General features: G+C 34.0%; 2 protein-coding genes across 2 annotated transcripts; one reads left to right on the forward strand and one right to left on the reverse strand.

Annotated features, from left to right (window-relative positions):
- Positions 1-22,826: 22,826 nt before the first annotated feature.
- Positions 22,827-26,351, reverse strand: LOC115889415 (uncharacterized protein K02A2.6-like). Its single transcript, XM_030909403.1, has 4 exons — positions 25,958-26,351; positions 25,388-25,776; positions 24,463-25,314; positions 22,827-23,810 (listed from the first exon to the last, which is right to left on the reverse strand). The coding sequence occupies exons 1-4, from the start codon at positions 26,349-26,351 to the stop codon at positions 22,827-22,829; spliced, it is 2,619 nt and encodes an 872-aa protein (XP_030765263.1).
- Positions 26,352-51,479: 25,128 nt separating this feature from the next.
- Positions 51,480-55,175, forward strand: LOC115889417 (zinc finger BED domain-containing protein 1-like). The gene is made up of 2 exons (XM_030909404.1): positions 51,480-53,367; positions 55,138-55,175. The coding sequence occupies exons 1-2, from the start codon at positions 51,480-51,482 to the stop codon at positions 55,173-55,175; spliced, it is 1,926 nt and encodes a 641-aa protein (XP_030765264.1).
- Positions 55,176-72,089: the final 16,914 nt, after the last annotated feature.

Here is a 72,089-nt window from a genome sequence, read left to right on the forward strand (position 1 = left end):
AATGTTTAATAAGTGCTAATAAGTGCTTTTGCTATGATTTCATTATAGTATTGCAAAAAATTAAAAACAAGTACTATTACATTCTTGCGACTGCCTAATTTGCCTTAATTTTTCACAGAAAATTTCTTCCATAGGGACTATTTCTTCCATAATTATATAAACTTAGGAGTATTTGAACGTAATTTTTAAGTAGTAATCATATATTTAATGTCTAAAATATTTATTTTTATTTCAGGTATGTCAAACAACTTGCCAGACATTTTGGTCCTTGTTTTGTAAGTAACACAATAGAATATAATTTTTGTTTATGTAAAGATTAAACCCCAGCCAAATAATGTAATAATAAATAAAATCAATAAACGAATTTTACTGTACAAAAAGGTACAGGTCCTAAGGTTGCTGTCCCTGAAAAGTTTACTAAAGATGATTATTATAAAATTATTATAATATTTCATTAAATTATATATCCATATCCACCACATTTTTTTAACTAAAGATTTACATAGGTTTTTGTCTATTGATACATAATATTTATTTGTTTGTGTATCACTAATTCATGATAATATAACTCAAAATTGAAAAAACATATAATTATTTACTTATTTGACAACACCTCGATTGTTTATTTAGCTGACTTTGGAGTATTTACTTTGTAAAATTTTTTATATGATAAATTTGTTCTTGGACGTTGTTAGTAGTGATGGGATAACTCGAGCGACATACGCAAGCAACGGTGCAAGTTACGAGTTACGAGCGACGAACGCAAGCGATCCTATCGAGCGAATTTGCTACATACATTGCAGTTTGGCAATATTTTAACAGTATTTTTGGTTAAATATTCTCAAACAACAGATTGTTCTTTTGGCTGGGATCGCATTATTAATTATAGGACTATACGACGGTATTTGTTACGTAACTGTGTGACAAAATTTTACCATTTAAATCGACAATTCTTCAATGCATGATCAAGCGAAACTACTCTCAACTCTGAACTACTCGTCGGTCGTCGCTTGTCGCTTGTCGCTTGCTACTATTAACGAGATATAAAACGCTCTGCACACGCAGCTTACTGCTTGGCGTTAGGCTAAGAACATAGTGGAGCGACGAGAACAGCGGCGAGCAAGCAGCGCGACATCGCGTCCAAAACAAACCTGTGAAGACAACGTGCGAACATAGTAAAGCGATCTGCTCGAGCGGTTAGATCGGTTCAAATAATTTTGTTTTCGTCGCTCTGTCGCGTTGTAGAAAATGATAGATTCCCAAAAATTAATAGATTTAGTATTTGTAAGAGAGATTTTATGGGATCAGAAAGATAGTAATCACTATAACCGGTACATTTTAGATAAGTTATGAGATGAAGTGGTAACAAATTTTCATAAAGGTTATAAAACTTGCCACACTTTCTCCGGTTTTTGAAAATTTCATGTAACCAAATGTTTGCTACACTACTGCCCATAATTTTAGCCACTGTTAACATTCTAAATTATCAATAAGCAAATGAAAATAATAAATTTCCAAGTACCTCGCTATTCCTCGCCGCTCTACTATGTTTTTACACCTCGTCCAGCGTGATACCTTGCTGGACGCGGTATCACGCTGCTTGCTCGCCACTATCCTCGTCGCTCCACTATGTTCTTAGCCTTACTACTACAAGCGCGACGGCGAAAAACCGTATCTGTAAATACGAGCGAAATTTCGCTCGAGCGATCGCTCGATTATTGAAATCGCTTGAAATTCGAGTACTCGATTATTAAAATTCATCACTAGTTGTTAAATAAGTTAGTATTTAGAAAAGTAGCGTGTAAAAGCGCCAGCAAACAAACATTAGAGTCCGGCTCTGTCTTAATACTTACTACGGTTATCCCGACAGACGTCCTTTAATATTTAACGCCTTTTCCAAATAGTTCCGCCTCTCGTCTTTGAAATATGTACATTGCTGTTATTGCAAGTCCGGTGCATTCTCAAACAAGCGGCCGTTTACACTTTTACCTAAAAGATGAACATATATTACTTTGTTTTAATATACAGGGTGGTTCAAACTGTATTCCGGAAACTTTGGCAGCATATTCTGCAGATAAAAATAATAAAAAAGTTTGTATAAAAGTATGTCCTAAAATGCTTAATTTTGGAGATACAGTATAGCGTTTTTTATAAACATTACCACTGCGAACGACAGCTTTTCATCGGAGAGCAGTCGTGGGTAAGGTATTTCACTAGAGAGAAAACTAATCAATAACAATAAACAAAAAAATATAGATATTGGGCGCCAGGCATGTACATAGAAAGAAAACACAGTTGTATATTACTTAAAACTAATGACTATATTTCATGATGTTCTTTGCTGGTACATGACATTGTAGAATTCTAATAAATATATAGTGGTTATATGTCAAAAAAATGGTGTTAAGAGTTGTACTAAATATCTATGAAAGTAATACCAATACAAGACGTAATGTAATGAAACCTAAGATCTAAATCATATTTTAAATATTAAATCGACATGAATGATCTTAACAATCTAACCACTAACCATAGCCTGTACGATATTACTTAAGAGATCTACGTTACTGTTTAAGACTGAAAATATTTTAGAGGTTAAATGTAAAACTAGAACTTAAATCTACACTTAGCTGTTCTATATGTAATCTTGCTTCAAACAGTAACAGCGTGAGGTGGTCCCGCATCTCTGTACTCGGCCATCCAATACAACAAAAGGGGGCCAGAATGAGGACACCATGAATTGATACAGCCGTAACTACTGACTAGACTGAGAAATGGGAACGAAGCAGCATGGGGCCTACGCTACATCCATACTGTGGCAATATGGGGACACTACCCGTACCTTGGAACACTACTAGGACCTTGGATAATGCCCGAACCTTGGAATCAATACATAGATATGGGACACATGCCCATACCTTGGACACAGTCCGTCCATAAGATAACGGTACAGGGGAACACTACCCGTACCTTGGACACAGTCCGTCCATAAGACCCGAAAAATACGAAACTCTTGTTTAAAAAACCAAACAGGGTCTAATAAACAAAATAAACCTACCTCGGAACACTTCCGAGGGCTCAATAATAAACAAAAGAACTGTCCTTTCTTCCATTTAACATTCTGGAGGACAACAGCAAAAGTACACCAACGTGTCAGCAAAATACAAATACGAGTTAAAGTGGGTCAATCCAAAACTCTACCCTAAAAATATTCAATAATAATATCGAATCTATAAAAGATAATAACTCATCTTTACCTGTAGCTTCGAAATGGCAGCTGATTCAGATTTTGCAGCAAGATTTAAATTGCCATTTCTAAAAGCAAGATTTGCAACCGTGCCGCAACCGGCCAAAAACAAAGTGAGGTTAAAACGCAGAGAAGCGCCTTGACATATAACAAGGATCTTGACAGCGCGCGCCTCCACAGAACAGTGAAACGATAGCAGGGTTGGCGACTAGGGAACGTAAAAATTACGCCAAGCGTGCCAAATAAATTATCAGGCCTGAACGATACGGAATCCGGTGATGATAGGCCAGACATCATATATTATATATAAAAAAGACATGTAACGAACTAAAAACGTTACAACAGGGTGTAGACATTTCATTTTTATTTCAATTTTTTCCAGATAATTTCTGCAGTAACATCAATATTTGGATGAAAATTGGTGTTTGGGAGTTTTTTGACATGAGAAATTTGATTTTGATGTCAATATGACTCCTACTAGTAGAGGGCGCCACCTACATATTTTTACTTGTTTGAAGAGTAATAACTTTTCGTCCGTACCTGTATAAAACTACTGAGTAAAAATATATACATTTGCGTTTTTTTACGTAAAAAAGGTCTCTCTAAGAGGGCGCTATTAATGCACAAACTAATAATCACAGAATTTAATAAAATCTAACTTTGAGAGTAGTATAATGTGCTTATCAATCAAACATACTTTTCTGACTGCAGTCAAGGGTAATAAATGATCCTACTTTCGATTGTTTAAATGCTTCGGATTTTTTTAACCAAATAATTCAAGAAATTCAATACAAAAACTTAAGTTCTTAAAAAAACTGTTTGTGCTTAAAAGTGCAGTTTTTAAAAAAAGACTATGAAAATAGGCAAAAAAACGAGAATTACACACAAAGGTTCAACAACAACACGATATTACACAAAATAATGACTGACACTAGGATAATTGTCAAATAATAAAGGACAACATAGCGATAATAAAATTCGGTTTAAACTAATTTTGGAGCTTTAATCTAAATCAAATATCTGTTACAATTATTTGCTCTATAAAGTAAAATAAAGAGCTGTATCTTAAATTATACAACAAATTTAAACATTTTTGCCAAAATTTTATTTAGTCAGGTTTATAGAGTTTAGTGTCAATGTCGATATGATTGACGACGTGCATCAGAAAATGTTTTGCGATTACTATATATTTTCTGATTCACACGACAGGAGAAAAAAAAACAACATACAAAATTCGTAAAAGCTAATAAAGCTTTCGCAATAATTACTCGATAAACATTGAAAACAAAATGTAATCACAAATTTTGTGCGTGACCAATTTGAATTCGTTGAGCTGGCCGTGTCGTTCATGTTTTAATGCGAAGCAATTCCGTTAATGACGGGTCAGAAAAAATTGTCGGTGTGTGTGTGTGCTTTTTCGGCAACCGCATACGTTCATTTAATCGAAAAATCACCGGTAAACACAGCCGCTCGGTTCTTTTGAATGCACGACCGCCACTATGAACGATTTGCTCTTCTATTTGACCCGATCGGTTCAACGGCTGCTTTCAACAGCCACCGATTAACTTTAAATATTTTCTTTATAAGGGCTGATTTCCATTTGAAACATATCATTTAAACTACAGCAAATTTATTTTTTTTCCATAGCAACTGTTAAAATTGCCTTATACCTATCAAAAATAGCATATAAAATAATACTTTAACCGCAAGGGTAGATTAAATGATACTTTAACAGCGAGGATCGGTTAAAAACTTTATTTCTTCTCGCACTTTTTTTAATTGCTTTCATTTTTCAAAAATTTTGTATTCCTTTTAATAAGTTATTCGGGATTTAAATGGAAGTAGTTTGGATATGGCGTTTGTCGCCTCACGTTGAATATCTGTTGGTAATTTACTTAAAGAGACAGCTTTATTTATTTGTCAAATTACATAGAAACCAACGCCAACCCAGCACAATATTTTTTCTACTCGTGATAAATTCCTTGAAATAATAATTTCTGAATAGTTTTTAAAACGTAACTCGCTATGGAAATAAATATTGTTTTATACACGACGATAAAATTGCATTATCGTCTCCCGAAATTAATTCACTCGCGATTTCATCGCTCGTGAATTAATCTTTTCGGTCTACGATAAAATACCATTTTATCATCTTGTATAAAAAATAACTATTAGATGATCCCAATAGTATTATTAAAGTAGCCGTTTTTACATCAAACAACAATAACATCCTTAATAATTAATTTAAGAGTGTCCTAAATTATGTCAATCGATTATAAATCATATCATTGTTGGCGTCCTCCGTGGATAACTTCATGCCTAATGGCACCCACTGAATGTGACCACTCTTAAAATATCGGTTAATGGAAAACGTCGACGAAAACGTCACTAGCCGCAAAAATATAAGAAGCAGGACTTTTAATAAATTCCTTTCGACGCGAGGGAACGAGCTACGATAGAACGGAACGCGGAGGAAGGAGGCAAACGCGGCCGGTTCCCGTCTTCGGTCATTAATCAGGCGGTATCTGGAGCGCCGCCCGAGCACCACCAGCGCTGCCAGTGTGAAACAATGAACGGCCATTTTATCGGGAATACTTTACAAACGACGCCCGTGTCGCATTTTATTATATTAGAGCCGAAGGAGGATCGATCGGTCGGAGGAGCGGGAAAAAGAATGAGCGATCCGTGACACCGGTGACAGACGCGTAGTGAATTTAATTTTCTTCTAATATCGGAGATGTTCTTACGGAGATGCCGCCGCCGCACTCTTTTTGTTTTTACTCTTTTTTCTGTCTTATCGAACACGGAGAATACACTAAGAAAATCGCAAAATTATATTCAATTTCAATAGTATTATTCCACCAAAAAGTCTATCGGAATAATGTATGATTTCTATCGGAATAATGTATGATCAAACAAAGAGGAACCACAAGATGACAGTTGGCAAGACAGAAGATTTTAATTTTATATTGTCTAGAAGGACAACGTTTAGGGATCTGGGTGTCGTATTTGACGACCGAATAACCTTTATAACTCATATTGATCAAATTGTTGCGAGTTCGTCAAGACTTCTTGGCTTTATTATTCGTAACTGTAAACTCTTCGTAGGTTCTGAACCTCTCAAGCAGCTCTATTTTTCGTTGATCAGGTCAAGGCTGGAGTATGGATCTTTGGTATGGTGTCCAATCTATGAGTGTCATGTTGCATCCCTTGAATCAGTACAGAGGCGTTTCTTAAAGCAACTGGTGTTCAGGGAGGAGGGGGTTTACCCTGTTAGAGGTGTGGATCACATTGAGATGTAGTCTCGGTTCGATGTGCAACCACTTTCCTTGAGAAGGATCATTCACTCAGTAACTTTCCTGTGGGAAACTGCTGAATGGTCTTATAGATTCCCCAACTCTTTTGGAAACGATACCATTCCGGGTACCGCGACCTACCTCCAGAGCGAATACCACTTTTTGTGCTTCCTCGAGCCAGAACTAACGTTAGGTTTCGGGATCCGATTTTCACCATGTGTAGCAACCTTAACTCTGTCTCCGTTGACTGTGATGTGTTTGACTGCTCTGTGGGTCATTTGGTCTCACTGGTGGGTGGGGGCATTAAGGGTTAACTATTGTTTATAATAGTAATTTATAATTAATAATTTGTTATTGTTGTTATTATTATGATTGATTCATTTAGGTTTAGATTTAGGTTTAGTTTTCTCTTTTTGTATTTTTTTTCTTGGTTTTTGTAAATTTGATATTTAATGTTTAGTAACAACCTATTGTTTAGATTGTATTTCCTGTAAGTGGGCTCTAATTGCCTGTTGGAAATAAAGGCTATTATTATTATTATTATTATTATTAATATTTGTTACTTGGTTTTTTAATATGATCTCAGTTATTTAATCTACATTTTCATTAGGATTTGAACGAAATGGTAATTATGTGATATTGTCTTTCGTAGATACAGTATTTTCACTGTATATTTTTAGGAAGGAGTTTTTTCAGTCCAAATTAAAATTTGAGATACCCTCGAATAATATTTTGGGGTTAGCCTATAGTGGTTTTTCAAACAAGGGTATTAAATTCCACGTTTTTCAGGGTATTACGAAGAAACTAAGGGTATGCCAAAGACATTTTCTAGTGTAATAGTGGCCCTAGAGTTCGGCCATAATCCCATACTAATATATAATCTTCGACTTCTACGGAATCAGGTGCCTTGAGCACTGCTTGAAGAAGCATCTATCTGTGGAGAAGGCAAACGAACAGAACACGTCTTTCCTGCTTTAATACTTCTTTTACACAAAAATGAACTGTCGTTATTTTTATCTAGTAAACTGAAGAGAGCATAACATAAAGTAGTCGGTTTTCAACGAGGAACTTCATTGACAAAAAGGGTAAATTTAAAGTAGCCGTTTTTATACCAAATTACTATAACATACTTAATAAATTAACAGTGTCCTAAATTATGTCAATCAAGTATAAATGTAATGGCACCCAACTCTCACGGATGGTCTTGTTCTAGTATATAAGCACAGTAATATTTTTAGAAAAGTTGTATAACACTTTAAAACGATCAATGACAATCACTACTATCGTTGTTGAAGATAATTTTAAGGAAGCATAATTTGTTTCGTTTGAAAATAAATTTAATTTTTTTTATAAGGACGAATGTTGGACAATTGGGGGATATAAAATAATCACCGTCTTAAATGATTACCTTAAACTGTTAATAAGAGTGAGTGAATGTGACCACTCTTAAAATATCGGTTAATGGAAAACGTCGACGAAAACGGGACTACCCGCAAAAATATAAGAAGCAGGACCTTTAATAAATTCCTTTCGACGCGAGGGAACGAGCTACGATAGAGCGGAACGCGAAGGAAGGAGGCAAATGCGGCTGGTTCCCGTCTTCGGTCATTAATCAGGCGGTATCTCGACGCCCGAACACCACCGGCACCGCCAGTGTGAAACAATGAACGGCCATTTTATCGGGAATACTTTACAAACGACGCCCGTGTCGCATTTTATTATATTAGAGCCGGTGGAGGATCGATCGGTCGGAGGAGCGGGAAAAAGAATGAGCGATCCGTGACACCGGTGACAGACGTGTGGTGAATTTAATTTTCTTCTAATATCGGAGATGTTCTTGCGGAGATGCCGCCACCGCCGCACTCCTTTTGTTTTTGCTCTTTTTTTTGGCTTATGGAAGACGGAGAATACACTAAGAAAATCGAAAAATTATATTCAATTTCAATAGTATTATTCCAGCAAAAGTCTATCGGAGTAATATATGATTGAAAGAACAAAGAGGAACCACAAGATGGCAGTTGGCAAGACAGAAGATTTTAATATTTGTTACTTGGTTTTTAATATGATCTAAGTTATTTAATCTACATTTCCGTTAGGATTTCAACGAAAAGGTAGTGATGTGATATTGTCTTTTGTAGATACAGTATTTTCACTGTATATTTTTAAGAAGGAGTTTTGTCAGTCCAAATTAAATTTAAGATACCCATATTTGGCACGATGGCATCGACAAGTTTTTCAAGATGTCTGATAGAGGATTTAAATAATCATAGCTGATATACCCTCGAATAATATTTTGGGGTTAGCCTTTAGTGGTTTTTCAAACCAGGGTATTAAATTCCAGGTTTTTTTAGGATATTACCAAGAAATTAAAGGTATAGCAAAGAAATTTTCTAGAATAATAGTGGCCTTAGAGTTCGCACATAATCCCATACTAATATATAATCTTCGACTTCTACGGAATCAGGTGCCTTGAACACTGGTTGAAGAAGCATCTATCTGTTAAGAAAGCAAACAAACAGACCACGAGGTCTTTCCTGCTTTAATACTCCTTTAACACAAAAATTGACTGCCGTTATTTTTGCCTGGTTAACTGAAGTAAGCATCACATAAAGTAGTCGGTTTCTAAGTCCAGGTTTTCTAAGAGGAACTTCATTGACAAAAAGCGTAAATTTAAAGTAGCCATTTTTATATCAAACAACAATAACATCCTTAATAGTTTATGGGTGTCCTAAATTATGTCAATCAAGTATAAATCGTATCATTGATGGCGTCCTCAGTAGATAACTTCATGCCTAATGGCACCCAACTCTCACGGATGGTCTTGTTCTAGTATATATGCACAGTAATATAGGAGAGTTGTATAACACTTTAAGACGATCAATGACAATCACTACTATCGTTGTTGAAGAGAATTTTAGGGAAACATCTTTTGTTTCGTTTGAAAATAAATCTAACTATTTAAAAGGATGAATGTTGGACAATTGAAGAATATAGAATAATCGCCGTCTTAAATGATTACCTTAAACTGTTAATAAGAGTGAGTGAATGTGACCACTCTTAAAATATCAGTTAATGGAAAACGTCGACGAAAACGTCACTACCCGCAAAAATATAAGAAGCAGGACCTTTAATAAATTCCTTTCGACGCGAGGGAATGAGCTACGATAGAGCGGAACGCGGAGGTAGGAGGCTAACGCGGCCGGTTCCCGTCTTCGGTCATTAATCAGGCGGTATCTCGACGACCGAGCACCACCGGCACCGCCAGTGTGAAACAATGAACGGCCATTTTATCGGGAATACTTTACAAACGACGCCCGTGTCGCATTTTATTATATTAGAGCCGGTGGAGGATCGATCGGTCGGAGGAGCGGGAAAAAGAATGAGCGATCCGTGACACCGGTGACAGACGTGTGGTGAATTTAATTTTTTAAATTTAAGATACCCATATTTGGCACGATGGCATCGACAAGTTTTTCAAGATGTCTGATAGAGGATTTAAATAATCGTAGCTGATATACCCTCGAATAATATTTTGGGGTTAGCCTTTAGTGGTTTTTCAAACAAGGGTATTAAATTCCACGTTTTTTTAGGATATTACCAAGAAATTAAGGGTATAGCAAAGAAATTATCTATATCGTTGTTGAAGATAATTTTAAGGAAGCATAATTTGTTTCGTTTGAAAATAAATTTAATTTTTTTTATAAGGACGAATGTTGGACAATTGAAGAATATAGAATAATCGCCGTCTTAAATGATTACCTTAAACTGTTAATAAGAGTGAGTGAATGTGACCACTCTTAAAATATCAGTTAATGGAAAACGTCGACGAAAACGTCACTAGCCGCAAAACTATAAGAAGCAGGACCTTTAATAAATTCCTTTCGACGCGAGGGAACGAGCTACGATAGAGCGGAACGCGGAGGTAGGAGGCTAACGCGGCCGGTTCCCGTCTTCGGTCATTAATCACGCGGTATCTCGACGCCCGAGCACCACCGGCACCGCCAGTGTGAAACAATGAACGACCATTACATCGGGAATACTTTACAAACGACGCCCGTGTCGCATTTTATTATATTAGAGCCGGTGGAGGATCGATCGGTCGGAGGAGCGGGAAAAAGAATGAGCGATCCGTGACACCGGTGACAGACGTGTGGTGAATTTAATTTTCTCCTAATATCGGAGATGTTCTTGCGGAGATGCCGCCGCCGCACTCCTTTTGTTTTCGCTCTTTTTTCTGTCTTATGGAAGACGGCGAATACACTAAGAAAATCGAAAAATTATATTCAATTTCGACAGTATTATTCCATCAAAAGTCTATCTGAGTGATGTATGATTGGAAAAAGAAAGAGAAACCAGAAGATGACAGAAGATTTTAATATTCGTTACTTGGTTTTTTCAACAAAATGTAATGATGTGATATTGTCTTTTGTAGATACAGTATTTTCACTATATATTTTTAGGAAGGAGTTTTGTCAGTCCAAATTAAATTTGAGATACCCTCGAATAATATTTTGGGTTAGTCTATAGTGGTTTTTCCAACAAGGGTATTAAATTTCACGTGTTTTTAGGGTATATGTACTGAGAAAGTACATGGACATTTTTCCTCGTTAGGAAATAGTACTTTTCATATTTTTTGCGTGGGGATTTAGGGCCTCCCGTGGCTTTCTGAGACATACCTAGTTGCTGGCCTAACCTAACCTAGCCTAACCTAACCATCTCCTGCTGCTGCTGTTGGGACAAATTGCTCGGAAGGCAGCTTAGTCGTAGTCTTATGGTTGTTTTATTAATAACATATTTTATCGTTATATAGGGCGAGTCTTAAATAAGTGCAAATATTTTTAGAGGTAGTATATTTCGACCCCAGAAACGGATTTTTTCGTGAAAAAAAAATTTCAAAGTAATTGGTTTAAAAAGAGATTAAAACTAATTGACCAACTTTTAAGGTATTAAATTCAATAAGTGTTATTATTAATAAAATATATTGTTTTATGTATGTGGTGTTTTATTTATTCCTGAAATATTATTTTTTGTATTTATACATAAATTATATTGATAAATGTGATAAATGATAAATGATAAATAAAAAAAATAAATATAATAAATAAAATAAAAAATGATAAATAATATATGCAGGAAATTGCTTGAGCTTGAAAGTAAGAAATCTTTTTCATATTTTTTTTGTATTTTGGTTTGTTTTGTACATACGGTATTTTTTTTAAATAAAATAACTCGATTAGATTTTTTCAGTTTTATACAGTTTTTTTACAATATTTTGAAGTAGTCACTTGTCAGTCAAATTTTAAATATATTAATTTTCTGCTATGCGTTCCAATTGTACGTAAACTTATTTCTTTGTAAAATAAAAGAAACTACTTTGAAATTAAAATAACAGACCATCAATCACTGTCAAGGATTTTGTCGTTGGACAGACTATAACGAGAAGGACTTGTGAAAGATTTACGGAAATGAAGATATATTGTGTTTTTAACGAAAAAAATAAAAATAAACTCAATTTTTTTTCGACAACTACCAAATTTTCAAAAAAAAAATTCGGCTAAAGAACCTCATAGACGTGTATCTGGGATTGAGATATACCACCCCTAAAATATATGCACTTATTACGACTCACTAGGTATAATAAATAATCTTAGTTAATATAAGTAAAGATATAGGTAAGTAAAACGGATCAGTGTAGCCTTCTTTTAACTTACATTTTATTTCATCATCAAGAATAAAATCGAAGACGACGTATTCAATTCTTAACCCGGAAATTTCCCTCTTCCACCGCCAACCCCGAACAATAAACAATTTTAATTGAAACCTGTCGATTGTATTCACAGGTAATTCCGCAATTTCCAAATAAGCCGAAAGCCGCAAATGGCTTTCGCCCAACCCTAATCAGCTGCTAAGCAAACAACACAACCGGCGGCGCTGCGGAGGTTTTGTTCATTGCCGCCTAAGTGAAATATTTATCGGTTGATCGGGGGGGATATGCGGCCATATTGATTTCATCTAAGTTAAAATTAGATAGTTTTATATTTTCCATTAAAATCTATTAAATACCATATACTATATACCATACCTAGTATACAGGGTGGTCCGAACTGTATTCCGGAAACTCTGGCAGCTTATTTTGCAGATAAAAATAAGTAAAAAAGTTCTTATAAATGTATGACCTAAAATGCTTAGTTTCGGAAATATACTGCAAAAATTTCATTTTTATTTCAATTTATTCCAAATAATTTATGAAGTAACGTCAAGATTTGAATGAAAATTGGTATCTGGGAGTTTTTTGACTTGATAAATATGATTTTGATGTCAATATGACTCCTACTTGTAGGAAGCGCCACTTAAATATTAGTGGTTTGAAAACCAATATCTTTTCGTCCGTACTTGTATAAAATTTCTCAGAAAAAAAATACACATTTACGACGTCTTACGTAAAAAAGGTCTACGAGCAACCGTTTTCAAGATATTTAGAAAGAAAATGGCCAATACATGTCATTATTGACAAAAAATAAACATGTTGAATGGATGTGGCTAGTTATTTGATTGATATAGTAAATTTGAGATATATATAAAATATATATATCATAAATTTTTCTTCGAAAAAATGATGATAAAACTTACGTTTCTGTTGAACTTTTGGAACAAAAACATTTCAAATTTATGATTTCAGTCTAATAACTATTTAGTCAACATGTTTAATTTATGTCAATGATGATAGGGTATTGATAATTTAGATTCCAAATATCTCGAGAACCATTACTCGTAGCGATTTTTACCAAGAGACCTTTTTTACATAAAAAACGTCGTAAATGTATTTTTTTTACTCAGTAGTTTTATACAGGTACAGACGAAAAGTTATTAGCCTTTAAACCTGTTAAAAAAATGTAGTTAGTGCCCTCTAAAAGTAGTGTAAGAATAAATAATAATATTGACATCAAAATCGAAAGTCTCATGTCAAAAAACTCCCCGATACCAATTTTCATCCAAATATTGACGTGACTTCAGAAATTATTTGGAAAAAATCTAAATAAAAATGAAACTCTTCCTTTCAATCACTGCGACCTTTTTTATTTATTTTTATGTGCAGAACATGCTGCCGAAGTTTCCGGAATACAGTTCGGACCACCCTGTATAGTTCATTTTTCGTGTCTTGTAAAGAACGCTACCATATATTTTCATATATTTTTTTATCAGGCGCAAGCATAGAACGTAGAATGAGTGGTGGGACAGGAACATGAAAACGGGAGCCTTAAACAAAAACCTGAAAAAAGTAAAACATATTTTTGAAACTAAAACTAACATTGTAAAAATATCAATATAAATAGACTAGGTATACACTAAGATGCAAGAATTAAATTTAACAAAACTTGAAAGTAAAATGAATATGAAATAAACCGAATAGGTAAATAGGTATAAAGAACAAATTTATCGCATAATATGTGTCTTATAGATTTATTGTATTATTAATAATTAATCTACAAAATAAAATATTTATTTTATGTAAACACTTCTGCGTTAATCCCAAACGGAAACTACTTGTCAGAAGTTAGGTTTAAAAATATACAAATTTGCCTAACGAACAAAAAAATGCTTAACGTTTCGGAAAGTTTACCTCTTTCCGTCGTCGGAAGCAAAAATAATACAACAAATAAAGAAAAAAACTCTTTAAAATATTTAAATTCAACTACTCGAGAACGCTTTAGTTTTTTAAAACAGATACGTCTACAAAAACCGTTGACTTTCTGTTAAAAAAAAACAATAAAGTGTTCTCGAATAGTTGAATTTAAATAGTTTTTTTCTTTAATCTTTGTATTTTTTTGCTTCAGATGACGCGACGCAAAGAGAGAAACTTTCCGAAACGTTAAGCATTTTTTTGTTCGTTAGGCAAATTTGTATTTTTTTAAACCTAACTTTGTCAGAAGTTAGCTAGTTTCCGTTTGGAATTAAAGCGGCCCATACATTATCAAACAAATTGCGCAACGCAGGCTGTTGCGCAACGAGTTGCCAATGTATGGTAACGTTTGATGCGTTGCGCAATTGTTTGATAAGTTTCAAGAATATTTGAATTCTTTTGAGCAACAGACGTTTGCGCTGCGCCTTGTGTAATGTATGTGTGTGCTGCGCTTCGTTGTGCAATATTTTAGTTCTTTTAGTTCTTTCATCCAAATTCTTTGTTTTCTTTTTCGTTTCTTTGGTATCATTGACATCATCTAGGGTATATATACGATAATAATTGACGCAATGACAATTGAAGACATGATTGTTTCTCAAACAATGCAGAATTTTTAATAAAAAGTTTAATCAAAAGTTTACTAAGTGCATGGGTGTGCAGTTGTGCAACGGAAATGGACCGCTGAATGAGTTGTGCAACAGCACGTTGCGCATCGCTTTGTTGCACAATTTGTTTGATAATGTATGGACCGCTTAACGCAGTGTGTTTACATAAAATAACTATTTTATTTTGTAGATTTTCTTGCAGTGGCGAAAAACCCATATAGGATTTTTTGGAGAGATGAATCCGCCACATAGGTATAGACATTTTTTATTGATAATTAAATCACACATACTGCAGGTAATTAATGTTGGCTATAGTTAAAGATGATCTTACCTAGCAGTAAATTGTTTCCATTTTTAAAAAAATCGCCGATCATAGAGATGACAAAATTTTCATACATCTAAAAAATGTAAAAATAGAATTTATATACATGGGACATACCATGATAATAGTGCAGTGTGCCCTTCACCGGTAACTTAAATTAGAATACACACCTTTTAATTTACCCTAACAACATTATGTTTCAAAGAGGAAGCTGAATATGACCTTTTGTTGTTTCATAATGGAATAAAAGGAACCTACAATCCAACATCCAATTCGCCGTACTATGCAGTAATCAAAATCGTTTTGCCCCGAGATGTAACAATACCGTAGCATTATTTTGTCTGTAGGGAATGCATGTTATGTCTAAAGGGAAGCTAATAGACCCTATCGGTCATAATAATATAGCCTGCAATACGGCAAATAATTTACCAAGTTCCCATTCTATCTTGTTTCTCTCCATTTCTCATTTGGTCTGTCTGTATGGTAATGGTTAATAAGTTGCCTTTTGGAAGATGAATTGTAGCTATTTTCTTATAAAGGAGGCAGCGTTTACGAATTGTTCTATTTGAGTGCAACCAGGTATATAAGTAATTAGTATTAGCTTTGAACAGGTAACTAAATATATCCTTATTTAAAATAATTTAATAATTATTAACCTATACTTAGGCTGCAAGCACACAAAAAGAGCATAACAGTTTTAGTCAAAAAGTTTTTGCCTCAATTTGCTTTCATGTGTTTCAACCGCGAGGTTTGAGACAGGTTTAGGCTCGTTTAGTTTTTTCTCCACTTAATTTTAAAAAAACACGAAATACACGCAATAACACAGTCCAAAATGCAAAATGCACAATATTTATCATTCCTATTTGGCATAATTTGACACAAAATTATAACCTATAATTTGGCAAAAGTTTGTAGTCGAGTTTGATGTGGAGTTCATACGCATCGGCGTACGTTTGTTCATCATTCCGTGAAACAAATAATATTGAAATTTGATCTGTCATTTTTGAAATAAACCAATAAAACTGATTAAAAATAACAAGAGATGACGCATAACGGATTTATATATAAACCCATCCCCATACCCATAATAAAATAGTTATTTTTTTATACAAGATGATAAAATGGTATTTTATCGTCGACCGAAAAGATTAATTCACGAGCGATGAAATTGCGAGTGAATTAGTTTCGGGAGACGATAATGCAATTTTATCGTCGTATATAAAACAATATTGTTTTCCATAGCGAGTTACGTTTTAAAAAATATTCAGAAATCATTATTTCAAGGAATTTATTACGTAGAAAAAATATTGTGCTGGGTTGGCGTTGGTTTCTATGTAATTTGACATTGTCTCTTTAGTTGTCAGTTTTGAGTCAATGTTTTTTAATTTTCTTTCGTGTCGATTGCTGATGAATTGGAGCCAGAAATGGCTCAAAACGAAATAAGTAAATTACCAACAGATATTCAGGCTGAGGCGACAAACACCATATCCAAACTACTTCCATTTAAATCCCGAATAACTTATGAAAAGAAATAGAAAATTTTTCAAAAATGGAAGCATTTAAAAAACGTGCGAGAAGAAATAAAGTTTTTAACCTATCCTCGCTGTTAAAGTATCATTTAATCTACCCTTGCGGTTAAAGTACTATTTTTCTACTATTTTTGATAGATATAAGGCAATTTTAATAATTGCTATGGAAAAAAAACGGCATTTTTTACATTCAATGTTTCTGATAGGATATAGTTTATATTCAACCTGAATATTAAAGTATGAATTAGTTTTGTTGTTTGGCTCAAGGGTAAAAGAAAAAGAGCAGCATAAATGATTTTGGTTCGGAGTTAAGGCTTTAAATTTTCCATTACCTCAGCCCGAGACGAGGTGGACCAACGGCCCGCAAACTGCATTAAAAATTCACAATTCGAATCGGGCTTTTAATTAATCGTCGTCAAACTTCGCAGCCGTTCGATGAAAATTTTAAAAGCGTTCCCCGTATTACACTAACAAGTTTTCTTTTATGTTGTCTTTAGTTTTTTTTCCTCCCACCAACGTTTAATTCATTAATGCTTTTATTTACTGTATGTAATAAATATTAATAGGAAAAAATACAGCTAAAAATCTCCTAACCAATTAAATGTTGCAGACACATCTGTCCCCCATGTCGATAACATATCTTCACAAATCAAATGTTTTCTAAAAATGAGTGATTTTTTTTGTGAAATAAATTGTGGAATATTTTGTTACTAATATTTTTAGTTAGAAAGAGAGAAAATGAATATCTTTAGTTCAAACTAAAAGTAGATTTTCGTAGTCGAAAATAAATATCACCCGCAAGTGAGTGAATCTCCGAGTTATCAATGATACAGGGCAGTTTAGTGACATATATCAACAGTAAAGGACCCAGAACGGGCCCCTGTGGCACCTCATAATTAATTTATTATTATATCTTGATGCGATTCGAACCTCCTGAGTCTCAACATTTCTAAAACTAAAGCTTTGTCGTATAAAATATACGCTGGAGCCTTTTGTACTTAACAACAACACCACTGACGTCGTAAAATCTGTAAAATTCTTAGGGCTTGTTGTAGACAATTCTCTGAAATGGTACATGCATATCGACGCTTTGTCGAAAAAATTAAGCTCTGCCTGTTTTGCATTAAGATCTGTTTCTATAGGAGCTTAACTTGTCAGTGGCTAGAACTGTTTATTATGCACTTTTTGAGTCGCACCTCAGATATGCCTTTCCACTCTGGGGTACGTGTTGTGCGACTCAATTTGACCGCATTTTCAGGCTCCAGAAGAGAGCTGTTCGGTATTCACTGGGACTAAACAGCAGAACTCATTGCCAGGACTTTTTTTTAAATAAAAATATTAACTCTTCCTTCTTTATTTATATTTGAATCCGTTTACCTAATACGTAAGCATGTATCAACTTCTCAAGAAAGGCCATCTCACACTTATTCACCCAGGAACACGGAGCAAGATCTTTATCTACCTACCCCACGCTCAGAGTTAGTTAAAAGTTCAATATTATACAACTCGAAAAAAAGGCACCTGCCATTTGAAATCAAATCCATAACATTATTTTTTTCATTTCGCAAAGCATTGTAATCTTATTTATTAGAGAAGGCTTTCTACGCCGTAAATGACTTATATTTTGATGATCGAATTTGATCTTGTAAACACTGGTCTAATATTTGCTATTACTATATTTACTATAAATATAGTAAATATTTTTGAATCTTATTTTTATTTTTTGACATTGTAAATATTTATAAATGTTTATTTTAAACAATAAGACTGATTTGTATATTTGTTTTGTATTCTTTTTTTTTTGTTTACTTTATCTTTGTCAAGAAATTGTAAATTTTTTTGACAATAAAGGCATTTATTTATTTATATATCTTAAAAGTTAATATACAAATTTATATAATGTAATGTAGCACTTTGCTTCGTATTTCTAGTACTGTCTTTGCAAACCAGCACTAAGAATATAATTTTATTTTCCACATTTTTTTATATAAAAAAGTGTCTATCAGATACATTGGAATTATGATTCTGGTTCAGGTATTAGATAAAAGACACGTGTTTATCTAGAAAAACGTACGAGTTTACAGCAACAAGCGGCAAACTAATCCGCGCTTATACCGAGCTGTAGAAACGTAATCCAAGATTAATATTCTTATTAAAAGTTTGGGCGTCGCTTTTCCAAAAAGACTTTACGGAAATTTCGTAATTCGAACGCGCTGCCAAATTTAATATTTAAGATCTATCCCCTGAAGTTCGCGAGCTACAGATTACCGACTCGTAATCCTAACAATGATTATTTAATGAACCGCCCAACCGTTTGGGCATTACGACATCGGACTAATAAATAACGACTAATTTGGCTGCTACGTAATATTAAATTATAAGCGGAAATTAATTACAGGTCCAAAGGAACAAACACGGGCTTCAGGTCTTTCTTAGTTTATATTTTCTGACAATATATTTTGTCTTTTTTTTGCTTTCATTTTTTACTTCTTTTAAAATTAACATTCAAAATAATTTTGATTAATAAATTATTCATATTTGTTTTTAATAAATTCATAGTTTTTAACATACAAGTGTTTTTCAAATTAGGTCTATCGCTTTTTTGATATTTGAAACATTACATTCACATAAATCTTAGTCGAGAATCAAAATATTTTATACAGTGTGGCGCCTCTCATACGCCGCGGAAGCTCCAAGGAGAACGGTAGTTTATATCGAAATGAAATTTTGGCAGCATATGTAGGTTAACTGAAGCATTTTATAAAAATATATAGAATTATACAGGGTGTCTCCAAAAAAGATTGTGTTTTTTCTAATGGAATACCCTATATATATTAATTGATTTTCGGATTCTACGAAAAAAATAAAGGCGAGTTTTATTAAAGGAGCATATACATAAAATCTAAGGATTTTGACATATCTCACATTTTGTGCAAATGAAGAGTAAATTTTAAATTTCGATAACAACTACCTCAATTTTAGTTGACTTTGTATAACCAGTATATTAAACCAAACCATTGTATGTTAAATGTAACCATTGTATGTTAAACCAAATTAAAATTTGACCCGGAAAGTTACACAGGGTGAGACAAAATTAATATGGAACGTTAGTCACTTTTAATAACAAGTCACTCCTTTATTTTAAATGGAACACCCAGTATATTTTCCAGTGTTTAATGGGGAATTTATATATCTTCAAAATATTATTAAGGTTACCTACCCCTCAGACAAAGATTTTCTTAGATATTTTATTTTTTATGATTTTGCGTCAGTAGGTCTTTATTATTTGAAAAAATCTACGTGGCTGTGTGATACACCTTTTGTTAATTTAACAAAAATTAAATATCGTAGAGTAAAATCAATCAACGGTGATAAAAAAGATACACGTTTAAAACATATTTTAATTATTACACAATTAAAACTAGATATAAACCTATAATTATGTGAAAAAAATTAGTTAGATGAAATCAAATGCTCAAAATTGTTCCTTTCCTGTTAACTGCATAAAATGATTGTCTTTTCAAAAGGATCATTTCATTTTAAAAGGCATATGTGGAGTTCTACCTCGAAAATGAACATCTATGAGAGACAAACAGAAAATTATTTTACTTTGTTTTTTCCACAAAATTATTACTCTTGGAAGACCTATAATTATGTGAAAAAAAAATATTTGTTCAGAAAAATATCATTTCGTACCGATGTGCATAATATTGATATTAGATACAAAGGACTAATTAGTCCCCCTCAGGGCACAGAACGGCTATGTATGAGCGCAGCTTTAAGTTTACTATTTATAAATTATATAATCCTCTATCACCTCGTTTCAAACAGTTAAATAGTAGTTCTTTTAAGAAAGCTATTACAAAGGAATTTCTGAATCTCTTTGTCTTTACGAATTCTTATTGTCTTGAAAATAGTTCTTTTTACTTATTTAAAATAAAAATGGTATAATATGTATGTCTCTGATGCTTTGGCTGGCCCCCAATGTAACCGATTTTTTTGTGTTAATATAAAATCTAGTGTTTAAGAAATTACTTATATTTTTTTATTATTTGTCAAGGGTTATTGGTCAGGGGTCAGTTGTCAAGGGCCGTATGGTGAACTTCCCCTTGAGGTTTCTGAGATTGTTAGTAGGAATGAGCGTGTTTATTTTTTTATACTTTTTTTATTGATTTGTATTATTTTTATATACATAGAAGTAAACAGTAAGAAACTCTTTTGAATAGATGTTTGTTACATATTTTCAAAGTGTCACAAAGACGCCCAACAACATAATCATTAATGTTATTCCAAAACACAAAAAAAAGAGAAAAACTTGCCGGAGTTACTTTAATAAAGAAAACAAACTTTAATTTCAAATAAAATTTCCGGCAGTTCTGTGCTACAAATATTCAGTGTAAACAACTATTCTGATTATGCCCGGAACGGAAAATACAGCCAGCTATTATTCAAAAGCAACTTTGAAAAAGGCAAAGCCCAAGCGAAAGTTAGATCGGTCGACGCTGCAAAGAAAAGGAGGAAAAAGTTTTCAGGAACAAAGTAAGCCTAGGAAAGAATGCTTGTTTGTTACACAGCTAAAAGTATAAAAGTTGCCATAAAAATATCTTGTAGTTTTATGAAGATGAATCTTTTTTTTTTCTGTCTTTGGTCATATTTTTTTTGTAGTGTGTCAGAAAATTGATGGGGACGATTTCAAAATACTGTTAAACAGGAAGTAACAAACGAAGATGAACAATATGAAAAAGCCATGTAAAAGTACCGGGTGAGTCAACGATAGAGTAAAGTCCATTGTCTCATTTGTTTCGGGGTTTAAAAAATATTGATAAATATAAAAGTTATAGGGAAAGGTAGGATACATATCTGAAAATTATTACCGAGTTTACAGAGTGCTTCAAAAATGTGTGGCAGATATAACATATGTTTCTTTTAAATGCAACACCATATTTTTTTATGCTATTTTTAGAGTCTGCATAAAATTCTATAACTTTTTTTATATATTATGTTATATACCTAAAGTTAATTGTTTTTGTAGTATTTGAATTTGTTTAAAAAAATGTTACATTTCAGTGTTGTAAAAAATTGTCAGTGATGCCATTGTCTATGAAGTTAGACTACTAAAATTTGGTAGGAGAGTTTTATAGAGACGAAGAAAAAGATATTTTAGGTAGCAACTTTAACAACTAGTTATAATTTTGTGTCAGTTAAAACAAAAAAAAAATTCTCAGAAATTTGCAGAAAATGCAAACTTATCCTACATCAGAGAGAATTGATACGATTCTATTAGTTGGCGAATGAGGTGTACATTCACCAATTAATAGAATACTTAAATGCCCCTGATTTTATTTAGTCTGGGTTTTTTTATGGGGATATGTGAAAGACAGTGTTTACAAAACGCGACCAACTATTGTCGACAACATGAGAGAAATTATTGTCGCTGCTTTTAATAATAATAATAATGCCTTTATTTCACAGATTGTCAAAGATTACAATAGAAAATAATATTTATAAACAAGAGATATGATATATGCTCTTTGAATTCGGTCCCTTTAAACCGGTGATTTAAAGGGACCGAAAGCATCCTTGTTGTGCTAGTCCAGGTTCACAATAATAAATGATACACTCACGAAATAAGCAATAACAATATATTTATTAACAAACAATAATATTCAAAACAATGTCAAATACATACTAACTAACTTATCTACACAAATATTCATCGCCCGCTGCCCGGCCGATCGATAATTCATATCGCAGCAAAAACATATAAACAAAATAAACAATTTTTTATTTTCGGGCATCAGCCGGTTGCCACATCCCTCCTTTTCTCACCAGAACAAGTGGAGTCACACGGGGTGCGTTCGAGTCCTCTTTTCGGGTTGGCCTCCATCCGGGGGCGGCTCTGATGTGGTCGTATCTTCTGAAGTCGGTTGGGTTGGTGGAAGTGTTGAACTCGATGTTGAGGGGACCGGAGGAGCTTCGGGTAGATCTACGGTAGGTGAGGTGTCCGGTATCCTTTTTACGTGGGCAACATTTCGCTTGATCGTCTTTCTATCCCCGAATAGGGTTAGCTCATTCCCATTTCGATGTAGAACATTATATTCTATGTTACTAAAGTTCGCTGTCAGTTTATGTGGAAAGAAAATATACTATACCACGACTTTGTCTCCTGGTTTAATTTTCTTTTCATTTGCTCTTCTTCTGCTATCTTCTCTTCTTTTTCCTTTATCTTTTTGAACTAGGTCTTGGTCATAAACTTCTTCGTCCAACGTTTCTATATTTATATCTTCTAGGCATGGAATGTTGTCCTTTATTCTTCTGTTAAATAAAAGTTCTGACGGGGACTTTCCTGTTGTTCCATGAGGTGTAACATTATACATCGTAATATAGTCCATAATCTGCCTTTGATAATCGCGCTCATTGTTCAGGTAACTGATTTGTAGCCGTTTCTTTAGTGATTTATTTATAGTTTCCACTTCCCCATTTGCCTGCGGCCAATAAGGAGGAGAATTCACTATCTCAATGCCATTTATTTCGCAGAATTTTTTGAATTCTTCACTATTGAAATTAGTAGCGTTGTCTACTTTAATAGTTTTTGGTAGACCAAATCGACAGAAGGTCGTTTCAAGTGCTCTAATGACCGTTGACGATGTGGTTGATTTTGTAAAAATTGGTTCTACATAACGGGAATAATAATCGATTATTACCAGTAGGTTATCTTGATTTGGGTCTCCCGACATATAATCAATTGCCAAGTATTGCCATGGTCCTGAAGGAAGCATTTGTCTTACCATTGGTGAAGGTCTGCTCGGTTTTGATACAAGTAGGCACTCGCGACAGCTTTTAACGTATTTTTCCGCCTCCTTGTCTATCTGTGGCCACCAGACTTTTGAACGTAATCTTCGATTCATCACCGATGCTCTGGGGTGGCCCTCATGTGCTAGCCTCAACACTTGAATTCGCAGATTTCTCGGGATTACTATTTTATTTCCTCTTAGTAGTAGTGGTCCCATGGAAGTGAGCTCCATTCGAAAGGAGTAGTACGCGCTTTTGTCATTTAGGTTCCATGAATTGCCTGCCAATTTCTCGATAACTTCTGGGATCTCTGGGTCAACTTTGCTGTTTATAATTACCTGAGATATTGATAATGCTTAGGGTATACTTTCTGTTATAATAGATTGAATCTGACATTCGTTCGGCGCATTAAAAGTTGGATCCGATTCTAATTTGCATAACCTCGACAAGGGGTCCGCGATGTTTTATTTTCCACATTTATATTTTACAGTAAATTTAAAAGCTTGGAGTCTAAGTAACCATCTCTCAATCCTTGCGGGTGGTCTTGAAGTTGGTTTAAAAATCGCTTCAAGTGGTTTGTGATCTGTGATCAACTCAAATTGTATTCCAGCGAGGTAGTAATAAAATCTTTCGACAGACCAAACCAATGCCAGACTCTTCTTTTCAGTTTGAGAGTATCTCCGTTCAAGAGCGGTGAGGCTTTTACTTGCAAATGAGATTACATGCGGTTGATCGTCACAATCAATCTGTAGCAGCACAGCGCCCAGGGCCACTGGGCTGGCGTCGGCAATCAATTGCGTGCGTAATTTCATATCAAAGAAGGACAGAGTCGGCAAATTCACCAGTTCATTTTTTAATTTTTGAAAAGTTTCTTGTTCTATTTGTCCCCAATTGAATTTTGTTTCATTTCTTATTAATAGTCTTAGTGGTTCGGTCAGGGTTCCCAGATTAGGTATAAATTTTTGTAACCATGCCAAGAAAACTCCTTACTTCTCCTTTATTTAACGGTGCACTAAAGTTACGAATAACTTTAATCTTCTTTGGGTCCTGTAATATTCTGATAGATGTTAGAATATGTCCTAAAAATTCCAATTGTTTAATCTTATACTGGCACTTTTTTTCGTTTAACAAGATGTTATGATTTCGTAGTACCGTCAGTAAGTTATTCAAATATCGGTCATGATCAGCTTCAGTTTCTCCATAAACAACTATGTCATCGAGGTAGTTGAGACAACTCTGACAAGGAGCCAAAATACCTTGAAATATACGCTGAAATATTTCTGGAGCGGAATTTATGCTAAACATTAGCCGCTTGTACCTAAATAATCCTTTATGTTTTATAAAAGTAGTAATTGGTCGACTGTTTTCTTCCAATTCTAGTTGAGGATATGCACTCGCTAGATCCAAGCGTGAAAAGTAAGTGGCCCCACTCAGTTTAGTCATGAAGCTCTCAAAAGTGGGAAGTGGAAAATTCTCTCTAAGTATAGCTTCATTGGCTCTCCTCATGTCGATGCAAATACGAATATCATCATCTGGTTTAAAGAATATGACCATGGGAGAAATCCAAGGGCTTGGTCCTTGTACGGGCTCTATGATATCTCTGGCAAGTGCTTCATTCAGCTTCTGTTCCACTTTTTCTTCAACGGCAATTGGAATTCTACGCACTGGTTGTTGTATTGGTTTTATATTTGGATTGATGGTGAGTTTTATTTTAATATTAGCAACTTTTGGAAAAGGCTCGATTTTTCCAATATGATTAATATTGGAGTCTAGTCCCAACTTTAAAACCCCTAAGGTTATCGATGTGCGTCTTCCCAGCAGTGAGGTTGTACCAGTGAGGTTCTACCACCATAAATGTTTCAATACGCTCATGACTATTGCCCACGCGTTTTGGAGCTTTGAATTGGCATTTTACAATAAGCGGAGTATTTGCAGCATACGCTTTTATCGTATTAGTTATATCTTCTTGGATGTCAAGTATTGCAGCTCCATTTCCGAGTAGTTTTTCCCAATCACGTCCATTTGTAATGTTGCACGAGGCTCCGGAATCAATTAAGATATCAATACTGACACCTCCAATTATCACCGAGATTATTCCATTGCTGCTGTCCAATCCAAGTAGGGTTGAACTCGTAACTTCGAAACATTCATAGTTGCCGATACCACTAGTAGAAGGGAGACTTTCGTTATTGGATTCGTCGATGCAATTAATTCTTCTTGTCTTCGGCGGATTGGGGTGGCAGGTAGTGTTTTGAACGAATGTACGTTTAAGTTTTCCTGTCCTACATCTTCTAGCAAAATGTCCTAAACGACCACATTGATGACATGTAGTATTAATGGCAGGGCAATTTTTCTTGTCTAAGCTGTGGATTCCACCACAGCGTGTGCGCTCATGACTTTTTGTAATTTCCCAGTGTTTGCGCTTCCGTGAATCTTCAATTCGATTAACTTGAGCCTCGCTAGTGGAGTTCTTGTTCACTGTTACCAAAATAACATTTATCGGCCTGTGGTCTACATCTTATAAGGTATCTATTTAAATTTTCTCCATCTACGGGTTTCATGTTACGAAATACGTGTCTCTCAAAGCAAGGGGTTTGTTGAGGCGAAAAACGGTCATTAAGTCTATCCACCAATGCTTTAAATATATCGTTTTTAATAGTGGGGTCATATTCTGTAACCGCGCCTGGTAAGCCAAAGGCAATTTCCTGCAATTGCGGACCTCCAAGATGTAATAATTTATTTTTCATTTTCACAACATCTGTAATTTCTTCTGCATCTAAATATAACTTTACTGAACGAATCCATTTTCTCCATTCAAGAGCTATTAGAGCTTTGTCTATAGACTCACAAGCGAAATGTTTAATAGACGACTGATCCATTGCACTTTTTGTCGAGGATATCTAGGAATAAAATTTATTCTATTGTAGTATTTTCAATAACATATAATCATCGTATTCATTTTTTTTATGGTGTCATTGATGACGCACGGGTATTTTCAAAACGCGACAACAGTTCCCCCCAACAACCCAAGAAACATTGATCATCATAATATGAAAGTGCGACCATGACCATGCATTAGATTTTCTCCGGAAACATACCACTTTAATGTCACAAGGCTTTGAAATTTGCCAGATTACTAAATCTTCATAATGTAAAATTAAAACAAAATGTGTATAAATACATATATTTTTTTTTTGAAAAATATTGAAAACTTTATGCACCAAATATATCATATTTTTATAATGTAATAAATTGCTTTAACCCCTAGCTAATTTTTTTAGAAATAATAGCTTTTGAAATTTCCATTTTTTTATGACATTAAAGCGTTATGAACCAACTAACTATTGTAAATTACTTTGTTTCACTTACAATGCTTATATTAGTCTCAATAATCAGCTTTCCTTCAGTAGAATTTAATCCACTCCTTTAGTAGAATCTAATCCACTCCTCTAGTAGAATCTAATCCACTCCTCTAGTAGATCTAATTTACTCCTTTAGTAGAATTTAATCCACTCTTGTAGTAGAATTGAATCCACTCCTGTTTAGTAGAATTTAATCCACTCCTATTTTAGTAGAATTTAATCCACTCCGTTATTTGGTAGTATTAGGTCTGTTTATATCTAAAATTACAGCACTCTTAATACTTTATACTTTTACTTGTGCATTTTATTTTAAATAGGCACTATTTACCTATGTATTTACTACGTGATTATTTATTGTTAAGTATTTACCTCGTCGCCAATTTGTGCTAGTCCAGGTTCACAACAATAAATTATACACTCACGAAATAAGCAATAACAATATATTTATTAACAAACAATAATATTAAAAACAACGTCAAATACATACTAACTAACTTATCTACACAAATACTTATCGCCCGCTACCCGGCCGATCGATAATTCATATCGCAGCAAAGACATATAAACAAAATAAACAATTTTTTTATTTTCGGGCATCAGCCGGTTGCCACACTTGTTTAATTTAGTTTCTCCGTCTTACTGAAAAATCTGAAATAACAATCTGTGGCAACGTGATAGACTCTCAAGAGTCCGTTTCACTAGTCCGAAAAAGTAGCAAAATAAGCGTTCGGCATTTAACTTTTTATGTAAAACTGGCTAGGTATTTTTACACAAAGATGAAGAAGGAAATTAAAGATAAAGGATTATAATATATCCGTATTGTAGCACATTTTTAGACAACTTCTTTATTTTTAAGATTTTCATGGTCAAACATCAACAGAATATGCCTTATGTTTGGATTAAATTTTCTCGAAAATAAAGACATAATTTAAAATTCCGTTACAATACGGAAATAGATTGAAGTTTTATGATTACAGTTATATATAATTTATATGGTTTTATAACAAATTGTTACAAAAAAAATGTTAAAGCTCTGCAAACCCTAATCAAGCCTTAATCAAAGCACGTGTGTTTGGAATTTTGGGTGTGGCTTAACACGACAGGATCGGGCTAAGCCTTAGGCAGATTTCTGAAAAATAATATATATTTCCTCCGGCCGCACACCCGTTTTACCCGACCCCTGAGAGCGATCCGAACAGTACAGCGTAATAGACTCTTAAGGATAGCAAATCTTTTCTCGGTATAGTATTAAAAATAAATGCAACAGAATTCCGAAGTAATTCTTTGGTACAGAAAACGATTTATTCTTTGCAGGACAAATTTACTTTAGAATACCTACAAAATAAATGTTTCAAAATCCTTTTTGTAGACGGCATTCGGGATAAAACACGGAGTAAAAAAGTTTAAAAAGAACCTAATGGTCAATACTGGCCTCGATATTTGATTTTTGTCATTTATGTAGGCCGGCGCTCCGGCACAATATTTGTCTTCCTTTTACGCGTACGCATAGTAAAGTAGCCGGTTAAAAATTGATTAATTTGTTTGGGTAAAAGCGAACGGAGAGTGGGCAATTTCCGGGGCAAACATCGGAAACGGTTCGGCGTTTGCCAAAGGATAATAAGGCGCGGTTTGTTGATTCGAACAGTGGCGGAGTTCGGCGAGGGCGCAAGGCGCTGTTGCCAACTTAGCAGTTTTTCCGCTAGATCTAGCGTTTTTTTTTTGGTTTAGCGGAAAAAAAATAATTTAGCGGTTAGCCGTTTTTAGGCGGTTTAGATTTTTGATTAAGGTTTAGATTTTACATATAAAATGACGGCGATCTTCATTTTATAACCATCGCTGACGCCGTTTTTTTATCATATTGAGCAGAGGCCAACAATATTTATTCGGAGTTGCATGAAAACACGATTTTGTCTTTTAGTCCGACATTTAATGGTTTATAGTCGGTAATATTATTTTAACAAAAATATTAACCTGAAAATTAAATACCTTACAGATACTAACGTACCAAGCACAGTATAAATAATTTTTTTCTTGTAAATAACTTTCTTATCGTTTGCATTTTATGCCCATGATGTTTGTTTAGGGCAAGTCTAAATATTGGTGCTTGACTCTATACCTATATCACCGCCGCGCCGGCGCCGCCGCCATAGAAACGAACGATCGCATTGTGATGCGATTCAATTCTCACGATTATTTTTCACGGCTCATCGTTCAAATCTTATGGATCCATGCTGGCCACGATTCAATTGAACGAACCGTATTGTAAGCAATGATTCGACTCTCACGACTCTTTGAATGAACGATCCGTAGAAACAAACGATCGCATTGTGATCCGATTCAATTCTCACGATTCTTTTTTACGGCTCATCGTTCAATTTTTATGAATTCGTGCTGGCCACGATTCAATTGAACGAACCGTATTGTAAGCAATGAATCAATTCTCACGACCCTTTGAACGCACGATCGCATTGTGATCCGATTCAATTCTCACGATTCTTTTTTGCGGCTCATCGTTCAATTTTTATGGATCCGTGCTGGCCACTGTTCAATTGAACGAACCGTATTGTAAGCAATGAATCAATTCTCACGACTCTTTGAACGCACGATCGCATTGTGATTCGATTCAATTCTCACGATTCTTTTTTGCGGCTCATCGTTCAATTTTTATGGATCCGTGCTGGCCACGATTCAATTGAACGAACCGTATTGTAAGCAATGAATCAATTCTCACGACCCTTTGAACGCACGATCGCATTGTGATCCGATTCAATTCTCACGATTCTTTTTTACGGCTGATCGTTCAATTTTTATGGATCCGTGCTGGCCACGATTCAATTGAACGAACCGTATTGTAAGCAATGAATCAATTCTCACGACTCTTTGAACGCACGATCGCATTGTGATCCGATTCAATTCTCACGATTCTTTTTTGCGGCTCATCGTTCAATTTTTATGGAGCCGTACTGGCCACGATTCAATTGAACGAACCGTATTGTAAGCAATGATTCCACTCTCACGACTCTTTGGGGCAACGGCCTAGCTACGTCGAACATCGGTTCCCATTAGAACACCGAAGTTAAGCGACGTAAGGCGATACTAGTGGATGAACGGGTGACCGGTGTATCGTGCTGTTAAAAAAAGACAAAAATGTAAAATCTATTGACACACACTGCTCATTCACGCCGGTTCGAGGCCGGATGAGATCGGATATTTCGTGAGTAAGAGTCGATTGAGACACTTGCCAAGTCGGTAGGCCATTGACCATGATATAGCCGAGGACCGCGGTTCGGATTCCGCGTAAACAAAGTAGGCCCTGTCCAGATTAGCCCTGGCAGCGAAAAGGAGACGTTAACTGAAATCTTTACTTTTCACGACTCTTTGCATGAACGATCCGTAGAAACAAACGATCGCATTGTGATCAGATTCAATTCTCGCGATTCTTTTTTACGGCTCATCGTTCAAACCTTATAGATCCATGCTGGCCACGATTCAATTGAACGAACAGTATTCTAAGCAGTTAATCGAATCTCACGATTCATTTTTAATACTCGTTCAAATGAACGACTCGTCTTTGCCCACACCTCTAATACAACCTATCAAAATATAGTAGATCACACAATCCCGCCGTTGCTGGATCATATTTCATTATGCGCTTTCCTAGACAAGATCTTAGAATAGCGTTTTTCAATATTTTATTCATTTTCCATCACCAGACATCATTAATAACGTCGGTCCTTGGTACAGCGGCGTGTCGTTCCCGACGAGAGAAAACAAACCGCTTCGATTTAAATAATTTAAAGCGCGCTCCCGGAAACAGAAAATTTATCAACTTTACGTGTCGTAATACGGTGGAAATAAGCCCCTTTTTGCCCTAATCAGCTCCGACACATCGTTATTTCTCTTGGCTATTCCGAAAACAATACCGGAATTGTTTTTTGAAAGTTCGCCCTTGTAATTTCTTAAAATATTACTTCAAATTTTATTGTAGGTGATTTATTATAGATAGATGGAAAAACTAATTGTATATTCTCGTAGTCATTTTATCAGAGTTATCTGATAGTATTTTTAGATATTAGTATTTTAATAAAACACGCTTTTAGAAGTTTAAAAAAAAAACTACAGAATTTCGTCTCTTGAAAGTACAATAATATTGCAACATAGGTATTAGATTAAATTTACAAGAAAGAAAATCCAGAAAAGATCCAGTGGTTCTCAAAATTTTAGCAAAAAATATATTTTTTTAAATTTTCAAAGTAAAATAACTCCGTTATTTTGGACTTATTTGAAAAACGATAAAGAGAAAATATGTTTCTTTTATCGAGATCTACAATTCCTTAAAATACTTGCACTTATTTCTAGAACACCCTGTATATATATCAGTCGGTTCATAACGTTCTACGACGTTTTCCGACACCTAACCTCCATTCTTCTCTATTTAGCCGGAGATCATCAGGTATTTCTCTATTTTCTAGTTCTTTATCCACACCCCCCTCCAGCTTCGTCGCGGCCTTCCACTTTTATTTCTGCCTCGAGGTGTCCACAGTAAAATTTGTTTTGGTATTCTGTGATCGGGCATTCGTTGCACATGACCAAACCATATGAGTTGTTTTGTTCTTATGTCGTCCACAATTGTGTGTTCTGCTCCCATAATCTCTCTTACTATGTCGTTGGTTATTTTTTCTCTTTTCGATTTTCCAGTAATCCATTTCGGTCGCTAATAGCATTCTCTGTTCTGCTTTTCAACTGCCATACTTCGCTTCCCTAAGTTATTATGCTTTTCACTACCGTATTATACCGGGTGCGTCACAAAAGTGGCTCACCCCTATAACTTTTTTTATTTTTTCAGATAAAAAAAAAACGAAATTTGGTATGTTAGTATATGACATAAATTAGGATTGATTGACTTATTCAATTGTTTTCTGTCACTTCCTGTTTCACCGGAAATGACTACTACTAATGAAACTTTTGGTTTTTAAATGGCAACATCGGTATATTTCTACTTTATTCGATAGAAAATGACACCCTGAATAGAATGACACATTATATGTCAACTTTTGACATTTTCGAATATGGTTTATTAGAAATTGCAACATGCAATTCATAACGATAATTTGACTCGAAATACCAAGTGTGTGGTACCAAATTATTCGCAAAAAATGCGTTTTCCAAATATGCTAATGAGCCACCCTCGTTCCATTTGAAAAAATTGAGATATGATTAAAAATACGATTTAGGCATCTTTTAACCGATCTGGATAAGACACGAATAACATTAGACGATCAAATCTATTTTTCCAAGGCTCCTTGATTAAAAAGGAGTGTTTTTAACATAGCCATGGCACTCTAGATTGAAAGTTAAAATTCAATTTCGTTTTAAGCAAAAATGTCAAAAGTTGACATATGATATGTCATTCTATTTAGAATGTCATTTTCTATCGAATAAAGTAAAAAAATGCCGAGGGTGCCATTTAAAAATCAAAAGTTGTAGTCATTTCCGGTGAAACAGGAAGTGACAGAGAACAATAATTGAATACATCGATCAATCCTAATCATATACTAACATACCAAATCTCGTTTTTTTATCGGATAAAATAAAAAAACTTATAGGGGTGAGCCACTTTTGAGACGCACTCGGTATATGTTCTCCTTATTAGCTTTAGAAATTCCTTGATCCCACAGTATTCAACATAGATATTGCCCCTTGCATTATTCGATTTTTTATACCTTTATCGAGTTTTCCATCGTTAGTTATTTTTAATCCAAGGTAGGTATTTATATTTGTCACAGTTTTTATCACGCTTCCATCCTCTAAGACTATGTTCTCTTGTGGCCCCCCTACAGTCATACATTCAGTTTTGGTGATATTTACTTCCAACCCCCATTTCTTATACTCCTCTATTAGCTTCCTTGTCATATATTCAAGGTCGTCGTTTTGATCTTGGTCTAGGACTATCTTTTCGTCAGCAAAAAAAAGGTGTATAGGGTGTCCTCATTTATTAGGGGGATTGCCATTCCTCTACACTTAAGCATCCATTTTTTTATAAACTTTTACATATCCGTAAATATTTGTACTGCTTTAATTCACGAATTTCGTTTAAATTTATTTCCTTCAAAATCTCGAACTTTTGTTTTCGAATACAAACCGAGAAAGTCTCAACTTATAACAGACCCAAACCGAATATTAAAAGAAAACGTTCTCAATGCTGTTCTTATTAACAATCTTTAACAAAGAGACAAAGTTATCGTTTGGATCGAGACAATGGATGTCTCAAATAACCGTCTGCTGCCTTTGTTTTGCCTCGACTTGCTGCTGTTCAGATGCTACCAGAATCAGTTCTCAAATTAATTTAAATATTCAATTAGAGGTAGCAGTAGTCGTAAATGGTTAGAGTGAGTGAGTGAGTAGTTTGTTAGTTTTGCCTATCCCGCTGAAATTTATAGAGATTATTATTTTCACTCTGATGGAGCGTACTTTATGTATCAATTAAACTGAATATTAACTTGTCAAGATTATCTGCCGTGACGTGAAGTATTTGCCAATAAAAGGGATTAGTTTAAATTAACGAAGTGGATATGGAAAGGTATATGTTGTTAGGATTGATAGTAATTATTAATATATGATATACAGGGTGGTCCGAACAGTATTCCGGAAACTTCGGCAGCATATTCTGCAGATCAAAATAAGTAAAAAAGTTCGTATAAATGTATGTCCTAAAATGCGTAGTATCGGATATACAGGGTGTAGAAGTTTCATTTTTATTTCGATTTTTTTGAAATAATTTCTGCAGTAAAGTCAATATTTTGATGAAAATTGGTGTCTGGGAGTTTTTTGACATGAGAAATTTGATTTTGATGTCAATATGACTCCTACTAGTAGAGGGCGCCACCTACATATTTTTAACTGGTTTGAAGAGTAATAACTTTTCGTCCGTACCTCTATAGAACAAAACTGAGTAAAAAAAATATACATTTGCGATGTTTTTTACGTAAAAAATGTCTCATGGTATAAATCGCTACGAGTATTGGTTTTCGAGATATTTGGAATCGAAAGTATCAATACAGTCATCATTGACATAAATTAAACACATTGACTAAATAGTTATTAGACTGAGATCATAAATTTGAAAGTTTTTGTGCCAAAAGTTCAACAGAAACTGTTTTATCATCAATTTTTTGCAGAAAAAATTATGATTAATTTAATAAAATAAAAATTTCCCAAATTTATTATTTCAGTGAAATATCTATCTACTCAACCTATTTATTTTTCGTCAATAATGACATGTATTGACTATTTCCATCCTAAATATCTCGAGAACGGTTGCTTCTAGCGATTTTTACAAAGAGATATTTTTTGCGTAAAAGGTCGTAGAGTTCAAAACAGTTAAAACATATGTAGGTGGCGCCTTCTACCAGTAGGAGTGTATTAACATCATTTCTCATGTCAAAAAAATCCTAGACACCAATTTTCATCCAAATATTGACATTACTTCAGAAATTATTTGGAAAATATCGAAATAAAAATGAAACTTTTACACCCTGTATCTCTGAAACTAAGCACTTTAGAACATACACTTATACGAACTTTTTTACTTATTTTTTTCTGCAGAATATGCTGCCGAAGTTCCCGAAATACAGTTCGGACTGCCCTGTATACAGAGTGTTTCAAGAAATATGTGCCATCTCTCGTGGGGAGATTTCTCATCTAAAAATAAGATTTATTTTTCATATCAACATAGGTCCGATTCTGCTTTTTTTTCATAGCTACAGGGTGTTAAAGTCTTAATATTTTTTTCTATTTATTATAATTTTCTTCCAAGTACTTTTATTGTTTCGAATGAAATTTTGAGGGTAAAAGTTGCTATAAACGCGACATATTTTAAAGCTAAAAGAGTGTCGACATATTCACTAGGGACGTGCATATGGGTTATCACTGGGATATTTTTCTAAAAAAAGCATGTGCGCCACTGACTTTTTTTTTCTCTAGCTAGGAAAATAGTATAAGCAGTTAAATGGCGATTAAAAGTTGTTTCTTGACATTTTGTCGATTTCGGCCTCCTGGATGAGAAACGGAATTTTACTAATTTGCCTTTGATCCAAGTCTAATAGCAAAATTTTAATATCATTAACTTGCGAAAGTTTTAAATAGGTTAGGTTAGGTTAGGTTAGGTTGCTGGGGTTTGGGATCATATTTGATCCCTCACTCGGAGGCCTTGGGCCCATTGCGATACCCCTGTATTGTTTTACCAAACCTTCCTCTCATTCTTTCTTTGCGTTAAAGCACTTCCAGCTCTTTGCAAAGTTCCCGATGTCGCTGATGTTGGCTTCGAAATTGCTGTATGTTGGACTAATAGTAATAATATTTAATAATAAATTAGGTAAAATATACAATTTAATTTTTTATTTTTATTTTAATTTTATTAATTGTGGTTAATAAAATTGCCTTTGGGTCTACATCAAGGAGGCCGAATTCAACAAAATATCAACGAGATAACTTTTAATTGACATTAAACGGCCTACACAATTTTAAAAAAGAAAAAGTCAGTGGCGCACATGTTTATTTAAAAAGATTCCATTTGATTCATTGATGAATTTATCGACAGATATTTTTAGAAGGAAAGATAGAAGGAAGAAGGGGATTGGGCAGGAAGAGGATGTCGTGGCTCCGAAATGTTAAACATTGGACGGGAATAAGAACTACAGGAGAATTAATTCACGCCACCGGAGAGAGAGAAAGATGGTCAGAACTGATCGCAAACATCCATTAATGGATAGCAGCAGAAGAAGAAGAATTATTGTGGTTAATAAAATTGCCTTTATCTCATCAAGGAGGCCGAATTCAACAAAATATCAAGAGATAACTTTTAATTGACATTAAACGGCCTATACAATTTTGATATCAAAAGAAAAAAGTCAGTGGCGCACATGTTTTTTGTGAAAAAGATTCATTTGATTCATTGATGAATTTATCGACACATTTTTAGCATTAAAATATGTAACACTTATAGTAACTTTTAGCCTCAATATTTCGTTCGAATCACTAAAAGTACTTGGAAGAAAATTATAATAAATCGAAAAATTATTAAGACTTTAACACCCTGTAGCTACGAAACAAAGCAGAATCGGACCTATGTTGACATGAAAAATAAATCTTATTTTTAAATCACTATAAATAATGAATTATTTGTAATTGAGCTGTAACTTCTGTATTATTAATCTAGTAAATGATGGAGATACACAATTGTGATTGATTAAAATCTTATTTTAAGATGAAACTTTTATTAACAATATTCTGAGAATTCGAATTTTGAATTGAATAATGACAAGAAAAGTAACATCTCTGTCTAAAAAAGACAGCGATTGGTTATGTAAAATTTAGAGTGACAATTTTGATTATGTAAAAGAAATACATATTCTATGAGTCTACTGGTTGCCTTAACGATTAACATTAATTTAAAAATAAATCCCCAACATGAATAATGAACAAAACATTTAAACAAAAACAGACTACAGAGCACACAAAACAAATTGTTGGTTAGTAGCAGTACTAATAGTTAGAGATATAGATGCAGTAGTATTTTGATTTAATGGCCACAGCCATCAGGGCTATCCGGCCGGTAGATAGAATTATCGTTTTTAATAAGTATTAAAAAAACATAAAATTATAGAGCTAGAATAGTATACGGTTTTATATTAACTCTAAGTTTATAAAATTATTCATAAAAAATATATATCCTTCAAATCCTTTAATTTAATAGCTGTTAGTAAGAACTGTAGCTGAACTAGAACTAGTAGTTATATGGGAGTGAAACCTGGGTGCCCTACCGCCGACACATGAACGCATTAAACCAGTTGCAACAGAGACACCTTAGACAACTCTTAAGAATCCGGTGGTTCCATCAGGTCTTAAATGTATCGGTCCTTGAAAAAGCTAACTGCGAGAGTATTGGAGTCATGGTTACAAAATCCCGCTTAAGATGGTCTGGTCACGTATGCAGAATGCAAGAAAACCGCATACCAAAATCTCTGCTTTACGGTGAGCTTGTATACGGTAAGAGGAGGCCGGGTGGACAACTGAAAAGGACATTTTCCATGAAAACTTAAAGAGGTTTAACATGCAGAATGAGTGGGAAGAAGCAGCTCACAATAGAACTCAATGGAGAAGAGTTGTAAACTCAGTTAACAGCGACAACCAAAAAGTAAACAGGCAACAAAGCAATGAGATTTTTGAATGTCCGGAGTGCGGTAGGCAGATACCATCACGTATCGGGCTTTTCAGTCACAGAAAAGCTCATGAAAGAAAACGCCTTGCGTGACCATCTTCTGATGTGTGTCGAATACTCGTCAGCGAGTAAAGGTTGTGTGTGTGTGTGTGTCTGTAAGAAGTTTCACTCCAAATATGTGCACACACAATTTTTTTTTCTAATTGAAAAGTCGTTAGTCATAACTCGTTAAACAGAAAAATTCTACCATTTACCCCGCCCTAATTTAATTATTGCGATGATTTTCAATCCGTTAAATCTTATTAAAATTCAAATTTTCTCAAATTGAACGTATGTTTTCTCCGTTTTGGAAATTCGGCCCGGCTCGTTCTCGGTCGCAAGCTAGATCATTAATTAAAAACGAACTACACTTCATTCCGTCCCTAGGGAGGGACTCATTATACTGGCCCAGTTCCCTGAACAGACAAAATCAATATTAAAGGCCGTAAATCAAGTTAGTTTCGAGATTCGATACTAAATATTAAATATTCCTTTAAGGTACAAGCGAGACTATTGATTCCGCTCAAAAACAGTAATTAAAAGTAATGACAGTGAATAGTTAATTAATGAAGCTCGAGCAATGACGTCTCAGAGGATTTAGTTTTTTTGCTCACTGTGTTCGGGGATTTATAAATGTTCAGTTTGTGTGTTTTTTTGTGTGACATATCTGTGCTGGGGCCTGTGAAGTTTTATACAGGTACGGACGTAAAGTTATTACTCTTCAACACAGTTAAAACACATGTAGGTGGCGCCCTCTATAAATATGAGTCATATTGACATCAAAATCAAATTTCTCGTGTCAAAAAACTCCCAGACGCCAATTTTCATCCAAATATTGACGTTACTTTAGAAATTATTTGGAAACAATCGAAATAAAAATGAACTTGTTTATAGGAATGAACTAACCAATAATCGAACTAACAATCGAAATAAAAATGAAATAAAAATGAACTTGTTTATATGAACTCGTTTAATACGAACTTATTTTTATCTGCAGAATTTGTTGCCGAAGTTTCCGGAATACAGTTCGGACCACCCTGTATACCGAGTGCGTCTCAAAAATTGCTCACCCCTATAACTTTTTTATTTTTTCAGTTAAAAAAAACGGGATTTGGTATAAGACATAAATTAGGATTGATTGATGTATTCAATTGTTTTCGGTCACTTCCTGTTTCACTGGAAATTACTACAACTTTTGATTTTTAAATGACACCCTCGGTATTTTTCTACTTTATTCGATAGAAAATGACACTCTGAACAAAATGACATATCATATGCCAACTTTTAACATTTTCGAATATGGTTTATTTGAAATTGTAAAATGTGGTTCATAACGACAATTTGAGTCGAAATACCAAGTGTATGGCATCAAATTATTCGTAAAAAATGCCTTTTCCAAATATGATAATGAGCCACCCTCGTTCCATTTGAAAAAAATGAGATATGATTAAATATACGATTTGGGCATCTTTTAACCGGCCAGGATAAACCAAACCAAGACTTCTTGATTAAAAATTAGAATTTTTAACATAGCCATGGCACTCTAGATTGAAATTTAAAATATTTTTTTTATTAAGCGAGAATGTCAGAACAGGACATATGATATGGCATTCTATTCAGAATGTCATTTTCTATCAAATAAAGTGGAAAAAATACCGAGGGTTTCATTTAAAAATCAAAAGTTGTAGTCATTTCCGGTGAAACAGGAAGTGACCGAAAACAATTTAATACGTCAGTCAAACCTAACTTATGTCATATACTAACATACCAAATCTCGTTTTTTTATCTGAAAAAATAAAAAAGTTATAGGAGTGAGCCACTTTTGAGACACACCCGGTATATGGTTAATCTATCTTGTATGCATGTTTATGGTTAGCGTCATTAGCATAAAATTAATACTTAATAATATACATAAATGTATTTATTTTCCAGAGAGGCCGAACTATTTTTGACAGCCAAAAATAATTTAAATATACAAGGATCTGATCAAAAATAACCGACATCACAGTTGCTTACAAAAAGTGTTATCATTTTATATGCAAAATATTTAGACAAAAATCGTGGATTGCCATTTTCAAGCTTGACGCCATTTTTTTTCGATTATATTTTTCTATTTTTATTTTTACATTTTACCATGTGTTTAGGCACTCACACGCCAATGTTTCAATAGAGATAAATTATTTTTATTTTCAAACTATTATAATAATGAAAAAAGTTGAAGATTATTGGGATAATTGTACCTCTCTGGATATATGTCCCAGTGGAGCCATTGTAGTGACCCAGTTTCTAGAAAAAGCAAAATCGATGCAGGCAATAAATCAAATTCGTCTCGATGGTCGATAGTGGTTATTAAATATTCCTTTGTGGTATAACACCGCTTAAATTAATTCTATCCGAAAGGTATAATTATTAGAATCAAAAACAGTAGAGAATTTATAATCCTGATTTCATTGAGGGCTGTATTTTCAACAAAATATTTCATATTTTTAGAAGCAAATAAACATGTGGAATATTTCTTTTTATATTATTAAAATAGATAATTCATTATGCAAACAAATAGGTATATACAGGGTGAGTCTTAAATAAGTCCAAATATTTTCAGGGCTGGGAGATCTCGATAAAAGAAACATGTTTTTAAATAAGCCCAAATTAACCGAATTATTTTACTTTGAAAATTTCTGAAAAAAAATGATATTTTACTTAAATTTTGAGAACCACTGGATCTTTTCTGGGTTTTCTTTCTTGTAAATTTAATCCACTACCTATGTTGCCATATTATCAAGAAATTATGTTTAACTAAAAACTAAAAAAAAATTAAATTCAATTTTTTTGCCAAAAAAACTCGTAATCGTGTTTCTGGGGTCGAAATATACTACCTCTAAGAATATTTGCACTTATTTAAGACTCACCTTGTAGATGAAACTCTTTACAGCTCTCTTGATTATTCCGTTGTGATTGTGTCTTTTTTTCTTTGTGCAGTGTTATACTATAACAATATTGCCAGTTCAATCTGTTTTGTGGTTGTTCTGTCTACACCTGAGAAATATTGAAACTTTTTCCTAAGAAGAATGGAAAAACATAACGTAATATGATATACACAGCCTCATTGGCAGTATGAACGGACGCCTACAGAAAGTTATAGCAGCCAAGGAAGTCAGTGTAAAATATGAGTGACCAAAAACAATTGAATACGTCAATCAATCCTAATTTATGTCATATACTTACATACCAAATCTCGTTTTTTTTAACTGAAAAAATAAAAAAATTATAGGATTGAGTCACTTTTGCGACGCACCCGGTATATAGTTTGTCTTCTTCTTTTTCGTCTATATAGGTGACCGGAAAGCTAAGAGTTTTAAACTAAAAGAAACAAAAATAGTAATATTTTAAATTACACGAGCAAAGTAAAGTTTATTCGGCAACAAAAACGCAATATATCGAAAACGGCTCGGTCGGCGACACTTCTTGCGACCCCAGGCACGTCCGCCAGAGGGCGTAACACACGACGGGCGGTGGAGAGGTTATCAGGGCCGGGGCAGCACGGCAGCAGAGAGAAAATATAAATCAGAACCGTAGCCCGGAATAATGTTTTAACTTTAAATGTAATTTATCGCGGCCAGATTATGTTATTGTATACAAGTTCGATTGTGTCGCCCATAAATATCTTCGGATTTTCGAGTTTCGATACCGACGTATCGATATATGTATTAAGTAATGGCGGAAACGTAAACGGGGTCAAACAAATAACTGCGCCCCGTATTTTTGTGTTTGTGGCGTTAGTTTTTACGCGTAGAGAGTTCAATGGCAGTTTAACCCTCAACTGGCGTGGTGAATTTTTGTACCGCTTATGGCGTGCTGGGATCCGACGGACCCCAATTTTTTTTAGTTAAAAACACATGACGAAGAGATTTTATAAAAAGCTTGTAATTTTAACAGTGTTTTCAATATATTCAAACTTGTAAACAAACAATTTCATTAAATTTCAACAAATTAATAAGAACGAACACAAAAATAAAGTAAAACGCATTTTTTTTAGGACTTTTTGACAACAGAAATATAAAGTATTTGGTAAGAAACGCATAGAAATTAAAAACATATATATTTTATGATTTTAACACACGCCAAATTTGTAACGGAGCTCTTGAATGCCAAATTTGCAACGTCCCTGCTCTCGGACACCAAATTTGTAACGTTTGCTTCTTCCTGAGCTGTGTTACTGACGATTAAGTTTCTTGTAGTGTCGCTTAGAAGATCTCGGGCGCTACCTCTAGTTAATAAGTGGTTAGAGGCCCACTAGTGCCGGTTCGGGTAGCTTTTAAACAGTGGAGAAGTATGGCAGTGTTACAGTTCTTTTAGCTCAGAGGTGGGGAAAATAAATTAAACGACAATCAACAGTTATAAAATAAAGAGCAGGTCGTGTTTTCCAAAACTATTTACAAGTCAAAGCTTTATTTTAAATCCAAAAAAAATGTCTGTCTTCTTCGGAAATTCAGAAGGCACTACACATCGCCGTGCCTTCTGAATTTCCGAAGATGTGTTTCCGGTGGCTGGTTGCGACACCCAGCGCCTAAATTGGCTCCGATACGTAGAGTCTCGGAAAAAGTTATTTATTTAAATTAAAAAGTACGGCGGGGCTAAGGTCTAAACATGACAACGGAAAGAAGTAAAATAAAAATTAAATTAAGTCTGAAAGGAAATGAGGAAAACTATAAGAGTTCAGCAAGTGTATCTATAATGAAGGGATCGGTGTGTAAGAAACCTGCCGGGATGTATCCCACTCACAAATCTCCCACGTTTCCTAATCTTCACTAGAGATATACCGCTTAATTATTAAGAGAACTGACAGAACGATTTACTGCGGATTGTTTTCGGAAAAAGAATTAAACTAAAGATAGTTTATCTAAGCAGTCAATGAAGAACCTGGAATTCGAAGCAACCTGCCGGGATTTATCACACTCACAACTTACTTATTTTACCAAGTCCACATTAACGACCCAGATATGTTTTAAGTGATTAAAACAAAATCTAAGACTTGACCTAATGATTTTTTTTAAATTAAATTACCAATAAGGAATTTAGAGTTTGAAGCAAACTGCCGGGATTTATCACACTCACAGTTTACTTGCTTTTCCAAGTCCCTATTGATAACTCAAGCGTATTTGATTTTACAGATTTGCTATTGATATTTAAAATATATTTTTTTTACTTTTGGAATTTATTCTAAACTATTTAGACCTTGCCACGGTACAGGATTCCTTTCTGAAAAAAAAATTAAAAACCAAATAAACAACAAATTTTCGATACTCAATACTATACCATACTAATCCTGAAGGTTACCTTGCGGGCGGTTTCGGAGCGACGGCGGATTAGAAACGACGGAGGATGGCAGGCTTTCCAACTGCTAGGCGGCTGCTGTGTCTCGGGGCTGGCTTCTGCTTGGCGGTCTGCGGCGAAAACCAGCCAATTGAAAACAGCGCAATTGAAAAAAAGAAATTTGCAACAATTTAAAACTTCTCAACGACAAACACCAGGAAAAATGCAACCGCCGAAAATCAACGCTCCTTGGAAAAGTATTAGTATCGATCTGGTAGGACCGCTTCCAAGATCAGCAAAAGGATGTAATTTTATTGTAGTTATTCAAGACCGCTTTACAAAATGGATTCACTGCCGCGCTATTAGAAAAGCCACCGCCCGTAGTATAAATCAGATTGTTTATGAAGACATATTGATGAAATTTGGATGTCCCGAACATGTTTTTCAAATTTGTAACGTAGCTCTTGAATGCCAAATTTGCAACGTCCCTACTCGGGCGCCAAATTTGTAACGTACCTCTTGAATGCCAAATTTGCAGCGTCCCTGCTCTCGGACACCAAATTTGTAACGTTTGCTTCTTCCTGTGCTGTGTTACTGACGCTTAAGTTTCTTGTAGTGTCGCTTAGAAGATCTCGGGCGCCACCTCTAGTTAATAAGTGGTTAGAGGCCCACTAGTGCTGGTTCGGGTAACTTTTAAACAGTGGAGAAGTATGGCAGTGTTAGAGTTCTTTTAGCTCAGAGGTGGGGAAAATAAATTAAACGATAATCAACAGTTATAAAATAAAGAGCAGGTCGTGTTTTCCAAAACTATTTACAAGTCAAAGCTTTATTTTAAATGCAAAAAAATGTCTGTCTTCTTCGGAAAGTCAGAAGGCACGGCGATGTGTAGGTGGCTGGTTGCGACACCCAGCGCCTAAATTGGTTCCAATACGTAGAGTCTCGTCACCGGGTTGGAGCAAATCTACACAGAAAAGAATATTAATAAAAACTACAGACTGTTAGGGGAAAGACGGCGCTCCCAAGTTAATAAAAAAAATAATTTATTCTTAAATAAAAAAATAATTATAGATTATGTTAGAACTTGTCAATAAATTCAGAAAGAGAAAAGAAAACAAAATTTACTTGAGAGTGTTAGGAAAAGAATTTAAAATATTCTATTAAAGGTTTTAATCAAAATATTAAAACAAATACGGGTGTGCCAATAAGAAAATGTTGTAATAATTATTTAATTAAATTAAAAGTGTTTCGGAGTTAATAAGAAATTGTTCTAATAATTATTTATTTAAATTGAAGATAAATAAATAAATAAATAAATGCCTTTATTGTCAAAAAATTTTTCAATTTGTGGACAAAGGTAAACTAACAAACAAAGTAAAAAATAACAAGGTACACAAACAAACAAACAAAAGATAATACAAAACATTATACAAATAATATTGTCAGTCTTATTGTTAAAATAAACATATATAAATGTTTACAATGTCAAAGAACAAAAAATTTAAAATAATATTCAAAAATATTCAGCCAGTTTATAGCAAAATATCAATGACCTCTAAATAAATTAATTTCGATGTCATTAGTAAATATAGCAATAGCAAACATTAGACCAGTGTTTTCAAGATCAAATTCCGATTTTCAATTCAAATATAATTCATTTACGGCGTAGAAAGCCTTGTCTAGTAAATAAAAGTTCAATGCTTTGCGAAATGAAAAAAATGATGTTATGGATTTGATTTCAAATGGCAGGTGATTGTGCATTTTTTTCGAGTTGTATAATATTGAACTTTTAACTAACTCTAGCGTGGGGTAGGTAGATAAAGATCTTGCTCCGCGTTCCTGAGTGGATAAGTGTGAGATGACCTTCCTTGAGAAGCTGATACATGTTTACCTATTAGGAAAATGGATTCAAATATAAATAAGGAAGGAAGAGTCAATATTTTTAATTTTTTAAAAAAGTTCTGCTGTTTAGTCCCAGTGAATATAGAACAGCTCTCTTCTGGAGCCTGAAAATGCGGTCAAATTGAGTCGCACAACACGTACCCCAGAATGGAAGGGCATACCTGAGGTGCGACTCAAAAAGTGCATAATAAACAGTTCTAGCCACTGACAAGTTAAGCTCCTTAGAAACAGTACCTTAATGCAAAACAGGCAGAGCTCAATTTTTTGACAAAGCTTCGATATGTATGTCCCATTTCAGAGAATTGTCCACAACAAGCCCCAAGAACTTTACAGATTTGACGACGTCAATGGTGGTGTTGTTAAGTACAAAAGGCTGCAACGAGTTTTTATACGACAAAGCTTTAGTTTTAGAAATGTTGAGAGTCAGGAGGTTCGAATCGCACCAAGATTTAATGGTGATTAAGTCATTTGATATAATCCTATGAAGTGCCGTGATGTCCTTGTTGCTCCAAGTGAAGCTAGTGTCGTCCGCAAAAAGACATATTTTGCCACTGATGTTTATGTTAGCAATGTCGTTAATAAAAAGAAGAAACAAAACAGGGCCTAGTACTGAGCCTTGTGGTACTCCACATTCTATTGGCTTTCTAGAAGACAACGTGGTATCCACCCTCACAAGTTGACTTCTGTTGCTCAGATACGACTTAAACTATCCGAGAGATGATCCCCTGAACCCATAGTGCTGCAGTTTATTAATTAAGATCTTATGATTAACAATCGAACGCCTTAGAAAAATCACAGAAAATTGTTGCTGTAGAATGATGGTTGTTTAGGCTGGAGTAAACTTTATTAAGGAGGGAAAACATAGCGTCATTTGTGGACTTGTTGCTTAGAAATCCAAATTGATATTCAGTAAGTATTTCGTACTTAAACAGAAAAGATACCAGCCTTCTTTTAACCAACCTTTCTATGATCTTAGATAGCGTTGGAAGGAGTGCAATTGGGCGATAGTTAGAAGCTTCATCTTTGTCTCCTCCTTTGTGCAGAGGAATGATTATTGCCGTCTTAAGACATTTTGGAAAAACACCATTTTGGAACGACATGTTTATTAAAGTTGTTAGGTGATTCAGAGTGCTTTCTGGCAGATTCGAAAACATTTTTAAAGTTAGCCCGTCGGTCCCAGAAGAGGATTTATTTTTGATGGTATTAATTGTACTCCGAAGCTCTTCAAGAACTACGGGCGAAAAAAAGAAACTGTGTAAGTTTACATTATCATTAGAGAGATAAGAAAGTGGATCATGAGGAGGACATATGGTATTAGTTAAGTTTTTCGCTACATTTACAAAGTAATCGTTAAGGTTCTCAGGTGAGGTAGAGATATTGCTAGACGAAGAAGCTTTGTTTCTCAATTCATTCACAATAGACCATGTTTTCTTAGCAACATTACCAGAATTGACTATTCTCCTATTATAATAAAGGTCCTTAGCGGCTCTTATAGTCTTATGATAAATTTTTCTGTATAGTTTTACGTAATTGTGGAAGAGACTGTCTGAGAATATTTTTAAGTGATATAATGAACGTATGTTTTTAGAAGATATGCGTAGACCTTTAGTGATCCAAGGTTTATTATGCTTATTTTTTATAGGCCTAAGAGGAAAGGATTTGAACGCTAGACTGGTTAATGTTTTTACGAAAATAGAAAATTCGGTGTCGACATCATAAGAGCTAGTATCCCAGTTGGTTGTTTTACATGTGTCTGAAGCATTCTTTTCTGAAAAAATACGGCATAATTTACGAGGGGCATTTTTGATTTTGGACTTTATCGAAAATTCAGTTAAAACTGCTTCATGATCAGAGAGACCCGAGCTAAAGACGTTGCAGGCGATGGAGTTAGGATCAAAAGAGGACACAACATAGTCTATAGTACTAGAACTGGTATTGGATATTTTGGTAGGCGAGCCTACATGCATGGCTATTCCAAAAGAATCAAAAATGGACTGAAGAAACTCCTGAGCAGCACATACACTAAGAAAGTTAATATTAGGATCACCACACAAAATTAATTTGCTTTTTAAGGACAGGGACTCAAGCAAGCTTAGTAGATTATGACAGAATAATTACACGTCAGAGTCAGGTGTTCTATAAATACAAATAATGTAAAGGTCATAAGCATTATGGTGGACAATAGAAAATTCGAATACTTTTTCAGATAGCAAATCATTGTACCTACTATATAACTATAGTTACCTCGTTAAAAGTCGTTGTTTAAAGACATTATCATAGTACCTCCATGAGAAAAATTTGTTCTATTAAATCTAGCCAATGTGGTATAATTTTTAACAAACGCAGGCTCATCAAAATTTAACCAGTGCTCAGTTATGGCAATGATATCTAATTCAAGTTCTTCTAGTAAAAGATATAATTCATCTGTTTTATGTCTTAAGGACTGAATATTAATAAGGAGTAGACCAAGCTTGCTATCGCTTAACTTTTCAGAGGGTGTTTGATCCTCTGTTCGCGTCAATTCAACTAAAAATTTTTACTCTTATTTGGGGAGCCACTGGAATAATATTTGCCATGAGTTTCCCTAATCTTTTGAAGTCGTAGAAGGCTCTCCGCAGAAAAGAATACCTGAAAGCTGAAAGATCTGCATCAACTTCAGTTGAACCAATACCATAGGCGTTGTGGAAGCGGTAGTACAACTTACGCAAGGACTCCAGGTCACTAGGTAGCCCTTCTGATGCAAGCATCAATTTGATGCTGGTACTAGTGTGTCCTTCAAAACACACACTGGATGGTTGGTCGTGAAGATAGGCAAGGAATAGCCTAAGAGATTTCAAAATGGAGGGGTCCCTCAACCTGGCCAACACGTAACGTCCATTTACCGCATCTGAGTCCTGAGACAGCCGTACTATAGGTGGGGTCATCGGGTCCATAACTGCCAAACCATCTCTCTTCGCACTTCCCTGCACAATAATTTCTGGATTTTCCATCGCCAGGGACTTGCAAGCAGCTATAGCCTCCCTGTCAGACCCAATCTTAATAGTTCTTACCTCCCTTGGCATAGTTGCCAGTGGTGGGTCAAGTAGGTGAGGTAGCTTGCGGTTCTCAATGATGTTTATTTTGAGATTTTGAGCAGGTTCAACCGAAGAAGTAAACGAAGCTTGGCTTAAGGATGTTGAGGTTGAATCTATTATGGTTCCCGGCGGCCACATATTTATGTCCTTAAGCTGCACCAAGTGACACCTCTTTTGCACTCCAATTTTGAAATCGGAATGGGAACTGTCCTTATTTTTCAGCATTGGAAAGCATCTGATGAAGTCGGTGGTTCCTAGTTTTTCTTTAACATAGTGCGCAAGTTGATTCGCTGTGTAAGGAGGTGGAATTCTGGACACCACCACATAATTCCAGTCTTCTCTTATGGCGGCCTTAGGAGGTTGCGATGACACTATTTTGGGTGAAACTATTTTTTTTGGCGAATCTATAAAAGCTAAAGTACTATCTAAAGTACTATTTTGGTGATCTATAGGGCCCGTCTGCGTTGAAATGGATTTTTTCCGCTGCATATTATGATCTGTACAGGTCTTATCCCTTGTAACAAGCTTTTCCAATGTGAGCGACATTTGTTTAACGCTCTTCCTAAGGTCAGCCATTTCCTTCGCCATTTCTTCCTTAGATGGGTCATGAACTTGGACTTTAACAGACCCATCATGGTTGTCCATTAAAATTGATGATAAATTGAAGGTGTCTTGCTTTATCCCATTTATAGACTTAAATAAGGATTCTTGTGTGGTATCTGATATCCTGGATATGTCATCAATTTTCTTGAGTAAAATTTTCCACTTGGAATCGTGGTCACTCAGCATGTCATACATTTCAGTTATGACTGGAAAAATGTCAATATTTTTTTTTAAACAGAATCCTAGTGCTTCGATGATTTCTGGTTGGACCTGGCATTCTTGAAGCTGTGTAATTCTATCATGAACATATTTTAATGTAGGGGAATCGCAGACAGTGCAGAAAAATCTAACATTGTGGTACTTTTGTTGACATAGCACCTTTGTTGTTGCCTTATCCAGGCCTGTACAGGTCATACAAAAACTTCTTCGACACTCTCCACTACAGCGAACCTTATAACTGTCCTTTTGGATTTTTTGACAAGAATCGCACTTAAATTCAGCCATAATAATTTAAATGATTAATAATATTAATAAAAGTCGATGACAACTGAATAAAATTCGGAAATATAAACAAGCTAAAACTCACGCACAGCGGAAACAAGTACGCCGAAAAATTTTCAATTAAGGTTGCAAAAAACTAACACACGTAAACAAAGTCAAGTTTAAACGAACAGTGAACTTTGAGTTGATTTCGGGTCAGGAACAAAAACAAGTCAAATCAAAACAAAACAAAACGTTCAATAACCGGCAGACAAAACGCACGATCGGTAACACAACCTTCTCGTACGACTGCTAAACTGTTACTGAATATATATAACATAACATAAGATATGTCGGGGAGAATAAGAAAATACTCCAAAAATTATTTATTTAAAATTAAAAAGTACGGCTGGGCTAAGGTCTAAATATGACAACGAAAAGAAATAAAAAAATTACGACTGAAAGGAAATGCGGAAAACTATAAGAGTTCAGCAAGTGTATCTATATTGAAGAGATCGGTGTGTAAGAAACCTGCCGGGATGTATCACACTCACAACTTTCCCACGTTTCCTAATCTTCACTAGAGATATACCGCTTAATTATTAAGAGAACTGACAGAACGATTTACTGCGGATTGTTTTCGGAAAAAGAATTAAGCTAAAGATAGTTTATCTAAGCAGTCAATGAAGAACCTGGAATTCGAAGCAACCTGCCGGGATTTATCACACTCACAACTTACTTATTTTACCAAGTCCGCATTAACGACCCAGATATGTTTTAAGTGATTAAAACAAAATCTAAGACCTGACCTAATGATTTTTTTTAAATTAAATTACCAATAAGGAATTTAGAGTTTGAAGCAAACTGCCGGGATTTATCACACTCACAGTTTACTTGCTTTTCCAAGTCCCCATTGATAACTCAAGCGTATTTGATTTTAAGGATTTGCTATTGATATTTAAAATATTTTTTTTTTACTTTTGGAATTTATTCTAAACTATTTAGACCTTGTCACGGTACAGGATTCCTTTCTGAAAAAAAAATAAAAACCAAATAAACAACAAATTCTCGATACTCAATACTATACCATACTTATCCTGAAGGTTACCTTGCGGGCGGTTTCGGAGCGACGCGACGGCGGATTAGAAACGACGGAGGGCAGCAGGCTTTCCAACTGCTAGGCGGCGGCTGTGTTTCGGGGCTGGCTTCTGCTTGGCGGACTGCGGCGACTGTTCCTGCTGGTGCTGGTGCTGTCGGTGGTGGTGGTGTAGGAACTGCGGTGGCTTCTTCTCGGTTGGTGGCTGGGTCAGGAACTGCCTTCCTATGGCTGGCGCGTCGCTTCTTATTTTCCCCAGTCCTTCCCTCCAGTTGAGAACCGTCGTGGTGGCGGCGAGCGCCGAGCGGTGTGCGCGTCTCGATACACTTTGGTCGAGTACCAGCGGTACCAAGCGGGTTGCATCGAGTAGTGATGGGCAAAACCAGTACAATTGGTTGTACTAGCACACTTCGTACAGTACACTTAATTGTATCGTACAGTGCGTGTCGTACAATTGTACGACGAGATTCACGAGATCAAGGGCGGACGGCAACGGAGTAGAATGAGTATGAGTCACCCGTAACAGAAGCGTACGAGTACAGTTGTACAAATATAGGAAGAGACTTGGGGATAGCACCGGTCGCTATATAGGTCGCACCGGTTATTTTATATTTCTCACGTCTCTAGCTATACTTGTTAAGTTGTACGATACGTACCTATCGTCCCATTGCTGCCAAAAGTCACTAACTTACTTTTTATTACTTCCGAGAAAAATGCGTCTAAAAATGAATTACATTGCATAAAGATGTTATAGTTAGTAACTATTCGGTATTAAAATAAAACATAAATATCCAGAAATCGTAGTTAATGACTTTTGCAATTGATTCTCCGCTTCAAAACATAGTTAGTGATTGAATTTGGTTGTTCGGAAAAATGTTAGTTAGTGACTTTTGGCAGCAATAGGACGATATTTACTATGCTACTATACTTTATACCGTATGATCGAATAAAAACGGCGCCAACGATGGCTATGAAATGAAGATCGCTGTCATTTTATATGTAAAATTATATGGGAAATGTCATCGATCGTCATTTCCAAGCCAACTGGATGTCGTTTTTTTTTCGATCATACGGTACTTTACTAATGTACCTAGTAATAAAATCTACAAAATAGCAATACCTTCAGAATTGTTTAACTATAATTATTATATTTTTATATCGATAAATCAAGTTCTAGAATATCTACGTATATTTTGAATTTAAATTGAAAATCCTAAAAAAAAATTACCTATTTGAATTAGGATATTAGAAACCAGGCATATTAGGCATACGTAGAAGTACCTATAAACTACAAAAATAAATCGCTACTAATTTTCAAGTTAAACTAAAGTTTCAGCGCCCGCTTATCAATGGTAAAAGTGCATTTCAGACGCTTAAAAAATATGATTTATGGTTTATGGTAGGCCGGAGTTCTTTGAAATTCTATCTGATATGTATTTTATTATTTTATGATTTCGGGCGGACTGATCGATGTGGCGACAACAGAATGTATATTATATATTTTTTTGTTTATAGCTTCCTAGGAAAAGAGATAACACGTGGCTGTATTCACCTTATTTAGGGTTTAAGGTGTTGGATATATATCAATATTATATAATATTTCTATACCGATAAAAAGACAAAACTTGAACTACTTTGAACCACGCGTTCTTGGTGTCTATGTTTATATTAACAACATAAAAATTAATGGTGTTAACGTAAACACTGGTGGGTCTTTTTGACCTGATGCGGATGGATGTCTTATGTATTATTATTTTTTAGTCCTACTCAACTCTTCGTTTATTACATTCGTATCGGCTAGGGGTTTATATTCCCAGTTATCTTATTTAGTTATCCCGTAGAAACCGTACCGTCAACCGTGGAACCGTGATAAACTTTCTTGGCGTAACCGCGTAACAATTTGATTGACACCAGTGCCCAACATGAGTGATTTACAACATAACGCAAGACGAAAAAGTTCAGTATGGTCTTATTTCAAGGAGATTGTTGCAAGAAAATCGGCAAAATGTAATTTTTGCTCTCAAATTCTATCAATCAAGGGAGGTTCTACTCATACTCTCACAAGACATCTCAAAAGTAAGCATATACATGCGTATAATGCAGAAACTTCTTCAAGCAGTGTATCTGAAAGAAATGATCCAAACCCAAACCCAACTCCAAACCCAACTGAAACCATAGAGACCGAAACCACTACAACAGTTCCATTTGAAATAAATGAAGGTGCATCAACGTCAACTGCAGCTACCAACATACCAAACCAATCGAGATCCTATAAAAAAAAAGGCACTTCAACAATAACAGAATATTTTCACAAGCCAATTAGTAATAAAAAAACATATCAGTTTAATGAGTTATTAGTGCAAAGTATCGTGAAAGATTACTTACCTTTTCAAATCGTAGAAAGTCAAAGCTTCAAGAAATTCATAGCAGCTTTGAATCCTGGTTATCAAATGCCTTCCAGAACAACTTTATCCATTGTCCTAATACCGCAAATGTACAATATGAAAAAAGAAGAAGTTCTTCACAGCCTTAAGTCATGCAAAGCCATTTGTTTGACGACAGATAGTTGGACATCGGTGGCTAATGAAAATTATGTATCGGTAACAGCTCATGGGATAAACAAAGAAAACGAAAATGTAACATTTTTGCTAGAATGCTACAATTATTCTGATAGTCACACCGCAGACAATTTGGCTAACGAACTTAAAAGAATAACCGAAAAGTGGGAAATTTCGGAAAAAATTGAAGCAGTTGCTACTGACAATGCGGCCAATATTACTGCTGCAATAAGACAAACACAATGGAGGCACGTGCCCTGTTTCGCACACACACTAAATTTAGTTGTTCAAACTGCAATGGAAGAAATTAAGCAAATTCAGACCAAGGTGAAGAAAATAGTTGAATTTTTCAAAAGAAGTCCGAAGGCAACCGCTCTCCTGAAGACGATGCAACAACAAATGGGGCATTCTGTATTAAACCTCAAACAGGATGTAATTACCAGATGGAATTCAACATATGACATGTTCAAGAGAATATTAGAAACTAAGGAATCTTTAATTTCTACTATTGCAATTAACTATCCAAACTTGGAAAATTTGAACAATGAAGAGTTTAATATCCTGGAGAAGTGTTGTGAACTTTTAGGTGTTTTTAAAGATGTAACAGAAGAGATTAGTAGTGAAAAAAAAGTTACGGCATCCAAAATAATTTTGCTTAGTTCCGGCCTAAAAAAATATTGTGCAAACTATTTAAATAATAATCCAGATTTACCAAAGTTAGTTCGTGGTTTGGGACAGTCACTGTTGGCATCCCTTAATAAAAAATTTAATAATATAGAACAACACAAAGTCTTTTCCGAATCTACATTTTTGGATCCTAGATTCAAAAATCATGGATTCACTAGCAAAACTTGTTTTGAGGCTACAAAAGACAATATAACTCGTTATATTACAACCTTACCGAAAGAAACGGAAGACGAAATAAATGTAGAACGACTTAACGAAAATGACTCCGAGGAGCCCAAACAGCCATCTAAAATATGGGACGATTTTGATCAAAACGTATCAAAATTGGTTGGCAGTAGTAACCCAAAAGTTTCGAGTATCATTGAAGTTGAAAAATATATGCAAGAGCCACTTTTATTAAGAACCGCAAATCCACTTAAATGGTGGAAAGAACGCCAATCTGTTTATCCACGACTCTATGACCTAGCCATGAAAAGACTTTGTGTTGTTGGGACTTCCGTTCCAAGTGAAAGGGTGTTCTCTAAAACTGGACAAATCATTACAGAACGGCGAAACAGACTAAAAGGTGAAAAAGTTAATCAAATTGTTTTTTTGAACGTAAATTTATAAATTAATTTAATTATTTACTTTATTGGTTTAGTTTGTTTACATTTCCTGTTTGAAAAACTAATTATTTTTTGTTATTATATTAATATTATGTTATATTATATGTTATTTTATTATAAGAATATTTTTTATTTGTTCTTTGGTACCTATGTTTTTTTTTATATTATATGTATAAGTTTATGTTGTTTCCAATAATTAATATTTTTCATAGAATGTAAAATATAAAATAAATATTAAGCCATTGAGAGTTAATAAATTCTTTTTCTTCTAAGTACAAGGTCCGTATGATTGCGATTACTGTAACTGTACTAATAAGATAGCACACCCTATAATATACACCATATATACACAGTACATCAATTCACTACGTACGTGCGTATTACTGCGTACGTAGTGTACGTATTTTGGTTTAAAGCTAATTTAACCAAGCAACAGTTCCCGTAGTATGTTGTGCTGCCGGTCCCCGGTCCCGGGTCCAGTGCTTGCAAAGATGCAAAGTACATAGTACAATGATAATGGTGGATTGTACGTTTCGTACAATAAAATTGTACGACACGTACACCGTACATTGAAATGTATCGTACATTTTGTACGACACGCACACGTACTTCCCATCTCTAGCATCGAGCGCGTGGAATGCGTTCAATTATTAATTAGCGCTTTTTAAGCTAATTAATGAGTTCGGTTCGTACGTTAATCCAACAAATAAAATTTTATTTAAAAAGTACTATGTTCTCGAAAAAGAACCAAATTTTTCTAATGTATGGAAGAGTAGAAAGATAAATTAAATAAAGAAAATTCGTAATCGGCGGAAAAAAGGGAAAAATAAAATTAAATATTACTAAGAAAAAATGGTAACTTCGTTACAACCGTATTATTAAAAGTACAAACAACTGAAATGTGGGGCTAAAGTAATAAATATTAATTATTTTCAACAAAACTGCAAACCTTGAATGTACATAACTTTTTCAAATACAGTTCATGCTAATATAGAATCTGCATTTGCCGCACATGGATCGTTCACATTCGATTCATCAGATTTTTGTTTTTTGTCATTTCTTCGTTGACATATATGACAGCTCTTTCTTTTCTGGTATTGATTATTCAATTTTCTCTCTTCTATAAGTAAGAGATTCAGAATCGGAGTTATGGTTACTCTTCGGAAAAAATCAACGTCTCGATGATCTTCATCTCACTTAAGCCTCTTTAAGTTCATTAAACTACTCAATTAATGCTTCCCCAAAATTAGCGTCCCAGTGAGGCACACTTTTTTAACAACCCACCATCCTAATAATGAAACATTTTTGGCGAGGTGGTGCCACACAGACCCCAATGAAATTTTAGCCCCCGCTGGTAGGAACAATACTTGATAAAATCAAGTGCGCCTTTAACAGTTGCATATTGGTACCCTAACTTAAAGGTAAATGGCGCGGCAAGGCCTAATTCTGAAACGTAAACACTTTACAGAGGTTTAAATAGTGCTTGGGGGCTGCTAGCCCCACCTCTCCAGTTGAGGGTTAATTTTCCATAAACGGGTATCCAAGTTATTGAACCAGTACACTCAGATGCAAAAAAAACGCAACGGAGAAATTTTTGGTCTCACTTAAAGTGTTATATTTTTGTTATTTTTTACCATATTTTCATTTTTTTAGCAAACTGTACGTAATTATATCAACTTCCGTAAACTAAAAGTTTTTTTATAAACTTTACTATTTGGCATATTATACAGGATTAATCGAGGAGTTGTGCAAACAACGTGTGCAATAATTTTGTTTGTAATTTTTTCTAAAATATAATCTTACTGTCAGAACCATGAGTCCTGAGCATTTTGTTTTTTGATTCATGTCAATACATGCCTTGGTTAATTTTTAAGAGCGAAATGAACTGATCACGATCAATTTGCAATTTTTTAAATTATCATTACTTTTTGATATAATTTTTTAATATGACGAGATGTTTTGGTGACTATTGTCGTAACGTCATATTACGCTGTATTGGGTACCCTATACTAAATCAAAAAAAAATAAGTTAAAGACTAACGATACACATCTGATTTTAACAAACATTATTAAGGATAATAGAACTAACGATATTAAAGAAAACATCTGTAATACTCAAGTATACAAACTAAAAAAAATTGTAAAAATACCTTTGTATTGCCTCCCTTAGCTGCTATAATTGCCTGTATAGGTCCGTTCATACTGTCAATGAGGCTGTATATATCATACTGCATTATGCTTTCCCATTCTTCTTTAAGAACCAAGCGAAGTTCATTTAATGAAGCTGGTGCCGCTTCGCGACCTCTAACCCTCCTGCCAAGCATTTCCCATACATCGAACCTGATGGGCAGTTCATAGTAGTATAGGTATCACAATAATCACCAAAGCTGCCTTGTCACATTGAAAAAAAAAAAAAAAATGGTAATTGAAAAAATTGCAAATTGTTGGTGACAAGTTCATTTCGCTCTTAAAAATTAACCAAAGCATGTATTGACATGATCCAAAAAATAAAATGCTTATGAGACATGGTTCTGACCGTAAAATTATATTTGTGATTATCTACAACTTTATCTAAAAACTTTTTTTCTAAAATAGAGTGTAATAGATTTTGGAAGCATATTTAAAATAGCCGAAATTGTTGTGACTTTCTAAGTCCAGTTGTTTCGAAGATACGTATAGAGGGAATCGTAGAAAACTTACCCTGTATGTTTCAAAAACAATTATGTATTAGAAAAAAAGACAAAAATATTCTTCAGAGATAAAAAAAAACACTTCAAACTCTAACGAATAAATATTTTAGCCAACCACTTTGAATAAACTGCACGGAAATAAAACGGTATAAATGCACTAAACTAATCCACTTTTTATCCTTTACGTTTAATAAAACCGCATTATTCAAGCTAAGCTTTTTATCCGACATTACTCTTCCGCAGAGACGGGTTTCCGCATTATTTCCGGATATTCCTGGGGGACTTCGCACAGCCGCTAGGTTGCTCATCGCGCAAATATTTTCATACGGCCGTAATCGAATTCTTCTTAGTCCGGCTCTGTCTAATTTGTTTGTGCCTAGCCGGGGCGGGCGCGTGTGTGTTGCCAGCTGCCTACCGTAGACAACAGGAAAATAAGAGGAAAAAATAGAAGAAAATGTGGATTTTATTTTATAATACGCTTCTTGCAAAAGAAAATGTGATATTGAATTAGTAAATTATCATTATTTAAGTTTCCTTTGTTCTACTCTTTATTTATGGTTTACTTACCTATACTTTATAAAAAATTATACCGTGTGCGTCTCAAAAGTGACTCACCCCTTACAGATCTATTTTGAGTCACCCTTTCTTGAGTTATAACGAGTTTTAGCTAATCATACAGTCTTAGGGCTTTAACAAAAGCCAGTATCCGAGACGGCTCCACAGAGGCCAGCTCTCCATCCTCGACATCAGCCGTACCAAAGTTCATGGTACGAACGGTCGTCGTCTCGGCGCCCTCAGTGATAAGGTGTTTTGGGTCATCTTCAATCCAAAAGCTCTACTCTACCATCTCAGCGAAGCCAGTTTTGTGTAGTTGAAGAGTAATCCTCCAATGTACCGTTATGACCCCTGTAATGGTAAGATTGCTTCTAGTTAGTTTCACAAACTTTTAAGCCTCATTTTCAGTCATTGGGGCCATAATTTATAACTTACACAATACTATAAATTATAAAGATAAACCTTATTACAAGTTCCCTACTGTCAAACAAGTTTTCTTTGTTCTACTCTTTTTTTGTGGTTTACTTACCTATATTTTTTAGCAAAATATACCGTGTACGTCTCAAAAATGGCTCACCCCCTATAACTTTTTTATATTTTCAGATAAAAAAAAACGAGATTTGATATGTTAGTACATGATATAAATTAAGATTGATTGAGGTGTTCAATTGCTTTTGGTTACTTCCTATTTCACCGAAAATGACTACAACTTTTGATTTTTAAATGGTACCCTCGGTATATTTTTACCTTCTTCGATAGAAAATGACACCTCTGAATATAATGACATACGTTAGTCAATTTTTTACATTTTTGCTTAAAAACAAATCGTATTTTAAATTTCAATCTAGCTAACCATGGCTGTGTTAAAAGCACTAATTTTTAATCAAGGAGCTTTGGAAAAATAATTTTGATCGTCTAATGTTTTTCGTGTCTTGTCCTGGCCGGTTAAAAGATGCCCAAATCTAATATTTAATAATATCTCAATTTTTTCAAATTGAACAAGGGTGGCTCATTAGCATATTTGGAAATAACATTTTTTACGAATAATTTGGTACCACACACTATAGGTATTTATACATTTTGTTACACTTTCAAATAAACCATATGCGAAAATGTCAAAAGTTGACATATAACATTGTATTCAGAGTGTCATTTTCTATCGAATAAAGTAGAAATATACTGGGGGCGCCATTTCAAAATCAAAAGTTGTAGTCATTTCCGGTGACCACCTAATCTTGGTGACCAGAAACAATTGAATACGTCAATCAATTCTAATTGATGTCATAATATAGCAACTCTCGTTTTTTTATCTGAAAAAAAATAAGAAAGTTATAGAGGTGAGTTACTTTTGAGACGCAACAGGTATACTGTATCGCATATAAGATACCACATTAAGGTTGATTCTCACTATAGGTACCTTCCATATCAGCTCCCTTCCGTTTCCATAAAATATTATATCATGTAAATGAATAGGACAATGCACACTATCCGTTCCGTTTCCCTTCCGTTCTATATCCTTTCCTTCCATACATTTTTTTGGCGGACGGACTGAAGCGTATCGGAAACAGCGTTGTCAAGTTCTTACATTTGTACCAGCTCTGTTAACATTTTGCTGATATTTATTTATTCTTTCACATCTTTATTAAATCTATACCTTTTTCAAAAGATACACATTTTTAAAGTAAAACTTTCGTAATAATATAAATTGTACAATAAAAAGTATGGAACTGATACGGAACGGAAGCTTACGTATAGCGTCAATACAATAAAAATACGGAACGAATATGGAATGGAAAGGGAAGGTATAGTGAGAATTAACCTTTAAAGAGATCTCGTCAGCAGGTTCACATACAGGATACAAACATCACTAAATTAGAGAAAATTTGCGCTTTGCTGAGCACTACAACGCGCAACGTCGTGTTTTGAAATTTAAAAAAATCCACCAATCACTTTCAAAGATAGTTGAGAAAAACCAAATAATATTTCCGATTTTGTTTTTATTTATTTTTTCTGGCTCTATTTGAGAAAATAGAACAATACAAATTTTACGTTTCCATTCCTACTTTTCCTGGAATACAAATTTATGGTATTAAATTTTCAATCTGCAAATTTGTTTTCCGAGATATTACCTTCAACAATTTTTTTAAATACAAACCTGTATTTCTTATTTTATTTTTTAAAGGTTTTGTAATCTTAATAATGCAACACATATGCCCAAAAAATGTAATTTTGAAGCGAAACTTCTTTACGCGTGAGTAAAAATTCAAGGCCGTGACACGAGGCGCGACGCGACACAGGACACAACAGGCGAGAGGAAAAGTGGTAAGGACTGCGACTTCGAAAAAATCGTCCGGTTTAAATTAAATTTGGTATGTCGATAGATTGGACCAAGGCCAACTTGACCGTGTACGACACGTGTCACTGTGACAGTTAATTTTGACGTAAGAAACGTCAAAAGTTGATGTCATAATTGGGGACGCCCTACAGGATGACGCCTTAAATCATTCAATTTACTAGCTGTTAGTAAGAAGTTTCATTTCAAATATGCGCACATAGTGCACACACTGTTTTTTATATTCCCATAAAGGGCATTTTGTAGGTAAGTGTGATACATTATTGCATTTGGGAGGTCATAAGCTTTTAAAAAAGGCAGTAAATCCTGATCAGTGTGCTTGCCAGGCACGCATGCCGGGTACGCATAGACTATTTTTTCTCTATTATTCTCTCCATTAATTGATTAAAAAAAGGCTTGTCGTATACCTATATGTTATGTTTGCATTGACTATTACGACTCTGTGCAATGCAAATTTTGTTATTTATTTAAATATGTATTAAAATATTATTCTGTTCTTCCATTAAGAGTTTATTACGCTGTACTGTTTGGGTCGCTCTCAGGGGTCGACCCGTCATTTTATTGGTTTTATGGAAAGCACTGTTCATTAAAATGTTTTATCCTATGTTATAGGGCTTGTTTCTGTCTACAGTTTCCTCACAATGTACCGTTTGTGTCGGGGAAAGGATCACAGTTTCATAGTTGTTGATTTTTGAAAGAAATCAGTACATGTATATTATTTCGTATATTTTTCATTTTATTGATTTTATGGAAAGCACTGTTTATTATTAATATGTTTTATCCTATGTTATAGGGCTTGTTTCTCTCTACAATTTCTTGTCTCACAATGGACCGTTTGTGTCGGGGAAGAGATCATAGTTTCATAGTTGGTTAGGTTGTAATTAATAAATATAATAACCACACACCCGATTTTCGAAAAAATCGGGTCTGTGGCCAAAAGAAATATATATTATATTTCAGAAATCTGCCTAAGGCTGTGCCCGATCCTGTCGTGTTAAGCCACATCCAAAATTCCAAACACACGTGCTTTGATTAAGGCTTGATTAAGGTTTGCAGTGCTTCAGCATTTGCCATAAAATAGCGAGCAATTTGTTACTAAACTATTAGTACTACTACTATATATCATTCTAATCACAAAACTACAAGCTATTTCCGTATTGTATCGGAATTTTAAATTATCTCTTTATTTTCGAGATAATTTAGTCCAAGCATAAGGAATTTTTTGTTGATGTTTGACCATCAAAATCTTAAAAATATAGAAGTTGTCTAAAAATGTGCTACAATACCGATATAGTATAATCCTTTATCTTTAATTTCCTTCTTCATTTGTGTAAAAATACCTAGCCAATTTTACATAAAACAAAACGTTAAATTCTAAACGCTTATTTTGCTTCTTTTTCGGACTAGTGAAATGGACTCTTAACGCCTTACCGAATTTACAATATATTGTGACTGATAAATATATTTCAAAACTTATTTTTCTTTGTATTATTATGTACTGACTTCTCTAAGTGTAACTATAATTAAAAATTTCAATCAATCCCGAAGAGACTGTGTCAGTCCATTTTTTGTTTATTTAACATTATTACTTTTTGTTTCATTTTAACATTTTTAAAAACGCAAATATTTACTCTCCAACAATTTAAAAGGTAAAGTAATATAGAATTTTACATAATAAATGTTAATTATTAAAGCAAATATAATATTTATGGATTTAAATGAAGAGCTTTGCTGCAGTCGTATTACAAAATAATACTGGTAATTTTATTAACATAAAACTTTTCACACTTAAAGAGGCTTATTTAGTTTCTACAATAAAGTGACTGGAGTGTTTTTAATTCTTCTTCTTCTTAGGCCGCCGTCTCCCTTCAGAGGTTGGCGATCCAACTGGCTATGATGGTGCGTAAAACCGCACCTCTGAAAATTTCGATTGATGTTCTTCCGAACCAACGACGCAGATCCTTAAGCCAGGAGTTTTGCCTTCTTCCCACTAATCTCCTGCCCTCAATTTTGCTTTCAAAGACCAGTCTGAGCACCTCGTATCGATCACCCCTCATGATGTGACCGACGTACTGTAACTTCCTTTCCTTCACTGTTGATAGGAGCTCTTTATCTTTGCCCATCCGCCTGAGTACCTCCTCATTTGTCACTCTATCCATCCAGGATATACGCAGCATACGACGATACAAGTACATCTCAAAAGCGTTAATGCGGTTTTCCAATGTCTGATTGAGTATCCAATTCTCAGAGCCGTAGAGAAATACTGGAAAGATGTAGCAACGCAGCATATGTATGCGCAGTTCGATGCTTAGATCTCGGCTAGAGAAGAGGGTTTTCATGGAAGCAAAAGTACGTCTGGCCTGTTCGATCTTTGCTAAAATTTGAGTTTTTTTTTAATTATATACCTCTATTTAAAATAACGTCAGTTTCTATATTATATTTTAAGTACAATATTAGTAAATAACTCTGTGAAATTGTCGAGATAATAAGAAGGTATATAACACTAACTAACAAAGAGATTTGAGGCTTTTGAGAGCAAAGATTAACGTAATACTTGGGGAAACGAAAATTTAGCTCAATAAAAGAGTTCTTCTTATTTTAATAATTAATCACTTGAAAATTTGCCAAGATTTTCTATCGGAAGTTTTCAACCCGGTATTTCTATCCATCTATTCTTCAAACATTCTGCTGGTTAATTATTTACACACACTCATCTACAAATCTGTCTTTTAATTATTGTTCTTTCTCAGTTTAACTCGCTGTTATGCCTTACTTTAGAGCTTCTTTCTTGTGTCTGTTTCTCTTGCTTTGAACTAAGCTTTTGTTCATCTAATAGTGGCGTTCCTAATTGTTTATTTATTATTTAGTTATGCAAAAGCTTCCTAGTTTGTTCAAAAGTTGGTGATTTTCTTGATAAGAAGTGGTTTTGAAAATTAACTTGTTGGGTGATGAAAGTTAGGCTTTTGTGGAAGAGTTAGTAGTAGTTTCAAAATTTGATATTACATGACTTGGAAATGTTTGCATCTATGTTTATTAAAATTTATGTTTTTCGTGTAAATCATACGTTTATAAAATTTGTACAGAGTAACATTACTGAAAGTTTTAATTCATACATAATGTTTTAAAATAAAGTATGAACAATTACTTTACTATGATATTTATATAGGCATATGAAAATGCACATACATACTTCCATTACTAGTTAACGAGTATTCGACACGCATCAGAAGATGATCACGCGAGGCGTTTTCTTTCATGAGCTTTTCTGTGACTGAAAAGCCCCATACGTAATGTTATCTGCCTACCGCACTCCGGACATTCAAAAATCTCATTGCTTTGTTGCCTCTTTAGTTTTTGGTTGTCGCTGTTAACTGAGTTTACAATTCTTCTCCATTGAGTTCTATTGTGAGCTGCTTCTTCCCACTCATTGTGTATGTTAATCCCCTTTAAGTTTTCGTGGAAAATGTCCTTGTACCTTTTCAGTTGTCTCCTCTTACCGTCTACAAGCTCACCGTAGAGCAGAGATTTTGGTATGCGGTTTTCTTGCATTCTGCATACATGTCCAGCCCATCTTAAGGGAGATTTTGTAACCATGACTTCAATACTCTCGCAGTTAGTTTTTTCAAGGACCGATACGTTTGAGACATGATGGAACCACCGGATTCTTAAGAGTTGTCTAAGATGTCTCTATTGCAACTTATTTAATGCGTTCATGTGTCGGCGGTACGGCACCCAGGTTTCGCTCCCATATAACATGGTGGAGATTATAATTGCTCGGTACACTGCGAGTTTCGTTTTTGTACTCAAGTCATGATTGTAGAAAACCCTATCTTTTAATTTTCAGAATGCTCTTGAGGCGCTGCTAGTCCTGTGCTGAATTTCAGAGTCAATATAAAAATGTATTATGTATACAAAATAAGTTTTAGTGAATTAGTTAAAACTGAAAAAAATATTCAGTTGAATTAATTTTAATAATAAAGCTCATAAAAAAGTAATCTTACTGTACACAACGGAGGTACCAGAGATTAATAAACCAGATGTAAGCATAAAATTACTATGTTGCAACTTCTTTATTAAAAATGTTTGTTTATTCTATAATAATTGTAATATTTACTTGAATAAATAAAATAAATCACTAAAAAACATAATTCTGAAAAAGTAACATACGTAAGTTTTCAGTTATCAAAATTTAATTTGACAACTACTGCCAAAATTATTGCATATATCGTTTAAAACTATACGGAAAGGAACTTAAAGAATCTTTTTATACATAGCTTTGATAATCCGTAATAAACATTTTTTTTTGTTAAAATGGATATGGTAAACAATGTTTATCGTTCAGACCCAATATTATTACAAATTCTTGCACATTTCGATTTGTGGTCTCTTGGGTTTCAGAAGAAGTTTGACCATTGTTTTGGCCTTAAAATGCCTAGAAACATTATTTCACAGTTTAATAGAATCAGAATAGTAACACTGTCTCAACAGAGCTAGCGGCAAGTTGCAATAGCTGAAATTGTAGGCGTTAACCAAAGCGATGTTTCGCGAATATTAAAAAAATTCGGGGAGACAAACGAGGTTACAGACCGGCCTGGAAGAGGTAGAAAGAGAGTTACTACTGCTGTGCAAGACCGTCAAATATCCCAAATTGCACGACGCAATCCTCGGTTTTCTAGTACTGCTATTAAAAATGAGTTAGCTCGCCTTGAAGGAAAACAAAATAAAAAAAGAAAGACCATAGCAAGAAGACTCTATGACAGAGGATTACATTAAAGGAGGCCTCTACGTGTTCCGAAGCTTAATTTACAGCACAAAATTACGCGACTACAATGGGCTGAGGAGAAATGGACCTAATTGGAATTTTGTCATGTTTAGTGGTTAAACAAGAATAGGCCTAGTGTCAGACTCGCGACGAACTTTGGTCTGGAGAGCATCTGGAAGACGAGCATGCTTGAATGTAGCTATGGGCAGGTATAATGCACGGAGCTCGAACCCCTCTTGTTTTTATTGATGGCACAATGACAGGTGCCTCATATATTAGAGACGATTTAGAGCCTTGTGCGTCCATTTCGAGGGGCAGTGGCCGATGAATTTGTTTACATGGACGATAATACTCTTCTCCATCGCACTTTAGCGGTTCGCGAATTTTTTGAGGAAGAGGGTATTAGGAAAACTGTGGTCGCCACCGATGTCTCCAGATATGAATATGATCGAGCATGCTTGGGATATGCTAAAACGCCATATTGCCAAAAGGAATGATCCCCCCGTGCCTTAAATGAATTGAAAATTGCTGCGCGCGAAACATGGGAAGCCATTCGACGTGGCATTCGTCTCACAGCTTGCATTGAGGCTCGAGGAGGCAATACAGACTATTAGTTGTGAGAAATAATTAAAATTGAGAAATAATTAAAATTGAGAAATAATTAAAATCTGTTTAAAATGAAATTTGTTTTTGTTGATTTTCGCTCATTATGAAATAAAATTATAATAAATACAGCCTAGTTGCACTTAGATTTTCAATTTTATATTAGTTAGTCGTGTAGTAAGTCAATATGTCCAAAAATATAAAAAGAATCATATAAGGTCCAAAATAAAATAAAAATATCGTTATATGCAATAATTTTGGCCATGTGGTATGCAGTTGTTTATTATCTTGCATCTTTATCAACTTACAGTGTACCGAGCAATAATAATCCCAACCTCATTACATCATTAAATTATTATTCTCTAAAGAACATGAGAAATTTTACTTTATAAATATTAAATCTACAAGAGAATGGAAATATGTTCGTAAATATACAGAAGCTCTTACAAAGCAAATATAATATTCATAACAAAACAAATTTTCTTTAAATGTTGCATTGAAGTATTCTTAATAAGACTTTTCAGTTCTTGAAGTGCAACGATAAAACATTTTCAAAACAACCTTTTTTTGTTGAACATTTTCTGTTCTAAATCTGTTATATGAATCAAGTGAAGTATATATATTTATATTATGCTTATAAGTATATAATTCCAGGAGAATCTATATAAATAAAAGAGGCTGTAACGCAAACAAAGGCGGCCAAAACTTCGAGAGCAAAGATTAATGTAATATTTAAAGGAAGGCAAGGAAACTTGCACATTTAGTTCTATAAAGAAGTTTCCCGTATTTTAATAATTAACAACTGAAAATTCGCGCGGATTTTCTATGGAGAGTTTTCAACCCGTCCTTACTTTCCACCTATTCATCAAATATTCTGATTGTTAATAATTCACGCAGTCATCTACAAATCTTTACTTTAATTATTGTTCTTTCTCTGTTTGGCTCGTTCGTCCCTCTTTGTTTAGAGCTTCTTTCTTCGGCTTTTTCGTCTCGGTTCGACTGGCTTTTGTTCGACAAAACAGTGGCGTTGCCCAATTATATATTCATCATATTGTTGCGCAGATGCTGCCAAATATCTTTGGCTTTTATTAAACAGATATTTGCAATTTAGTTCATGTGTAATGTTTATTAATGCTTTATGTTCTGTATATATTTTGGAAATTGCTATATTAAGAAAAAATATAATTTTTGAAGTTCATAATTTTGTGATATCTGATACACTACTTATTCTTAAGAGTCTATTACGCTTTACTGTTCGGGTCGATCTCAGGGGTCGGGTAAAGCTGGTGTGTGGCCGAAGGAAATATATTATATTTCAGAAATCTGCCTAAGGCTTAGCTCGATCCTGTCGTGTTAAGCCACATCCAAAATTCCAAACACACTAGCTTTGATTAAGGTTTGCAGAGCTTCAGCATTTACCATAAAATAGCGGGCAATTTGTTACAAAACCATATAAATTATATATCCCTGTAATTATAAAACTTCAATCTATTTCCGTATTGTAACGGAATTTTAAGTTGTCTTTATTTTCGAGGAAATTTAGTCCAAACATAAGAAATATTTTGTTGATGTTTGACCATCAAAATCTTAAAAATAAAGAAGTTGTCTTAAAGTGTGCTACAATACCGATATAGTATATCCTTTATCTTTAATTTCCTTCTTCATTTGTGTAAAAATACCTAGCCAATTTTACATAAAACGTTAAATGCCGAACGCTTATTTTGCTTCTTTTTCGGACTAGTGAAATGGACTCTTAAAGCCTTACCGAATTTACAATATATGGGGACTGATAAATATATTTTAAAACTTTAAATATTTTTCTTTGTATTGTATTTATTTATTTTGTGTCGTAGCTACAGGGTGTTAAAATCTTAATAATCTTTAGATTTATTATAATTTTCTTCCAAGTACTTTTAGTAATTTAAATTAAATTTTGTGGGTAAAAGTTATTTTAGTGCTGCATATTTTAATACTAAAAAAGTGTCTATAATTTTATCAGGAACGTGCAATCACTGGAATATTAAAAAAAAAACATGTGCGCCACTGATTTTTTTCTTTTGATATCAAATTTGTGTAGGCCGTTTAATGCAAATTAAGATATTTTGTCTAATTCAGCCTCCTTAATGAGATAAATGCAATTTTATTAATCACAATTAAACAAATTAAAATAAAAATAAAATCAATAAATTATATATTTTACATAATTTATTATTAAATATTATTGCCATTAGTTATTAATGCTATTGGTCTAACCCGCAGTAATTTCAAATAACAAAATAATGGTATTTAAGATAATTACAAAAAACCTAATTTTAAAATGTTTTAACATCCTGTAACTCTAAAACTATGCATTTCCAAACCCATGTTTATAGGGACTGTTTTTCATATTTTTTGATGAGGAATCAATGAATACTTATTTAAAACTTTCGAAAGTTAATGATATTATTTTTTAAAGGTTGCTATTAGACTTGGATCAAGGCAAATTAATCAAATTGCATTTATCTCATGAAGGAGGCCAAAATCGACAAAATATCAAGAGACAACTTTCAGTCGGCATTAAATTGCTTTCGCTATTTCGCTAACAAGAGTAAAAAAAGTCAGTGGCGTACATGTTTTTTTTAGAAAAATATTCCATTGATAACCCATATGCACGTCCTTGGTTAATATGTCGACACTTTTTTAGTTTTAAAATATGTCGCATTTATAGTAACTTTTACCCTGAAAATTTCATTAGAAAGGCTAAAAGTACTTTTAGAAAATTGTAATAAATCGAAAAAATAATAAAACTTTAACAGCCTGTAGCTACGAAGCAAAGCAAAATCGGACCTATGTTGATATGAAACATAAATCTTATTTTTAAGTGAGTAATCTCCCCACGAGAGATGGCACATGTTTTTTGAAACATCCCGTATAAAAGGTGCGATAAAGTTGTGTTTATATGTAGCTCCAAAAATAAATTAATAAAAATATATTCTAAACAAAATATTCTATATTATATGATCTACTGTTCTACATTAATCTTAATTCTAATTAAAAAATACTTAATTGGTCATCATCATCATCATTTTCAGCTTATTCAACCATTTCCAATTATAGTGTAGCCTCCCTTACATGCTCTCTTTGTAGTTGGGTCCATTGTTATCTATTGTTGTCTCCCCAATAAAATGATTAAACATTAAACACAACATCAGCAACAAAAAATCCCTTGTTATAGAGTTTTAAAACAATTATTTAAAAATATTTTTTTTGTTAACATGGAGAAGTAAAATAAAATTTTATTTTTGTGCAATACCATAAGTTCAAGTTCCAGAAATATAAAATCCCTCAAAAAAGTTTTGTATAAAAAATGAAAAAGTTTTACATGCAAAAACAATTTTCCTATCCGATATAGAATCGTATTTGATTTGGTTTTTTGTTTGTTGGAAAATAAACAGAAAAAAATGAGAAGAGAAAATATGTTTTTTAAATTGATGTCGAAATACTATATCCCAACATTTTGGGTTCGTTATTGGCTCTATACTTTTTTTTGTAAAGTCTATATATAAATAAAAAATGGTAAAAGTAGCTTTTGTATAATAAGATCGCGTGTAATAAGGACATTAAAAATAATACACATAAAAAAAATAAAAAAATAAAAATTTTATGGGGAATTAATATTACTGACATCATATTATTTGAGTAAGTTTTTACTGGAATCTGTATTGCTAATGCTAAAGAATTAAAATTTGTTAAATCTCTTTATTTGAATATCAGTAAATTATAAATATTTTTATACGAGTAAATTTAAGAAATTGATTTTAAATTATTTATTTAATCTTATTTTTAATTATACGTTACTAATCGAAGCCTGGCGCATCCGCCACGACATAAGGAAAAAAATACTTTTTATTTTTTTTAATTAAATGAAAAACAAAAAATCCGGCGACGACAGTTTTTAGAAGAGCCAATTAGCTATCCTTTAGTCAAAAAGCAACTTTCTAGAGCAAGTCGTTACTTCAGTAGAGACGACACAGATAAACATTAGCATTTTATATATGTAGATTATTTCTATCACTTAATTTTTATATTACAAATTTGTGTGACATTGATATTTATATACAGGATTGTTCACCACATACCACACGGTGTATTGTAGCTAAATGATTAGATTTTTACAAATTGTAAGTTTTGGGTTCATTGAAGGACAGTTAGAGCTACAATTTTAAAATATTTTTACAAGATACAGAGTGTCCCAAATAAATAAAAAATATCAAAGTTATATTTTTTTAAAATTAAACACCCTGTATATTATTACATTTTTAGTTTCTACGATTAAAATAAAGGTAAATTTGATTAAGGTTTATTACACTTAAACCTTACCGTTTTTGAAATATTTTCAAATTTGTGAAATTGCAGTAAAAATTTTAAGGCTTCATTTCTCCCAGGGTATCAAAGTTTTTAATACTAAATATTTACTGAAGTCTATTTATTGGTCAGTTACTGTGTTGCAATAATAAAAATAATACAACCTCATACAGAGTGTCTAAAAATATATTTTAAATTATTTCTAGCTTTATATTAGAACCATTGACATTTTTTATCAAAATGTTTTTATTTGCGAATTTATCTAAATGTCCCAGAAAAGAAAACTCTCCAATAAATCGCTCTAAAAATAATCAGAATTTACGTGATAATATCCCATTGCATAATCCATTTCTATACATTCAGATCTAGTCAATTAGATGTTTGTAATTCGCGTCTGTCACTATTAAAACTGACTTTACCCTTCCTTCCCCTACTGCTCTCGCTGGAGCTTTTTGTAGTTCGAGCTCCGGAAATTCCAGTCTGCTAGTTTCTATCAGAAAAAAGAGGCGATTATAATGAAAACTGACTGTATGTTTACCGCTTCAGTTGGTTTAATAGACGGCTTTATATATTCTTTTAATTTACGCACACAAAACAACTTTGAAATGGTTTAAAAATATACTATCATAAATTTTACTTTTATTTAGTTATATGGGGTGGTCCGAACTGTGCTCGGAATACTTCGGCAGTATATATTCTGCAGTTTGTGTCAGGGTGTTTCTTGACATGGGAAATTAGATTTCAATGTCAGCATGACTCCTACTTGTAAGGGGCGCCACCTACATATTTTTAGCTGTTTTGGAGAGTCATAACTTTTGTCTGTACCTGTATTACACTACTAAGAGAGAAAAATATATATTTCCGTCATTTTCTACGCCAAAAATCATGATCAAATTTTTACGAGCAACCGTTTTCGAGATATTTGAAATCGAAATTCATGAGCTTATAAAATTCCCAAAATTTGTGATAATGACTTTTCTTTGACTGTTTCCATTCCAAATATTTTGAAAACGGTTGCCAGTACCGATTTTTACCAAGAGATATATTTTATGTAAAAAAAATCGGAAATTTTTTCTCACTCTCGCTCAGTTTTATACAGGTATGGACGAAAATTTATTACTCTTCGAATCAGTTAAAACATATGTAGGTGGTGCCACCAGTAGGAGTCATTTTGATATCGAAATCAACATCATCTTGTTCAAAAACACGACACCAATTTTCATCCAAATATCAACCTTGGTTCTGAAATTACTTGGAATAAAACAAAAAATTTTAGGACATATATTTATACGAACTTCTTTACTTATTTTTATCTGCAGAATATGCTGCCGAAGATTCCCGAATACAATTCGGACCACCCTGTATAAAGAGAGGCAGGTTATGGATAAAGTATTAGGATTATACTAGTTATATAAATTGCCTCTTTATGCTTTCAACTTTATAATATTTCAATCGAGTGTATAATTCCTATAATTTGTATTTATAGCGACTAAGCGATTAAAAATGGACATTCGAAATAGATATTTTCGTTTTAAATTCAATGGAGCATATTGCCTGTAAACTGGCTCTGATAAACCTTATTTTTATTTAGCTACAACGAGATCTATTGATAAAGAATTATTATTAATAATATAATATAAATTAATAAGAAATAATATAAATTTAATATCTTAATCAGTAAATTATCTGATCAAATCGTCAGCTTTTTCACGAAGAGATCTAAGAAAATTTTGTTGACAAAATTAACATATTTTGCTGTTTAAATGTCCTGAATATCCTGAAGTGATCACGAAGAGGTGTATCTGTTTTAATCATTAGCTAATAATTAGTTTTAAAACTAAGCTGACTGTACGCTTACTTGAACCTAACCCTTTTTCATTTTCTAACTCTCCTGTAAAATTTAGAAAATGCTAGTAGGCTTCTTCGTGAGGCGACCTAATAAAGAGACATGGATATTTTATACAAAAACGTAGTTTACGATATGTCAAATTTAATTTTATGGAGGTTGTTTATATTAATATAAAATATTAATGCACTAGCAAAAAGGAATTTAAAACAAAACAATCAATAATTCAAATGCGCATTGCAAGACTAATTTGCTTTGGATATTACACATTTACGAGTATCAGTTAGCGAAGGATATGCTCGTCTACTAAAATTTACAAACGTTTAGAGAGCCGTTAGTTCAATCTGCATAAGTTTTATGCACACATACTCTCTCTATAATAAGTTATAAGCCCTGAGCTACGGGCACAATTTTGACACGATATATGCAAATAGAGGTGGATTAGTGGATTAATAGCAGTACAGACACTACGAACTTCAATCGGTTGTAGTTTATATCCAACTAATTTATCCATTTTTGAAATAAATAACTGACGAATTTAAACTTTCATTGTTTTTATATTTTCCAGCCGAAGAAATACTGACATGGTTTATTCGGGTTTTGTTATATCACAGGAAAGAGTAGTTATAGAATATACGCTTTGATTTAAACAAAAATAAGTTAAAAGAAAAAGTAGAAATAAAAAAAAATAATACAAAATAATGTTTGTTTAAAAATAGAAAAAAAATGATTTGTATTTTTTTTAAGTATAAGACAATAAACACATGACTATTATATAGACGACAATATAGATACAAGACAATAAACACATGACTATTATATCGACATGTCGATTATTATAGACCAGCCGACAAGTGGTTTTAGGTGGCAATAATTAGGGGCAATACCACTTATTTTCTTTGTTTTGCTTTGTTGAATACTCTACCAAATTTGCACGGTCTATCGATCCCGGATTTGGGCGCCATATTGGAAAATCCTGTCAAATTATGACATTTTTATGTTTTTTTTTAATAACTCGGTCTGAGTGCACTGTACAGAAAATTTGAAAGAGACCAAAAAAGAAAGCTATTTAAATTCTCTATAAAAAAGGTCCTATTCACCGATTTTGTGCATGAACAAGTTAACGAGATACAGGCACTTAAATACAAAGCATATATTTTCTAGTGGTTCATTTAATATGAGAAACTGATTCTATGTAAATTTGAACAATATGCCAGTACAAATTTATCTTTTTCTTGTGCTTGTTTCCACACCACCTGGCGGTAGAGCACTCGGCGCACTTTTTTAAGTGTTTTCCCCTATGGGCCTAATCCTAATCTTTGTGTCTTACTTCGGAATAGTAGAATGAAACACTAAAGCGTAATTGATCGCACCCCGGCTGCCGTCTCGCGCTGTTGTCGAATAGATCAAGTATCAAATTTAACGCTAGCGCACATTAAGATGTATTTAAAAAAAATGACTCCGGGAGGCACGTATAGCCGCCCATACTAAAATATGTTAATGAAAAGTTGGTAGGCAGTTCTTTTAAT

This window comes from Sitophilus oryzae, unplaced genomic scaffold (assembly GCF_002938485.1).
Source record: "Sitophilus oryzae breed Bouriz unplaced genomic scaffold, Soryzae_2.0 scaffold_813_pilon_pilon, whole genome shotgun sequence".
NCBI classification, from domain to species: domain Eukaryota; kingdom Metazoa; phylum Arthropoda; class Insecta; order Coleoptera; family Curculionidae; genus Sitophilus; species Sitophilus oryzae.

Coding starts and splice junctions, on each gene's coding strand:
- LOC115889415 (XM_030909403.1), bottom strand. CDS start 26,351: ATGGATCAGTCGTCTATTAAACATTTCGCTTGTGAGTCTATAGACAAA. Junction 25,777..25,957: donor GGCCGATAAATGTTATTTTG/GTAACAGTGAAC, acceptor GTGGTCGTTTAG/GACATTTTGCTAGAAGATGT. Junction 25,315..25,387: donor CTGCAAATACTCCGCTTATT/GTAAAATGCCAA, acceptor TTATGGTGGTAG/AACCTCACTGGTACAACCTC.
- LOC115889417 (XM_030909404.1), top strand. CDS start 51,480: ATGAGTGATTTACAACATAACGCAAGACGAAAAAGTTCAGTATGGTCT. Junction 53,368..55,137: donor ACGGCGAAACAGACTAAAAG/GTGAAAAAGTTA, acceptor CATATTATACAG/GATTAATCGAGGAGTTGTGC.